The sequence below is a fragment of the Neovison vison genome, chromosome 7 (genome assembly GCF_020171115.1).
Source record: "Neovison vison isolate M4711 chromosome 7, ASM_NN_V1, whole genome shotgun sequence".
Taxonomy (NCBI): domain Eukaryota; kingdom Metazoa; phylum Chordata; class Mammalia; order Carnivora; family Mustelidae; genus Neogale; species Neogale vison.
Window position 1 is genome coordinate 163,341,250 of NC_058097.1, and position 72,089 is coordinate 163,413,338.

The window sequence follows — 72,089 nt, forward strand, 5'->3', positions numbered from 1 at the left end:
CTGTCTCCCCTGTTTTGGCCAGTTAGTCCCTTCCTGCACAAGGCTTCTGTAGATGGGTCTGCCAATGGGGAGGCACGTCCCCGCCTGGTCGGGGCTGGGACCCTCGTCCTCAGGTCCTGCCCTCACTGGCAGGGTCCCTGGGAAATTATTCAAGTCGCTCATTTTGTGTCTCCAGGGTGCACCCTCAACCATGACTGCAAAAGGGTCTTGTAGTCCTGGGCATTTTACCTCTGTCTTTAGCCCCACGTCCCATTCAACGGAGCCCTTTGCCATCCCTTAATCTCTGGGCTGTGATGTTTGAGACGACAGGACTGAGTGAGGCTTTTGTGGAAGTCAACACTTCCCCTTTGCTCTCTGAGGCCCTGGTGAGCAGTTCTACCTCGCTGAGGGGTGAGACAAATGGAGAGAACCCAGAAATACCCCCCTGCCGGTATCTGTCCTCCCAGGATCCTGAGCAGATCCTGGTTCTGGTAAGCATACTGGACCCAAGATCCCACCCTGTCTGCAGAAGGGAAGAGAAGTCAGAGACCACCTCCTTAGTCAAGCAAGACAAAGACCCCAACACAGGGAGTGTAGTCCTTTACATTTGGCACCATTGAGGGCCTCTGAGGGGAGCTGAGGCACAGGCTTCTCATTGACTCAGGGACAGCTCTGGCCCTGTCAGCCACGCCCAGATCTAAGCAGGTACCCAGGGGGTTCCCAGAACAGGTGGGCTCCCGGCAAGAGACAGAATCCTGGAGGAAGACAGTGCCTCCTGACCTTCTCTAGCATCAGAGATAGGTCACCAACCTGCAATTCCCTTAAAATACCTTCGTTAAGAGCTCATCATATTTTAGACTACCTCAGCAAACCGCAACCTCACTACGTAACAAAGTGGTACAGTCATCTTCACATGTTACATTTTCCCTTAAATTAGGCTGAAAGCTGCCTTCATGAAACAAAGTGTCAAACTCTCTCTCTCAGTTTTTGCATCTGAACATTCTCTTGATGCCTCAGGTTTGGGAATACCCAGATTGCACTCAAGTAATCTAACCCTCCCCCCAACCCCCCGGTTTGCTGCATTCTTTCAAAGCAATCAGAATCCTATTTTTCTTTAAATGTTCCTTTGGGGTTAAAAGGAGTGTCTAATAAGAAGATATTGTTGTGGGTTAGGTCACTGAAACACCCTGATGTCTTCAAGGCATTTGTTTACACCTCCTAGCCCCCCAAAGAGAAGCATCGCCCCAACATTGGTGCCGGACCCCTCTGACTCTGGGTCAGTGCAGGGCCTGAGGCAGCCAAGGGCAATCCTTGCCCCACATCCCCTCCTCATCTCCCTTGCCCCCTTGCCCCAGCCTGTGCACACACTCCTAACACCCCTTTGCCACTAGAGCTGCATGTTTTTTTGTTTTTTTGGATTTTATTTTTTTTACATGCAAATGTCACATAAAATCCTTCAAATGAAAACAGGTACTTTTCATTTTGCTCCTATAAACAGACACTTTCTAAATATTTAGACATCTGTATATAATGCCCTTAAACTGTTTGTTCTGAAGCATAAATAGGTATCTTAGTGTTTGAGTTAGTGTCTGGTATGTTCCTCATTTATGGAGAAAACATAAAAAATAATTGGAATAACTACAGCCAGGAACAATGCCTACACAGCACGCTACTGTCTTTTATTGTGTCTTCAAGTAAAAGCTTCCATTGGAGGAGGGTCTTTCCTCCCCACCAAGAAGAAGCACAACTCCTGCTTTTAACCCTTTGCAGGATCCAGTCACCTCAGGGCAAGGGCCAGCAGCAAAGCCCCTTGGTAGGGCCCGATTTGCTATCTAGTTGCATTCACAGAGCTGGGCTGGGGTGGACGGGGGGTGTTACACTGATTTCTCATTCCTCATCCTCAGCATTTCGTTAAGTGGAACAAATTCCCATTTTACTCCAAGGAGGGAAAAGACAAGCCCTTCTCCAGCCCTAGTGCTTCCCAAGGAGCAGATGAAATGAGGAAAAAGGATACTAGCCTGTATAGCTCTCCCTCTCTGAGGTCCGCCTTGGGCATCGACCTGGAGGGACTGTGATTCTTCTCCTACCTCTACCCAGAACTGGGGGGTGCAGGGAGGTTCAGTTCAGAGTGGGAGGACTTAAGGAGTCAGTTTTGATAAAGATCTAAGCAATTTTTCTCCAATTAGCTTTATTCTAATTTTTGTATCTCCATCTCTCGGACTCTAGCTGCTTTCTTAAATGGTCCGACCTACAGTATGAAGAGAGGTGGGATTAGTATTACCCCCCAAATTCTTACTACCAAATAGGATATTCCAAATCCCTCATGCTCTCCTTTGAAGACACAGATGAAATGTTATATTTTTACTGTATCCTTAAAATGGAGCTTGCATACATGATCATTGTTATTGGATGGCGCTCCAGATCTAATTCAGCCCTTCCTCGATTGTCTTCAAAAGCCCTGCCATGTTGTTAATCTAGACTTGCTTGACCTCCTAGTGATGGAATGTTGTCGTATGTTCTGAATGTTCAATTTTTTTTTTAATTGGCTGAAATTTCCTATAATGCCTACCCATCGGCTTTGCTATGGACTGAATTGTGTCTTCCCAAAATTCATATGTTGAAGCCTTAACCCCCAATGTGATGATATTTGAGATGGGACTTTAGGGAGCTAATACAGGTTCAGTGAGGTCATGGGGATGAGGACTTCATGCTGGGATTAGGGTCCTTCTAAGAAGAGACACCGGAGTGCTTGTTCTTTCCTCCAAGCACGGAGGGGAGGCCCTGTGAGCACACAGCCAGATGGTGTCACCTACAAGGCAAGAGCGGAGGCATTAGAATGCAACTTACCTTCCTGGTGTCTTAATCTTGGACTTCTCAGGCTCCAGAACTTTGAGACATAAATTTCTGTGGGTTAAGCCACAAGGTCTCTGGTATTTTCCTGGAGCAACTTGAGCAGTCAAAGATAGATCCTGTTCACTCTTTTACTTATCAAACACACAGCGAAACTCTAATTGTATTAGACATTCTGCTAGTGCTTGAGATTAAAATAAAAATGAGGAGTTTCTATTTCTGCAGAGTCAGTTTGAAAAGCAGACAAAAAGCCAGTAATTTCGGCACAAAGTATACTTCTGTGTAAAGACAACTCTGAGAAAGGCACCCAGCAGAAGGATCTGTTGGCTTCTGAGGCAAGGCCAGCATCTGGGTCCAAAAAGAATGAGAGCAAACCATGCAATCTCGCCTCCATAGGGTGTGATCTGGTTGCCTCCAGAAGGAGGGGAGCAGGACAGACCGTCCCCGCAGATGCAGCATGGGCCTGGAGCCCCCAAGCCTGGAGGAGAGCCCAGAATCCCATGAGAGCCCAAACATTTGCAGCGTCACCGAGTGGGGCCTTCCTCTCCGACTGGGGAGCAGCTGTAAGATGAACAGTGGTGCCCACGTCTCGTACACTCCCCACCATCTGTCTCTGTGCAGCAGCCAGAGGGATCCTTCGAAAACATTAGATCACGTCACTTCTTTTACAAAACCCTTCTGGGCTCCAGTTGACTCCGTGGAAACACCAATGAAGACTGTGAGATCCTGATTCGTCTTACCTTTCTGACTGTTCTGGTAATCCTGGCCGCCTCCCCCCACCCACCGCCCCCGCCCCAGCCAGGCTGGCATCCTTACCACACGAGGCATACCCCCACCATATGAAGTGCCTTATCACGGCTGGGGCACTTTCGCCGCAGAGATCTGTGTGGTGTGCACAAGTGTCAGCTCTAATGTCACCTTCTCAATGAGCCCTCTCTGACGATGCATACAGAACAGCCCACCCCATCTCCCTTACTCATGGCTCTGTTTCGATTTTCCCTTGGCAGTTTTCATTTTCTAAGACACCTTATTTACTATGTCTGTTGTATTGTTGCCCTTGCCCCATTGCGCGCGCGCGCACACACACACACACACACACACACACACACACACAGAGTTCCTGAGTGCAGAGATTTCAATCTGTTTTATTCACCGATAAATTTCAATGACCTAGAACTGTGTTGGGCACAAAATGGATACTTGTGATGGACAGAATTGTGTTCCTCCCAAGTTCATGTTGGGCTTTAATTCCCAATGGGATGGTATGTGGAGACGAGGGTTTTGAGAGGTGGACATGAGGTCCTGGCAGTGGCGGCCCTATGACCGAATTAGTGCCCTTATAAGAAAAGACCAGAGAAGCCTTGGGTGCTTTCTTTCTCTCTCCCCCATGTGTGAACACAGCAGAAAGCGGCCACCTGAGAGCCAAAAAGAGAGTCCTGACTGTGAGCTGAATTAGCCAGCACCTTGATCTTGAACGTTCCGTCTCTAGAACTGGGAGAAATCTTGCTTTGCTACAGCAGCCTGTGCAGATTACGATAGTACTTAAAAACCTATCAAATGGATAAACAAATGAATAAATGCAATCAAAGGGACAGCTCAAACCAAATGCTGCTTTGATGTCAGCCTTTTCTCTTGATTTCTCTTGCAGCTTGTCAAAAACCAGGGTTTGACCAACAATTCACATTCATACACATGCATCCTAAACTCCCCTGACTCCTATAAGCTTGAGTAAATCTTTCTATTCATTCCATACTTTTGTTTATTTAACAAGGTTTACTTCCTTCCCATCATAGACAAGCCCTCTACTCTGATGACTGATCTTATCCTGCCTTGGTTTCTTTTTGTTCCACCACTGCTTTTGATCAGAGCTCTGACTTCTGCGGCTGTGACTTGGAAGGAACAAATGCAGCTTCTTTGCGGACAAGCAGGATGACAGCTTTTGTGCTCAAGAGCCAAGGAAGCCCAGGCCACTGCCTGCAGATCACTAACTCCATTAGCCCCTTCCACGGCCCTGGAGGGGGGCAAAATCTCTCACGAAGATACCAGCTTGCGAAGTTGAAGTCGGAGGGTCTCACATGACAAATCCCGCACAAACCAAAGAATTCTTGGAGCACAGATCTATTCCTTCCCTTCCCCCGACCTTCAGGTGTTCCATCTGTGCAGGGGAGATGAGAAGTATCTACCCCAGACATTTGTTATGAGTGTTAAAGATCATCTGTGGTTTGCACTCAGTCCAACATCCAGTTCGTTATACGGTCTGTTGTTGTTGGTTTTGATCAGAAGGACCAGAATGGCTTCTGCAGGTATCTGGGTTCTACCAACTGAGGGCTTTGTCCACCTGGATCCTGGCAGTTCTGGAGGAACATTTGTAACACACGGCCTGGGCCTGGAAGACGTGGCTTTTGATAACCAGCAGTATTGAGTCTCTGGTCCTGAGTGTGGGGCTTCCATGCACAAGATTCTGAGCAGTGTGAGATGCTGAACCCATGTACACTTGCCCCTTCTGCCTGTTTTCCGCTCTCTGCTCATACGCACTTACTGACAGTTCTATCTGGCCTCCTTTTGTGTTGTCCAATCCCTGTGTTAACCCTAAGAATGACAGAAGGGACCAGCCTATCGTACTTGGAATGAGTCATGCCATCAGAGACCTGGCATCCTATCTACCTGAGAGGAATCCTGAGATCTACTTTCTCACCACACTATACATTAATTTAAACCTTGAAGGACATATGTCGTATTGAGTTCTTAAGGAAGTCAACTCTGAGACTGACTCTAGTATATGGGATGTTTATTAAGCAGTGCTCTTGGGTTCAACACTTGGGGAAGAAAGGAGGAGCAAGGAGCAGAAGACAGAGGGAGAAGTCTAGTTGCCATGCAGATCCAACCACAAACTTGGCCAACCCCTTGGGAGCTGTGGATACAGAATGGCCCTCTGGAGTCCTGGGTGGGCCAAGATGACCAGGCCTTTTCCATCTTGCACTGATCATTCACTGAATGTGGCATTGGTGAAGAGCGTTACTTTGAGCAGGAGGTCTTCTGAGCTGAGGCAACAAGTTCTTCTCTGAAGAGGGAAGGGGACACATGTCACAGCGTCTACACAGTATACTCTCCACCCAACTGGCCTTTGGCCTCAGTTTCCCACTCAAGGTACTCGTTACCCAAGAGCACCTTCAACCCTAGCCTACTTGACTATGGTGCAACAACCGTCCAGTGCTTCTTGACCCCTCTTCTTGGGGAACAGGGAAGAATTAATGTGTCCCAGCTCCTTGGCTGGTGTCATGCTTTCGATGGGATGATCACTGCCAACCTGAATGCTCATACCTGTTGGTCTTCAGCCATCACTCACTGTTTAGAAAGTACGGCTCTGTTCACCAGCTGGAATCTCCTTGGACACTGACCCCAGCTAGGATAAAGCTTAATTTCTGTATGTATGAGGACTATGCACTGGATCACATTTAGGTCCCCAAGCCCTTCACAGCCACTGCCTTTTCTGACTTAGGCTTTGTGACTCTCTGCAGCTCAGTTCCCTCATTTGTTCAATGAGGTTAATCTTACTTACATCAGAATGTTTTGTGTATTCTCAGATAATGAATGCAGAGCACTGAGCCCAGTGCTTGGCTGCTGTGTTCAGTGGTTGCACAGGAAAGTCCCCCTTTTTCTTTCTAGAATTCCCCTCTTCTGGCCCTGGCTTGAGAAGCGATGGGAGTGAGATCAAATGGGACAGGTGGAAGAGCAAAGCATGCTAGGATCTCCAGGGGAAAGAGCGTGGCGTCAGCATGTGGGAAGTCAGCGTGTGTGTTGTGAGCAGGAAGGAGGTGGCAACAACAAACTGAAGGGAGCTATTGGGCAGGTGCTAGACCTCACTAAGACCTTTTCAGGTCAGTGCTTGGTTTTGCTCCAAGTACAAGGAGAAGCCATCATATGGTTGAGAACAGGGGAATGATGTGATCCTGTTCTCACTATATATAGGATCACTCTTGGCTATTAGTGGTAATTCACAAATAAACCTTTCTCCTTGTAGTATCAGCTCTCTGAAGGAAGGAGATTGAGTTTGTGTTATTTAGCTAGTTAGCTGGTGAGTTAGTTTGCTAAGGCTGCTGTCTTACTCCATTTGGACTCCTGTACCAAAATACCATAGACTGGGTGGTTCATAAACAATGGAAATTTATTTCTTATAGTTCTGGGGGTCAGAAGGCCAAGATTAAGGGTCCAGCAGATTCACTGTCTGGTGAGAGGCTATTTTCTGGCTCTTAGATCAGGCTGTCTTCTTGCTGTGCTCTCACATGGTGGAAGAGGTGAGAGAACTCTCTGGAGCCTCTTTCATAAGGGCACTGACTGCACTCATGATGGCCCCATCCTCATGACCTCCCCATTTCCCAAGACCCCAATTCCTAATACCATCGTGGGCTTCAACATATGAACTTGGGTGAACCATAAACATTCAGTTTGCAGCAGCTGCCATAACAAAATGCCACAGTCAGGGTGGCTTAAACAACAGAAATTTATTCCCTCACAACTCTGGAGGCTAGAAGTCCAAGATCAAGGTGGCTTGGTTTCTTCTCAGGTTTCTCTCTTTTTGTCTTGCAGATGGTCACCTTTTCACTGTGGCCTCATTTCTCCTTTTTATAAGGACACCAGTCATTCTGGATTAGGGCCTATCCTAACAACCTCTTTTTAACTTAATTGCCACTTTATAGGCCTTATCTTCCAATACAACCACATTCTAAGGTGCGGGTAGAGATGTAATAGTCCATATTTTATGTTTAGTGCCAGGGATGGAATCCGTCACACCTCAATTTTTTTCAGGGTGGGAGAAGACACTAATTCAGCCTATATCAGTTAGTTAATTCAGTTAGTTTGCTAAGCTCTTTAGTTGGTCCTTCTGTCATTTAGTAGACTGACTAAAAAAGCTAGAATAAACTGAGTTTGTAATTCCTCCATATCACACAGTGTTGCATTGGGCCCAAGCTGGGAATTCACTATAGGTGTGTTGAATACATTTATATGTTTGGCTTGGTCATGTCAAAAACCCAGAAAGGAAAGCTCTTAGTTTGGTCCATCACTCTGGTGCCACGCAGATAATATCATGAAACGAAGGACAGACTTTAATTCAGAGGAGTTCAGGCACCTAAGAAACCTAAAGCTTGTTCCCAGCTTACACATAATGCGAGGCTCCGGCATGGCATCTCTGACCCAGAGCCTGCAATGGTAGCTTGAACAGCAGCAAGAATGCAGTCCATCAGCTCAGTGGGCAGCCCATTCCATGCAGTTCTGGACATGTAAAGACCCGGGGTAGGAAACTCAAGTACCCAGGATCCTGGGTGGGAAAGTACTTGGGTGAGAGGATTGGGATGGGGAACAGTCATCACTCACCACTAGGCAATTTCCTCCTTGTCGGAACGTGGGGGGCACTATTACCAGATTTCCCCATTTTACCACAGGTCCCAGGAATCTAGAAGCTAGTGTGAAATCTCCCAAACTTTAAAATCTAACTCAACTAGACACAAAAACAAAAAATAAAAATAATTTGTAGGTCAATGAAGAATATATGTAGCCCATATAGCACCACGGTCCCCCTTCTTGTGAACTCAATCTGGGGCCACTCCCAGACTTCATGATGGTTCTCAGCACTACCCTGAGGCAGAGGCAGCCCAGTAGGTGCAGCCTGAGGAACAAAGTCAATGAAGGCACAGGTGTCAGTCCTCCTCATCACCTTATCACCTCAGTAAGACTCTTGTGCAGTAGACAAGCTGGCCCACTGTTGCAGTTACATGCCTCTCTTTTGACTGCTGTGTTGAACCTCATCACGCTAGAGTTTACATGCATTGGTCCTAATTTTCTGACTGGTCATAAAACCCCACCATGCCACTGTCTCTCTCCCTTTTGATTGCCAGTCACACCTAAAATTACTCATTCGATGTTTGTCCTTCCAAGGAGGTGACAAGCTCCAGGAGGTCAGGAGATCTCTTGTTCTCCAGTCTACCCTCCGTGGTCAGCATGGAGTCTGGCACAGGGAAGACATCCAACAAATATTTCTTTGGTAACAGAAGAGAAAAGGATAGACCAAGTGAATTCTGGCTTTTAGATTTGAGTGAATCGTGGATGTGAAGCCGTTTAGTACAACTCCCTTGTCTTCTCCACACTGAACACTCAATTCAGGGCCTTGCCTTCAGACCCCTCATTGTCTTAGTTAGTTCCTTCAGGACTCAGTTCCGTTCATCAGAAACCTTTCAAAAATGTGGTTTCAAGACTACAGTCTGAGACACTAGCGATCAAAGGGGGTAAGAACTCAGTTTTACTCCACTAGTCACTTCGCATCAGATACTTTATTCAGGCCACAAAACAGCCATCATAGTAGGAATCAGAGGAGAAATGAGGGCTTCTGGAAGTTAAGTAACTGGTCTAACCAAAGTCACATTGTTTGTAGGCAGAGACACTGGGATTCAAACTTAAATTGTCCTGACTCCCCAAAGCCGTGCTCTTTCTACTATGCCAGGCCTCTCTGTTCCATTGAATTATATTTAACTGCCAAGTCAGGGATTGTCTTGGGTCCAAATATCTCAAGCATGAATTAGCTGAGATTTTCCGGGCTTGAAGGGTCAGATTCGGTGGTAGCTGGGTCCATAGAGAGCGATACAGCAGGCCACTCCGTTGAAAGCCATGCATCAACCTCACAAAGGAGAAGATGTCTGGGGCCAGGACAGCTGAAAGGATGTTTATGGGACGAAAACCTGGCGGAGATTAAATCCTGCGCACCCACAACGCCCTTGATCCCAGACTGCTGTTTATGGCCAGAGCAGCAAAAAGCCAAACAGAAACTTTGTTTTTTCTTTTTTCTGGTAATTGCTTTGGGGATTTATCTTGGGACAAAGAAAAAAGGTTACTGACCTGGGACAACTGCCCACTCCCCTTCCAAAAAAAACAACATAACTCACAAGTCACAAATGGCAGTGACGGGAGGTGAGTCCAAACCTCTCCACTTTACGTCCAGCCTAGTTTCCAGCCACATGTCTTTGGCGATTGTCAATGACTTGGGGGAGTATTGGGTCGGGGGTGATGGCTGTCATTCTGTCTTGTTCTGGAGGGCATTTCAAGACAGTTGGGAAAAGAGAGTGAGGCCAGACTGACCCTTACGGTCCAGTCATCTTTGAACAAGGCCCCAAAACCTCAGCTGGAAAAAAAAAAAATCAGAATCAGGTTTGTAGAGCCAACAAACATATTTTCTGTTGTTTCCAGTTTTGCTTTTAGCTTCAAAGAAAAAAAAAACTTACAAAGAAGACAAGCACATTAACAAGAGTTGAAGAACAATTTTGCAGAAGCAAATTATAAAACACATAAACTTCACATCTAGCCCCCTCTTTCTTACCGAAATACTTCACATTTCTATGATTCTTTTCTGTTTTCTTTTTTTTTTTCCTCTTCTGCAGGCAACCAGGTTGTAATCACAGTGTTCATATAATGTTTGTTTAAGTCTACATATTTTCAATTAATGTTATATCATAAACTTAAAATATTAGTCTCTATTATCACTGAGAGTTGCAGAATATAGCTTAATTGTTCCCTGACTCCAGCATTTAAACTGCATTTTTATTAATGCATTAGACTGCTATTATTAATATAATAGATTGCTGGTAAACTAATTATTGTTTAAATTTAGACATAGTTCTCAAAAACCAAAGATATATGACAAAAAAAGACCTCAATTTGGAGGGATATGTAAATTACACAGAAAACTGATTAAAGAAGAATTCAGTCCTAGATTCTAGGCATTTGAAGGGAATGTCAGAGTCATTGCATTCAAAATTCCAACTGGCGATGGTCTCCTTTATGCTCACGTGTATGAGTTCAGTCCTAGGTAGCTCTCTCTTAAGAGAGAGAGCCAGTTCCATCTAGAATAACTCTGGTGTCTTTCTAACTGTAACTTCCCTGGTGTATCAAGAAAGTAAGACTCTTCCTCCTTCCATAGGTGATAATTACTGTTGCCTTATCCCAATTAAAAGAGCAATCCCAGGGGCGCCTGGGTGGCTCAGTGGGTTAAGCCGCTGCCTTCGGCTCGGGTCGTGATCTCAGGATCCTGGGATCGAGTCCCACATCGGGCTCTCTGCTCAGCAGGGAGCCTGCTTCCTCCTCTCTCTCTCTCTCTCTCTGCCTACTTGTGATCTCTCTCTGTCAAATAAATAAATAAAATCTTTAAAAAAAAAAGAGCAATCCCAGAAATCAATTAATTGGTATTTAATTGCTCCATAAATATTTATCAGGGCCTCCACTATGTCAAGCCCTGTAACAGGGACTGGGGATGGGACAGACAACACAACATGCAAGGCTCTGGCCTTCATGGAACTTTCATTCCCATGTAGATGTGATCTGGAAAGTAAAAGGCATATATATTGGGTAGCTAAGCCCAAATTGAGGCACAGGGAAGGCAGCCCAGTGGAAGTACAGTAAAGCTGAGATGAGAAGGCTGAGTATGGACAGTGTTGCAGGCAGAAGAGAGAGGCCGGCAGAAGCTGTAATAGACAGTAATCAGAGATGCTAACCCAGAGAGGCAGGAGGCGTGTGTCTTGCTCATGCGCATCACGAACTAGTTTTTCGTTGATGAGCTTCCTGCTGATTAGAGAAGCACAGACCACCCTAGGACTTAAGGAACGGTAGAGATGATCTAGGTCACTATTTCTCTAAGTCTGTGCTGAGCGGTACTCGCTCTTTGGGCAATAAAGGCATGTACTGGGAAAACAGCCTTTTATGTTCAAAGGCGTTCTGGAAATGCAGGTTAAACAGAGAGGAATAGGTGTGTTTGTTGCAGGATGATTGGAGCCACTCAGGGACACACCAGCATTGTCATTCCCAAAGCGGGGTTACACGTGGGATTTCCAAGCGTATTTTACCACGAAATCATTTTATGTGAATTAGTTAGTGGGACTAAGTTCCCCTGGAACCGCCTTTGGGAAAAAGAGATAGACGACAATCCCGGATTTTTACAAATGAAGAAATGAAGACCTCGAAAGGGGCAATAATTTCCCCCAAAAACACACAGAGAAAGAGAACAGGAAGCAAGCTCTCCTGACTCTCGGATTGTTGCAATGCTCCAATGTAATTTCGTGTCTCTCAGCCACTAAGCTAATGTCACCATAAGCGACTTTTCTTCCTGTGCTGGACCCTACGATGTACCCATTGCATTGTGCATGTCATACGATGGAATGATCACCACTGCCCTGAGACGGTCCGGTCTGGCTGCAGAGCCCTGTACAGATATTCAGACCTGGAGTTTCCTTTGTCTGCCGTGGGCGCCTCTTCCGGGGGATCCATTCCTGATAGCTCCTGCTAGGCCCTACACTCCAGCAGATCCTTCCTTGTTGGACCTGCTTTTGTGATGCCATTGTAACACTGCTGGCCCATGGGCCCTGGATTCAGGAGACTTCCAAGTAAAAGGGGACTTCAGCAGCCATCCCGTGCCATTCCTCAGCCAACAGAGGATTGTTTGTTCTCATTCCTTTCCAGGAATGGGGAGCTCCCTACCTCAACCTATTTTGGGTCTGGATGGCTTCCAGAAAGAGCAATATAGGGGACCAATACAGAAGCCTAGTCGGAAACCAAGCACGGAGCTTCCCTCCACCCTAGAAGAGAGTAGCTGTGTAGAAACGTGCAGCTTCAAAGGCCACGAACTTCCTTCTCACCCGGCTGCTCTGTTGAAAGGGGGTGAGAGGCTGACCCTGGGAGCTCTGTATTGGGGAGCCAACAATCATCGTTTTTGACTTGAGTAGCAAAGAGTTTCAAAATGATTTGTGTAAAGAGAAGCAGTTATGGATTTGGCTTTGATGGCTCTTAATTCTCTTAATGAGAAAATCTATAAAGAGAAGTAGGAGGAAGAGAGATTTTTATTGTCTTCTTTTTTTTTTTAATGACAAGAAGAGATGCATTATAGAGGACAGGGGGCTTTCTTGTGGGTGCTTTGCCACAAAAAGAGCCTGGCTGAGTCCCAGCTCCCCAGAAAGGAACTTGTGAGAAAATGAGGGAGAGGAGGACCATAAAACATATAGACAAGGGCATGTGTCTTCAGAGGGAAGACGAGAACACCTGAAGGAGTAGTCAACAGATGCAAATAAGATTTGTGCGTGACTGAGGCCTGGGGCCTCGGGACGAAGGAAAGCGAGGCTTGGGGAAAGAATCTTCCCTGGGAAGACACAGGAGGCCTCGAGACCCCATAAATGCACGCCGAGCCTTATCCTCAACCTACTCATCACTCGGTGACAGGCAGCAGTAGCCCTGGCAAAGGAAGGAGCAGGAGGCGCAATGAGGCGTGTCCATCCATTTGTCTGTCTGTCAGCAGCTGGTGTGGCCAAGCCCGCCCTGGGCCTTGACTGTGCAGGCACAATTGTTTGCTTGTCTAGTGCCTGTGGGTTGTCACCTCGCTGGCTGTCCTCAGATCTCGTCCCAGAACAAGGTCATATCCATAAATTAGCCCCTCAGGCCCAGGAGAAAGCTTTCAGCCTCGAGGCCTGGCCTTGCCCCCGCTGGTCTGGTCTTGTCGCAGGCCCAGCTTCTTGAGACATTCTGAGCCAAGGAAGCCCAACTGCTGTCTAATGGACTTGTGGGCCTGGAGAATGGTGGGGCTGAAAGGGACCTCTGGGTCACTGATTTGTTTGACCAATTAACAGATGAGGAAGCTGGAAACAAGCTCAGTTAGAAGCGGTGGTAGGCTCGAGTGTGCATGGCTGACAAAGAACACAGAGAACTGGACTGGGTTCTCCTCACGCACCCCACCCCCATACCACACAAAGGCATGTGCTGACATGTCCTCGATCAGATCAAGGGGAGAATGGTATGACGACAGAGTTGGCCTCTGCTCTAGGTAGTCAGATCTTCCCCAACTGGCATCTTCAAAGCAGGATCACATAAAAAATGAGGTACTTATCAACATCACTGTTGGATCGGTTTCTGGCTTCCCAATATGCAATTTGCCTTAAGTATTCCTTTCATGCTGTGGTTTTTCTGTCCTAGAACGGTTGGGTGTTCTCTGTGGTCCAGGATATTAAGACCCTGTATCATCTTAGGTTCAGTCAAAAAAATTTTGAGCTTCTATGTCATTATGAGAATAAAAGGATTAATATAGGATCCATGCCAGTGGGGGAGGAGCTGGAGGAATGAAGATCTAGAAGGCTACCATCCGAGGATCAGAGATACGCTCACTGGGATGAAGCCTGGCGGATGAAGGCAGGGGCGTTCTCCATCCATTGCCACCATGTAGGGGTTTAGAAGCAGTCTAGAGGCCTGCTCTGTGGGACAGCCACCATCCCCTGACAAGAAAAACTGCTTTTTTTTCACCTTGAAAATCCCACACATCTTCTCCCCAGCAAACTAACCCAAAACTCCACAGGGAAGGAGATTTATCCTCAGAAGAACACGGGGGCGATACGGCAAAGAACACAGTCACCAGTCTGACATGGTCTCACTCTGCAGCCTGATTTTAAAAGGCATTTGCAGTTCATTCTGCCCAGCCTGATACCCCTTCCTCAATAGACAGGGACACAGCAGCATGGGGTCCCAGGCCAGCCATTGTGCGCGCATAGCAGAGACGATCACAAATGTGTTATGATGTCATCATTGCAGTGCATAGGCCAACAGTCACAAGTTAGGTCACAGTATACTAATAGAACAAAATGAGATAAAATGAACTCAGCTGCCGGGACCAGGGGATACTGAGTGTGTGGTGATTTTAAGAAGTGGAGGTGGTGTGGAGCCAGACCCCCGAAACAGATTCCCTAAGCAGGATTTCAGGTTGGCCAGGCTTCTATAGATCGGTGGTCCTCAACAGTGGCTGCACAACAGAGTCACCCTGGGAGCTCTGGCAGGACACCCATGTCCAGACCCCAAGCATGTGGTGAATCCTGATAAAGTCCAAGAAAATGGCATTGGTTGAGAGTGGAGATGGAGCTGGGACAGGTAAAGGCTGACTTGGAGTCTTGTGGAGTGAGGAAGACTGGGATACTTTTAAGGAAGATGCTAGATGAAATCAACCAAAGGTAAGGTTAAGATCATGAATCTGTAGAGTACCAAAACTTATGGTTATTTGCTTCTTCTCCCACATCACTCAGCTGTACAGATGTAAAAGATGAACAAGAATATGAAGGAAATCTAGAGTCAATGCAGATATGGAAGAAAGCTGGAAAGGCAAGGAAACTGAGGATGCCTTTGAGAAAATAATTGCAATGATTAGCCGTGGGATTTCTGATGGATGGGGAAGTGGAGGAGAGAATAGCAGGACCAAAGGCCAGTCTGTGCAGGTGTAGTCAGAAGCAGGAGATGAGACTGATGGAGGGAATTGGGAGTTATGGTCAAAGGAAGAAGCAGGAGAGGGACTTCTTTGAGGGAAGAGTCCATGTGTAAAGATGTGACTGCAGTGTTGTAGAGAGGATGGTAAAAGGAATTGGGGGGCCCAGAAATGATAAAGCTTCTCTGTTTGATAGGTGACCAATGCAGACAGAAAATTTTCTGAGATTGTGGAATGGAAAGATTGTGATCAATTCTCCCAATCCTTAATTACAGAATAGAAGGGCCTGAAAGATGGTAGGTGACAACTATAAGTGGGGGACATGAGACTCAGAGTAATGCTTTGAGATTATTTGGCCTCATTCAACAAATAGCCACCAGGGACACGAGCCAACCGTGGAGCTAACTGACCTTGTCCATAACTCAGAAGCCAATGCCTGAGATTGTATTTGGTACAAAATCAGCTCCATCTATAAACTCTTGTTATGTGCCAAGCCCTGTGTTGGAGGGTTAGAAAGGTGTAAAGATGAATGAATCAGTCATGAGTAAAGAGCATCCTATATTCTTGAAACATATTTTCTTTCATGACCCTTCCTGTGCTGTTTAACATTTACTTTACTCATTCATATCCTGCAGTTTTGCCACAAGGCCTCATCTGGTTTCTTGTTCTATCTTGAAGCATAACTTTGGCAGGAGGAGAAAGAGGGAATGCTATCCTGTGATTCTTCAGCCTGGGATTTGTAGCAGAGAGCAGCTGGCATGTCATACTTCCTTGCTGTCTTGTAGAGGGATAACAAAAAGTCAGGAACCCAAGCCTTCAAAAGAACAGAATTTTGTATGTTCCATCTGAGTCATCTAGCCTCCAGGACGTGCAATTTGTATAATGTTAAAATGAGTTCTCTCTTCCTTTCTTTCTTTCTTAAGTAAACTCTTCCCCTAAGTTGGGGCTCGAACTCACGACCCCAAGATCAAGAGTCCCATGGTCTACTGACTGAGTCAGTCAGGCATCCCAGGTTCTTCTTCCTGAATTCAGCTGAAGCCAATATATGCAACATTCTTAAGTGAGGTGAGAAGCCATGCAGCAGAATTTGCAAAAAGTATACAAAAGCCAAGCTCTCTCACTCTTAACTCTTACCCACTGCAAATGAAAATGAGTTGAGTTGGAGTTTAGAAGTGGATTTTGTAGAAGAGGCTGTCTTTGAGCTTGAGCTCCCTAAGGGAGAGAACTGGAAGGTACTTCTACCTTTACCTCAAGTCAAAGGAGAAGAACATCAAAGACCTGACTAACAGATCTTAATATGTGTCCTCTGGGCAGAGGGTGGGGGACTTTAGTGGCGTGGCCATGTCTAATGAATCTATGGGGACAGATATTATGGCCAGGCAGCTGCTCGCATGGAGGAACAAATGAGAGAGAGAGAGCTACATTTGAGATAATCTCTTCAGATTTGAAGAGGCAAGGCAAGCTGGTCCACAATTGGGCTCATGTGAGTGAGTGCCTACATGGGGTCATCTGAGGTTTTACCCAAGAGAACGTGAATAGATGAAGAGCACTTAGCAGAAACAAAGAAGGGGCAGCGCCAAGTGTCAGGAGGTGGCAAAAGGAGTGAACAACCAGATGGAAGGAGGCATCCCCATCACCAGCACTGAAGATGAAGACCCCCGGCAGTGGGGATTCTGAAAAGCCCAACTGTGCACCCTCACTCAACAGGACCACTCATGGAAGAACTCTCCTGCTCCTTTTCCTTCTTCAGATCATCGATCCTTTTGGATCGTCGTGCTCCAGCCTTGGAGGTTAACAAAGCAGGAGGGGGAGAGAAGAGTAAAAGCCATGAGTGGGCAAGGGAAGGGTGGCCCCGCAGAGCCAATTCTCTCCTGCAGCCTTCTGCTTTGTGGCAGACTGAGGTGGGGAGAAAAGTCATGACTGTAAATCTAGGGAGAAAATTCCACTATTACATGAGATTGGGCTGTTTAATTTATAAATCGAGAATGTTCTGTGAGACTAAGTGACTGGTAAGGTTTTTTTGTTTATTCTTTATTTATTTAGTTATTTATTACTGAAGAGTGTCCAGGAAATTCAATGGATAGCCCAAGTTTTCAGCCAGGTGCAGCGGAGGAACTCATCCCACCAAAGAAGCAAGATCATCCCATTCCAGTGTTTTTATCCATGTAACCAGCTAGGCTCATCTTTCTCAATGTAGGCATTTTCACAGGGCACATCGACTGTAGAAGGGTGGCGAGGACTGAGGGAAACACTATTCTGAGAACTAGTTCTCCCCCATGATTGTGGGGTGGTACTTGCTCTCCATGAGTCCTCAGATAATTTTCCATCTTCTGAAGTGTTGCTTGTCAAGACAAACAATTTGGAAACAAAGCACCCACCACAGTTACTGTCTCTGAAACTCCTGTGGATGGCCCAAGAAGGGGAAACCAACTGGAAGTGGGCGGCTCTGCTCACATGCCTTGCTCCATGAGTCAAAAGCACTCACCACTAGAATGTTTCCTCACTCAGCCCCCAGGTCCAGAAAAAGCCTCCCCCTCTTTGATATCTAAGGCCTATTCTATTTCCCACAACAGGATCAACTGATAATTGAAATTCTCACCATAGTCTCCATTGCTTCTAATAAACAATTAGAAAAACAAAATAATCTGAGATTATCTTCCCCATCGTCCAAGAGGTACAATATTATACCATGGCCACTTTATTACATAATTAAACATAAATGTGTCTGCCCCTCCTTCTGGAAAGAAAGACTTTGGAGGCAGGAGCCATACCGTATCTCATTCATGCCTAAATTCCTAGCTCCTGATTGTGCACTTGGTATACAGCAGAAACTGGGTCAACATTTATTAAATAGACAGAACACTAGATAGGTGGATGGACAGTAGGTGTGTAGGTGGCTGGCTGGCTAGCTGGCTGGATGCTTGGATGGGTGACAGATGAATAAATCAATAAATCTGTAACCACCCCAAGAACATACCAACGCGTCATGGGCCAAGCTCTTTGACTATAAGAGAGGAACAAACATTAGTATTATTTATTAGAGCTTAAGAGACTTTCTCATAAACTTCGTCTATTGACCCTCCCAACACAATTACAATGTGGATTTTATAACTGGGTTTTATAGAGGAGGAAGCCAACATCCAGAGAAGTTCAACAGCCAGGCCAAAATCAGGTCCTGCGCTCCAGGGTCCAGGCTGTATCCATCACTGAGTTGCCTCTCAGAAGAGAGAGTGGGAAATCTCTGAAATCTTGAAATTACTTTAGACTTTTTATAGAAATAAATGTTTAATGTGCAGATTAAGAATTGGTTGGTAACATGAAGAAGCATGGGGGTAAAATGAACACAAGGATAGAGTTATTATAGAAGAAAGGCACATTTGTATTTAATGGGATTTTACTTTCTTTTCTTATAAACCACCATCTTGCAACAATTAGATTATAGTTAGAGGCAGCTCGGAGAAGGATGTTTTGAATTAACAACTGAATTGTCAGGTTTCTTCATGAAGCATTTTATTGTCAGGCACAGTTAGAGGGAATCCATCCCCTCCTGGCGGAGGCCCATTTGTCATTCACTTCATTCTGCTGAACGGATGACTTGCCCACAAAGCAATCCCCTGCCACCTTCTCCTGAGCCCTCAGCACTCCAGCCACGCTGCCTTGGGCCACCAGGACTGTGCACAGAACCTCAGAGCTGGAAGGGAACTTGGAGAGCAGCTAGTATGGGCCTTGGCTCGTGTGAGAGTCCCTCTTTGAGCCCTGACTGTGAGGTCACACAGCCTCTGCCAGATCGCTTACTGTATTAGGGTCAGAGTGAAGTGGAAGTTCAAATCCAAGCTCTTCACTAGCTTTAGGGTCTCAGGCATGGTCTGTAATGTCTTTGACTTTCAGTTCTCAAATCATAGGCATATGATTCCCCTCCACACTGATGGCTCCAATTAGGAAAGGCCACACTGTTGAAGTCAATCAAAATGCAAGAGAAGATATGGAGTGGGGGGTGGGCCTCCAGATGTCCCTGGTAAGACCCCAGGTGTGCAATTTGTCCTTCATCCTCATAGCTCCAATACTCCTCACACTGTTTCATAAGGGAGGACCTTATTATCTCCCTTGTCTTCTGAGGATGATGCTATGGATCATTTTGCTTCTCCAGGGGTGTCTGAGTTCCCAGGAGATGTGAGGAAAATCTGGATTTTTCCACAATGCTTTTCATTCCTCAAAAGCATCAGCAGCTCTTGCCAAGAGAGGCCAGTGGTTGGGGCATCTGTTAAAGTGGGTCCCTCCCTATTTCTATGCCAAGTATTGATGTATTCGTAAAATGTTAATGCAATGTTCGAAATCATAAATGCAGGCCAAAGACTTTGATGTATATCGCAAGCATCTGAATACATAAGGAGATTTGCGATAAACTGGGCTGATTTCTGAGATGTAGTTGTTCTTACACTAATCTCTGGCTTATTTACTATTGGAAAGTCAAAGAGCCCAAATTCTATATGCCAACGAAGGGTCCAAGCTAGGCCTTTCAATGTGTAGGCTTAAAAGAGAGTTAGAGGAAAAGGCACGCAATTTGGCATTAATTCAGGCTCCTAGGTTCAAAGTCTGGCCTGGGAAGGGCAGTGTCGGGCATGAGGAGGGCAGAGAGTTTCCCGCAGTCCCCCGCTCAGTTCAGAGCTGAGTCATTCAGCAGAGTAGGGTGAGGAGAGAGAGGGTGGCAGAGGGGCAATGAGGGAGGTCTGTCGACATCGGAAGCGTGCCTGAGTGGGGTCAGAGGGAAAATGCTGAGCTGTGTCCAATGGCCACTGTTACAGGGACCTCATCTCGTCCTGGCAGCAGGCTTGGGATGCTGGGGTGGGTCTTCACACAGCTCCTAGAAGGGAGTGGATGGGAGATTCCTGGTCACAAATGATGTCTTGCAGACTCAGGGTGCCAAAACTCCAACCTTTCTCCCAAACCGCTAGTCAGCATCCAAAAGGCTTCCTCACTTGGATCACTTGGGGGCAAACTCTGCTCTGCATTTCAGACTGACTTTCCGATGTGCTGTCACAGTACACGGTGCCCTTCAAAACAGAATAAGCTGTCCTGTTTTCAGGAGGGGAGAGAAGGAAGTGCCTCCACGGATTTCTGCCTTTGGGCCAGGGCCAAAGCTTGGGACTCAGAGGGAGGGAGTGTGCTGATAGGTCACATAGAGTGAAAGGTCTAACATCGAGTAAGAAACTGGCCACATCAGGTGACAACCTGGTGGGATTTATTAGGTGACTTGAGGACATCGGCCCAAAGTAACCCCCACTTCCTGTGCCAAGATATCATCTGGGACTTGCCTTCCTTAAGTACTATTTTAAAAGTCTTGTCCCCCGCCCCCCGATCTTCATTAGAGTTAAAGGATTATGTCACTTTAGAATAAGTTAACAAATGCCTCATTAAGGAATGAATTTGTTTTGAGGTCTTACTTCTCAAAATATGCTCTCACAATTACTCCTTACAAAAACCCAACCCGCTAAGGTCAAAGTGATTTCTTTCCTTATTACCACGTTGAATACCAAGATGCAAAGATCTCAGAGTGACTTTCTCAAGGTCACAGGGCTCCGTCACTAAATGCCGCATGATTTCCACTAGACATTGCCAGTCACTGGAGTCCTACAAGGGGTTGGATCCCAAGGGGGAAGAGGGAGGTTGGAATAGGGAAAAGAACTTTGGGGAACTGTACTTACCAGCTGGGAGGCCTGGAGCAAGTACTTTTGGCTTTCTTGAGTCCGTCTTCTCATTTGGAAAACAAGAATTCTATTCCTTACCATACAGAGTTGCTGTGATGATCAGAGAGGGTGACTCATAAGAATGTTCTGTGCATCCCAGCTCAGTAGAGACCAAATGTACCAAACGTACCACTGTGCGTGATGTCCAAGAAGAACAAATATAGATGCCCTCATCTCCCCTTAATCATTGATTGTGTTTGTCTTGTGAAAAATTCTATTGCTGTCTTTATGGCAAACTGTAAAAGAGTATTTTTGCTCCTCATTTATCCAAGAATAACACAATCCCCCCCTTAACTAGCTAGTTTATTATGACTATACTCAAAGCTGAAAACAATTTCATTTTTCCTCTTTGAGGTCCTTAGAAACAATTTTAATTTCATCATAAAATGTGGGTTTGCTTCTGAGAGACAGCAGGCAGGGGTGTGAAGCCCAAGACCCAGGAGTCCGAGCTGGGCACGTGGTGGGGAGTTTCTCCGCACCCTGTGTTCCAGATGGCTTGGAAAGCATGGCAAAAGCCATTTGTTGAGTTCTTTCTCAGCAGGCTCTGACTGTGGAGGAAATCAGAGTGTGGATTCATTTCACTTGGAAGCAGGAAAAGGAAAAATATCTCGGGCGGTGGGGCGTGGATTGAAATCCAGAGCTTCAGCCCATCTCTGGCCAGAACAGGGCTGGTGAGCTTCCCAGAGATAGAAAGGATCTGTGTCAAGGGTATGGGGGCTTTCCTGTGCCACTGGCTCAGCGGCAAGTGAATAGTAGCCTCCCCGACCCCGCCGACTCCCCCTGCCCCAAGCAAAACCTGAGGCATGCCAGATAGCCCCATGGGCCCACAATGTCTTCAGGTGTCAAGTCTTCCTTATTTTTCTCTTGAGTTTTTTCCATGAATTCACGTCTATCCCTGTGGCCACCTTTGCTCAGATACCGTCATTCACTCCCATCTGTACTATGATAGCATGCCCTGACTGGCCTGTCTCTACCCTGCTCCCTGCACACCCCTGACCCATCTGCATGCCCCCAGGTCTGTCTTACATTTTAGCCTTCTGCTTCAAACCCCCAGCGTCTCTAGACTACCTTGAGGATTAAGTCCCAGTTTCTCAGTCTGGTATCTAAGACTCTCCATTATTTGACCTTTGCTTAGCTGTTGTGACTTAGAAAGAATTATCCTTATCATTTCTTTATAAAAATGGATCTAAAATCTTATGGACACATTTCCCAACATTTTACAATGAAAATTTTCAACACGGAAGGGTTGAAAGAATTATACAGTGAAATCTTTATGTCTATAACTTAGACTCTGCAGTTAACATCTTACATTTTCTTCATCACATACTTTACTATTCACTTATCTGTCTCTCCCTCCATGCATCAATAGGGGCCCCTGGGTGGCTCAGCTGGCTGAGCATCTCCTTAGGCTTGGATCATGATCCCAGGGTCCTGGGATTGAGCCCCGAAATGGGCCAGCAAGAAGCCTGCTTCTCTCTTTCCCTCTGCCACTCCCCCTGCTTCTGTGTGCACACTCTCTCAAATAAATAAATAAAACCTTAAAAAAAAAAAAAAAGAAAGAAACCAAGTCAGTGGAGTATAATGGTTAGAATATCAGACTCTGAAGCCCGAAGTTCAAATTTAGCTTCAACTTCTTTTGTGTGAGCTTAGGGAAAAGCATTTAACCCTGTTAAGATTCAGGTTCCTTATCTGCAAAATCAAGATTTCACAGTATCAACCTCAACTTGCTTATTTGGTGACTATAATCAGTTTATGCACATAAATCCCTTACTGTAGCACTTAGCACATAATAAGCACTCAATAATTGTAGTTGTTATTTTAGCAAATAAAAAGAAATTTTCTGTGTAAGGTGAGATTTTGACTTTAAAAAATGGTTTCATGAAAACTTTTTAGTGTGTGGACACAGTGATAAAGGCATGCTGTTTTCTTTTTAGCTGGGTTAGTACAATAAAAATGCTGGAACCTCCTTGAGGAATGTGGAAGATACCATTGATTGCTTATCTACTAATGATCCCTGCTTCTTTCTTGTAGCATCCACAATTTTTTTCCAGGTAACAGACAAAATTTGGGTATATATATTCATTTCCAGAACATGAGTCATTCTAATTCTGAATCAATCATGCTACTTGCATTCTCATAAGGTAGTGACTGATAAAGAAATAATTGGCCTACAAATAATAAGACTTAAGGAACAGTGTGCTGGAATGTGCAGAGAACCTTTCTGATAAAAAGAAATAGAATACTCCAAGGGAAAGACTTATTCTTTACTTCCAGTTTCAGTTATTGTGTGAATATGTGATGCACTGCACTGCAGCAGCCACTTTGTGAATGTGAGGAGAAAATAAAGAAATTGCAGAGAAGCTGACCCAAAGCCTGTGTCATAACTTCTTGTTATATGAACTGAATGAATATTTGAAGGTCACATTTTAGATGGTCTATAATATTCAGTTGAAAGTATTCCTGAGTAAACATAAAGCAAAGAGCTAATATTTCCCTTCAGCTCATCCCTGTTATTAACCTTCTCCAGCAGGTTTGACAATAATTGAGAGGCATACAATGGGCCTTAAAATGGGTTAGTCTTACATTGTGTGTAACTGTGTGTACTAAGAACAGCAACTTGCATGTTCCAGTAGCACCAAGTTTGAGTAGATTGTATGAGTCTTTTTCTGCAGCCATTAAAGAACCCCTGCTCACTGAGATTGGCAAATGTTTGGCCAAGCGGTCATGCCATCAAATGGTCTACTGCCCAGAAACTCACATTTAAAGAGAGTAAGCTTGTCACTTGTCAAAAGCATCACTGGGAAGCATCTGAAATAACACCTTTAAGAGGTTCTTGCCCCTACAACAGAGGCCAAGCAGTAGGGCAGATAGGTAAGTCATGCCTCATCAAGTCAGTAAAATGGCCATTTGCTGTGTACTATGTTTTAACACATTATTTTGTTGCAATCTTTTTGCAAGACCAGAGGAAGCCAATTGTAATTTTGGCTACCATTTGGTAGTGTTTAGGTGAAAGGAATCAACTAGTGGCAAAATTGGGGTATCTGATGGGTATCTGATGAGTATAAATATAAGAATTCATAAATGGGACTTGTATTCTGTGTTTGGTGAACTAGCTCCAAATTTATTATAAAAATAAGTGGGAAATACCTAGTTGAATGTAAATAATACTTGGAAACATGGAGCTCTTCAGGAATGCTTCAAATATGAGGGATACCCATGGGAGGGTCTGTGTGCAACCAAGTGTAGTTACGATCTGCATTCTCCATGCAGACTATGAAGAGGGAGAAACGGGAGGGAACTCACTGAGATGGATGTGAGGCAGACTGCTTGTTCTTCACTCAAGTCCCTTTCTTATCCTTCCTGGGCACATGGTAAATGGCGGTTCCCAGCAGCACCTGTGGTTGGGCATGACTATAGAGTTCTAGCCAGTGGAATCTAAGTAGAAGTAATATGGTGGCCATTTTGAGGTTTGAGAAATAGAACCTCCTACATGGCTCTCTCTATTCTTTCCATTTCCACCATTCTGGTGCAGATGGAGGTGGTGCCATACAAGATAATGGAGTCTCAATATGAAAGAAGGCTGGATCCCTGAATCGCTGCATGGAAGACAGCTGACTGCCCCCCAGACGCCCACAGGGGATTACCATGTGAGTGAGAAGTGACATTACATTGTCTGGTTGTATCTGTTGTAGCAGTTTAGCCTGTGAAGGGATTCAATCATATCTTTCTTATTTATTTATTTATTTATTTATTTATGTGAAGTAGGCTCCATACCCAGCATGCAGTCCAATGCGGGGCTTGAACTCACAACCCTGAGATCAAGACCTGAGCTGAGATCAAGAGTCGGATGCTTAACCATCCAGGGGCCCTTTAATCATGTATCTATTCACGGCAATGAATGGTTTGCCTCTCTGGAATCCCAGGTCTGCTATAAGGCACATATGAATATATACAACAAGATCAATACATGCATGTTACTTTAGTCTCTAGTAAGGTAGTATTAGAGAAACTCACCCTAAAAAAAAAAAAGAAAAAAAGAAATGTTTGAGAAGCCTGGTAGGATAAGGTGGCCTCCTGGGTTTTTCCGTTCTGTAGCTCGTCTTTGTGAGACAGGAAGAGGAGGACGTTCCCTCCCTCGGGCCCAGAAGGGGGAAAGAAGCATGCTAACTGGTGAAAGCCAGGTCCTGGCTGATGTGGTTCCTGTCCCCTAACCCCCTGCCCACCCACCCCCCGCCCTGGCCCTCGCAGTATTCTCCAAGCCTGCTTTGCTCACCAGGGAGCGTATCTGGAGGGTGTCCATACACAGTTCTTAGTTCTGTTCTTTGGGGCCTGGAGAAAAGGGCAGGCACTCCAGATACCTGTATTGTTAGAGCTGTTCTAGAATACGTGCCAGGGGCTCTCAGACCTCCAGAGCAGAGATGCTTTCCCTGGTGAAGTCCTAGAAAGCGTAGAGGAGGAGCTATCTTGAAAGACGAGTGGGAACCCGCCAGGCTAGGGAAAAAGCGGGGGCGTCCCAAGCGGAGAATTACAAATGGATTTCAGCCTTGTCAGGCCATGGCCTTCACAGATTTCCCTGAATCCTGGGCCTGGGCGCCCGACCCTGTCACCCTAGCATGGTAAATGCGGAGAGAGTCACTCTCACGACACCAGCTCGTGTCTCTGCTGGATAGCTCAGGACAGGGACATAAAACCCGCTCCGAGAAGGGGCCTGGGCGCGTCCTGGCAATCTTGTCAATTATCCCCGGGGCTGATTTGTGTGCCTGCTCTTTCTGGCTGGCAAAGGGGGTCCCTTCCTTTTATCGGGCCTATTGTGCTGTCAACCTTGGTTTACAACCCAATAAGCTTACAGACACTTACAATTAATGAGCTTCTCACGAGTGTTCACAAACACATTAAAAATGAGCAGGTAGCAAATTATCTATGGATCCCGATAATCTGCACTTATGTAAATATCCAGGTTTTAGGAGACTGGAGTGGTCTAAAAGCCCCTGTCATTTGTCAGGGAGTGTGTAGGCTTCATGGGCCCGGAGCTCGTTTATGGTTTACCATCTTCCGCTAAAGCTGCCTGAATTGTCTGCCTGTGCTCCCAGAAACCCACCCAGGCCCGAGGAAGCGACTCCAGAACGTGGGACTTAGCCAGCCTTGACATCTGTGTGTCTGTGGCCTGCTTCTTGGGAAATCCACTGTGAAATTCAGCAAAGTTACCTTTGTTTTTTGTTTTTTTTGTTTTTTGTTCAAAAATATATGTCCACGAGAAAGATGCAGGCGTGGAGAATGTGGGGGAGAAGCACATGTGGATTTGGTTTGGGTCTGTCTGCCACTTAGGAGCTGTGCAAGGCCAGGAAAGTGACTTCATGTCTCTGGGCGTCTGTTTCCTCGTCTGTAAATGGGGATAACAATAGCTGATGTGATGTGAGGGTGAAGCAGAGCAAAGAAGGCAAGTGACAGTGAATCTCCCCAGCTGTAAAATGCTTTTCCTGGGCTGTAAAACGCTTGCACTCTGAATCGATTTCTCCTCACTACAATCTTCCCTTACAGAGGAAAGCACTGTGTTGCAACCCCATTTTTTGATGAGGATACTGAGGCTCCAGGAGGTTAAAAATAACTTGTTTAAAGTCACGGAGCTAGTGAGTGGTGGGCCTGGGATTCAAATCAGGCCGGGACACCAGCAACGGTGCTCCCGTAAGTGCTCTGCGACTCTGGGTGGTGTGGGAGCTGCAGGGTAGGGAGTCCCTGCTCAGCATGTAGGAAGGCAGAGAGATGAGCATGGTGTGCACCCCGACTTAAAGAAAATACCAGCGTGACCAGGAGAGAAGAATGTTCGAGCCCTTGGTCCGTGATACAAGGGCAGCTGTACAGATCAATGGTGACGGTCACAAACCGGACCACAAACCAACTGGCTTCAGCCAACCCCCATCTGTTACCTCTCAGGGTCCATGGGTCGGGAGTCCAGGCACGGCTCCCCAGGGTCCCCTGCTCAGCATCTCAGAGGCCAGAATTGAGGAGTCAGCGGCTTTCCTTTCTGGAGCTCAGGGTCCTCCTCGGGCCCACAGGACCAGGGCAGAATTCAGTTGCTTCCATCAAGAAGATCAAGGCTTTCAGCATGGCAAGGCTGCCCACGGGTCCTCCCTGCAGCTCCCCAGGCCCTTCCCGGAGGCAGCACACCCCATAGCCTCTTGTTTCTTCAAGGTCTGTGGGGGAGTGGCTCTCCTTAGTCACTGAAGACAGAGCCTGGTGAAAAGTGACATAATTGAGGGAGTGGCTATCCTGTCACCTTTGCCAGATTCTATTGGCCAGAAGCAAGGCACTGGTTCTGCCTGTCTTCAAGGGAGAGGATTGGAAAGAGTACGATCCCCTAGGGGGTCATCAGAGAATGGTCTACCAGGCCACTCCACTCCGTCTATTGTTCAGTTGGGACATTTTTGACGGTGAATTATTATTTATTAATATCAACAAATGCTGGCATGACAGGCATAAACCAGGACCGTCCCAAGCAAAGGGGGATGTCCCATCCACCCGCCCACGAGCAGCACAAGCACCTGACGGCGAGGCAGAGTGTGATTCTGACCGCGGAGACTGACAGCGCTACTTTGAGCAGGTGCCTTTCCTTTCAGGCTGTGAAGGAAAAGTTAAATTTCTACAAGCAGAAATGGAGTAGGAACAGGAGAGCATTCCAGGCAGAGTGGGCAAAGACAGAGCGGTGAGAAGGAAACGGGCTCTCTAAGCGAGAGATGGTGGGAGAGTCTTGTGTTTCAAGGCCTTCCTTCCACGACTGTGGGCATAGCCATCTGCCTGGCTCTGTGCTCTTTGGCTGGGGTTTCTGAATAGAGGGCACCTTTCCAATCCTAAATGTATCTTGGATATTTTAGGAGACCACAAATTAGGGGAGAGAGGGCCTCGGTTTTCTTCCTTCCAGGGGGTGGGGCCTCCCTTGTACTCTTATGTGAGTCAGGAGCCCTTTACCTTTCACTCTTAAAGGAGAAGGTACAGAAGGAGCAAAAAGGAGTCTGCGAATTCCATCAGTTTGATCAAATGATTTGTTACAATTGCAGTTAAGTAGATACATGAGTCCATAGATCAGCTCCACGATTGTCTTACTCACGGACATAGTGGGTGCATAGTTGACTCTGTCGTTGTTTCCTGTGTGTCTTTTCCATGGAGCAGTGTGTGCCTGCCCAACCTCTCTCCCTGCTTCGGGGAGTGGTCTTGTTGACTTCGCATCCATCTGAACCCTTCTGTGACTCAGTGACTGCCATGAAAGGGGTCTCTGACCTTGCACCACCTCATCCCTCACTTAGATAAATAAGAGTGACCCTTGACATGGCCCCTGATCGGCCCTGTGCTGCCACTAGTCACTGGTTAGGTGGCACATGTGGGCATTATATGAGAGCTACCTCCAGGGAAAGCCAGGGAGGGTGCCATTGAAGACAAGGCGTTTGGTTCAGACAGGATCTGAGTCATTGGACCAGGGATGGAGACAGGAAGCCACAGCTATGCCAACCTGGGATGGCTCCTTGGTTTCCTGCTCAGGAGCAGAGGACAGGGCCATATCCTGTAGCTTCAAGGAAAATGGGAGGATATCCACATGGTTGGATCAAGGAAGGAAGAAGGAGAGTCCGACAAGTCCAAAGAGTCAAAACATATTGATTCTTCTCTGTTATAATATAATATAAATATCCTGGGATCCTTTACTCTGTAGCTACTGATCGACCCTTCCCTATGTGCCAGGCACTGAAAGTTCAATGGCAACCAAAACAAAATCTCTGCACTCGCGGATCTTACGCTCTTGGTCAAGAGTCAGGGAGGGGTAACAGGGAAGAAAACCAACAAATACAAGGTGGAATAAATGAAATAGGGTGTTTTGGGTGGTATCTGGTTAAAAAGAAGGAAAGAAAGTTCTCTCTAAGGAAGTGACATTTTATCTGAGATGTGAAGAATAAGTAGAAGCCATAAATGCCAAGAGCACTTGCAAACAGAGGAAAGAATGTGTACTGATGCCATAGAGTGGAAAAGAGAAATTGGGAAAGAAACAAAACAAAACAGTGTTTCTGGAGTTCATGAGTGAGCAAGAGCATAGCTCTGAATGAGAGGGAAGTGAGGTCGGAGCGAGGTCACCTAGGTAGCAACTCCGCGGGGAGGGGATGCCGATGACAGCAGAAGCTGTGCTTGGGTTGGGGTGGGATTGTACCTTCTTCTCCACTTTTCCATGAACCTAAAACTGCTCTAAAAAAATAAGGCCTTAAAAAAAAAGCTAGGAGGAAGTTGGGGTTCCTTTTCAAAGGTGGGATACTGGATGATTTATGGTTTGGATATAGGTAGTATTCTCTGGTGATAATACTCTGACAAAGAACAACAATCCGGGGGTCAGAAAGCCATGGTCATGACTGGGAGGATGGACAGAGTAACAAGACAAATATCACGATAGCCAGATGCCACAAAACCCTTTGAGGGGACAGTGTGGGATAATGAGGGAGGGCCCTCTGCTGGACCAACTGTCTGAGGCTACAAGACCCTCCTGGTCTGCAAAAGGCAATGTCTTCAGGACAAAGGAGCCATTGGGCCCCAAGTAGCAAACAGAGCATAGGGAAGTATGTCTGAAGGAGAGAAGGGGACATGGAGGAGGTGAAATGGTCCAAGGCTGGAGATGGTTCTGCCACCAGGGGACATCCACCAGCAGAGGGGTTTTCCGGTGCCTGGGACAAGGGGTGCTCCTCACAGGGAGGATGGGGGAGCACACAAAGAGGTGGAAGAGGCATGCTTCCCTCCTTCCCTGGGCTTTAACCAAGAGAAGAGCCACATACATGGTTCTCATCCATGAACAGCAGACTTTTTAATAGAAAGGGACTGTTACTTTTACCTCTTTCCTAGAAGGGATTTCCCAGTGGAAAAACAAAAAGACCAATGGTGTGGCAGACACTTACGCATGTAAATTCACTCCAAAGAAAGAGTTAAAGAGCTTTCTAATATAAATTGGTTTTCGGTATTTCAGTGCCAATATAATTAGATTGTAACAAGCAAAGCCCTGTAACATAACACAGCGAAAATTTGAAAATTTGATTCTGCCTGGCAAACAACCAAGTCCCCGCGTGTGCGCAAACCTGACATTAATAAGCTACAAGAGATTACATGATTTAGAAAAGAAGCACTTGGTGTTACCAAATCAAATAATAGATCTCTAGGCTATAATTAGGAGAATTGGGACTCAACAATGAAGTCATAATACTGTAATTTAGCTGTGAGTAACAGAGCCATGGAGGCGCGATGGGAGGTGGAGGGTGTCTCAGTGGCGCACAGCTCCCAGGGGGGCGGCTGCTTGGGGACCCCGCATGCAGCCACCTGTTGGCACCATCCTACCACAGGAGACCCTGGCCCACGTGGCTATATGGCAGAAGGGCTCTGGGGCCCTCGTGCTTCCGAGGCATATGACTTTAAAGATGGAGCTCCCTGGGGATGGCCGAGGAGGGCAATGTGGGTGAATCGCAGCCCCAGAACGCTTTCAGGGCTAACGGAGGCCACGTTAAAAACGTAAAAACATAAACAATGCAAAACAAACACTGTAAAATATAAAAAGGGAGTAAGAGAGGCCAGCACCATCATTCATAGTCCCTGAGCTACGGGGGATTGTCAGGTTGGGTGAGCGCATTTCTCTACTGAAATGGTTTCCACATAGACTGTGCAGAGCTTTACCCAACCACCTCCTGGCAGAGTAACACAATCCCTGCTCTTAGGTCATAAAACCATACAATTTCACATTGAAAAGAAACCTTAGCAGGGCTTCTTAACCTGGGGTCCCCTGAGGGGTCTGTGGATAGAAGTGAATTTCAATATAATTGGTTTTCTTTGTAATCCTATGAATTTTATTTTATGCATTTCAAAACATTATTCTGAGAAGGGGGTCTGTAGCAGATGTTGGAAAGTGCCCCTCTGGATATCCCCTGGCCCTTTCCGTGTGCTGGAGCTGCCTTCCCACTGCCGCTATGTGCATCTCTGCGCCTGAGGTCTCACCGTTCCACCAATTCTGCAAAGAAGCATTGCCTGGTGCCCACGGTTGGCAGGTTGGAAGTGCCAGGGCGTTAACATCCTGGGAGCAGGTGTATAATTACCCCAGCTCCCTCCCCCTTCAGGTGGGAAAATGCTGAAAAGTGGTCTTGCATTCTTTGTCCCAGAATAGCCTGTAGGACCAAGTTCTAGTTGTCTACTTAATTGGTTGCCTTTCCTTTCCTACTTTGGATGGGTATTTCCTTCACCTCCCAAATAAATGACTTGCTTTCGAGATCAGCTTCTGGAAGAACACAAAGACAGAGTCCACAGACGGGTCAAAAGATTACCAAAAGGGTCCATGGCAACAAAACAACAACAACAACAAAGTGTAAAAGCCCTGTAAGATGTAATTCAGATCTTCCCTTACCACAATCACCATGTCACAGATGAAACACGGGCACAAGGAGCTGAGTGTCTCGCCTACCCAAGGGAGTCATGAACATGGCGTTCACTTCTTATGCCTATTGTTATTATGATAATTTCCCACACGTCCCTCTTTCAACTTCACTTCTCTTTTCTTTTTTGTTTCTTCCTAAATTCTATCAGCAGCCACTGGCCCAGCACTGCTTGAAAACAGGGCCGTTGGCTGGATACTCTTTTCCTCTCTGCCCTGAATGATGGTATTAGGCAGGGGCCTTGCACCTCATGATGGGATTTCTGATCCCAGGCCTGAGCTGAGTTCTTGCCCTGAGATGAGCTGCAGCCAAGTGTAGGAGAAGAGTCCCTCTGACCACATCAACACAAATACCATTGCACTTTATTCAGATGGTTCCTTATATAAGATTTATCTGGTCCAGGATTCCACGGTTTAACGCAAGGCTGGCAAATTGTCTTCTTGTTTTATTTACAATTTACGACATTTGCTTATAAAGAACATTCCTCCACTTATGATTTTAAACAACTTTTAGAAATATTAAAAGATACCGAAACAAGGATGTATACCTTGGAGCTAGAAGGAAAATAGAGATACAATTATAATAGGAAGTCGGGGTTAGAGTACACAGAAATACACAGTAATAACAATGACACTAATAAAGCTCTTTACATTGATTATCTCATTTAATCTTTACAAAAACCTCAGGAAGTTAGTATTACTGTTTTTAGCTGAAGGAGCTTCTTCAAAGGAGGAAATTTCCAGAAAAAAAGTTTCATATTTTGCAATGCTTAAAAGTTGCCTCTTTTTTCCCCCTTTACTGTTCCTTCTCATAACAACAGCAAAAAGTTCCTTTCCCCTCTTCTCCTCTAAGTTGAAGAACTAATCTGGGCTTGCTGAGAGGACAACAGTCTTATTAAATTCTTATTTTTTTTAAAGATTTTATTTATTTATTTGACAGAGAGATATCACAAGTAGGCAGAGAGGCAGGCAGAGAGAGAGAGAGAGAGGAAAGCAAGCTCTCTGCTGAGCAGAGAGCCCGATGCGGGACTCGATCCCAGGACCCTGAGATCATGACCTGAGCTGAAGGCAGTGGCTTAACCCACTGAGCCACCCAGGTGCCCTAAATTCTTATTTTTTACCTTATTTTGAATGGCTTGTATGATTATCTTTTTTTTTTAATATTTTACTTATTTATTTGACAGAAAGAGAGATCACAAGCAGGCAGAGAGGCAGACAGAGAGAGAGGAGGAAGCAGGCTCCCTGCTGAGCAGAGAGCCCCATGCAGAGCTGGATCCCAGGACCTGAGATCATGACCTGAGCTGAAGGCAGAGGCTTAACCCACTGAGCCACCCAGGCATGCCTGTATGATTCTCTCTTTTTTTTTATTTTTTATTTTTTATTTTTTTTAAGAACTATGGACTCTGAAAAACAATCTGAGGGGTTTGAAGTGGCGGGGGGGTGGGAGGTTGGGGTACCAGGTGGTGGGTATTATAGAGGGCACAGCTTGCATGGAGCACTGGGTGTGGTGAAAAAATAATGAATACTGTTTTTCTGAAAATAAATAAATTGGAAAAAAAAAATAAATAAATAAATAAAAATACATAAATAAAAAAATAAAATCCTGTATGATTCTCTCTTAACTGATGATATGAATCTCTCTTTTATACAATTTGACACAGAAAATAAAGCCAAGCAAACATCATTTCAGGTATTATGGGTGGATTGTTATCAGGCAAAGTGACTTTTCCAGAATTCCACATCACCAGGAATTCTAGCCAGGAAACAAGTATCAGGGAAAGAAAGGAAACAAAACAAAACAAAAACAAAAACAAACAAAAAAACCCAAAACCAAGAACCTGGGCCAAGGTAGGCTTTATTTGCAGGCCTTGAAATGTGCCTCCTTGGCCACAACAGCCTTGCCCTCCATTACTTATTCAGGGTCTCAACATGATTGAAAAGAAGAAATCCAGCTACATGATTTCCCCATTCTGGAACTTTCAATGCATCCTCATCAGAGAGGATTTAGTGTCAGTCTTCCTAAAATAGCCTTCAAGGCCATCTCTTGTCCATACAGCTTCACTTAACCAAAATCATCCTTATATGCCATATTTTCTTAAACCTTTTCTCATGATGTTCCCTCTTTCTGAGGAACCACTTATACCCGTTTTTACTCTCACCCCTCTAAAGGTTTGGCTCCCCATTCTCTCAACTCGTATGGTTTGTTCTATCATGTATTCATATTGGTATGGAATCACAAATACATGTTTTATACTTTGGGTTATATACTTGTTGCTCAAGCTACTTCCGTTTTGACCACTGGGAGATCTTTCAGCTGGCTCCTGGGTCGCTTTCACAAAATCCCTATCAGTGTGTGTGTGTGTGTGTGTGTGTGTGGTTTAATTATTTTTGGGGGGGGCAACTCCTTAATTTCTGGCAATACAAGATGTTCCATGCTTATCCTGTGTATTTTGTGTCCCACTTCTAGAACCAGACATTTCTCCACTTATTGGAGAGCAGTTTATTAGAAACCAAGATCTGGATACGAGGAGTGCTCATTGCTGCTGATTTGTCATTGCTTCTAGACCTCCTCCGCTGACATGGTGAGGAATTACATGTGTATATAATAACCTATTTCCATAGGTAACCATCTATATCCATATGAGCCTTTAACATGAATTCATACTGAGGTCTCCCACTCGTATCAATCACCACATGGATTATTCTTGTCTCTTGCCTTTGTTTGTCTCCAAAGTCCCACTCCAACTGTGAGAAATCTGGTTCTCAACATCCACTCTCCAGGTAGTTGTTTAATTCCAGATACACATACAGTGGTATCAAAACTGTTAATACGTACCAGCATGAGAAAAAAAACTTTATCAACAAGAATGCTGTGCCTATGTTAGTTCTCTTTTAACTTTGGTCTTCTAGAGAATCTACTCATTTCTGAAGTTATAGGTATCAACACTTTTCTGCCCCAAACACTTCAATGAGGTTTTTTTCATACATATATTAAAAAATAGATGGTTTTGTCACATTCTACGTTACATCCTGAAATCCCCTGACCTCCTAAATGATTTTTTAAAAAATTTATACAATGAAAATTTACTCTTTGGTCTATGGGTTTTGATAAATGCTAATTCACCCTTACAGCATCACACAGAATCAATTCATTGCCCCCCAGAAATCCTCTGTCCTTCATCTGTTCAGCTCTCCCTTGCTCCCCACAAACCTCTGGAGACCATGATATTTTAAATTTCCCTATAGTTTTAACTCTTCCAGAATGTCATATAATTGGAAAAGCATGGCTTTATTTTGTCTCTTCTCTTAGCATATCAATTATACTTCTTTTAAAAAATAACTTTAGTCGTTTCCCTGGGGTTTTCCAATATATATTTTTAACTAACCTAATTGTACCTTCACATAACAGTATATGACTTCATGTGTATACAAGAACAGAATATTCCCAATTCTTCCATCCTTTCCCTTATGAATTATCATTCATCTCACTTATCCATATGCTATAATCACCCAACACATTGCTACTATTATTACTTTAAACATTTATCAATTAAAAGCAAGAAATATTAAAAATTTTATTTATCTTCATTTATTCCTTCTCTGATACTTTTCCCTTTGTAATGTAGATTCAAATTCTCACTTATAAAAATTTTCTTCTGGCTGAAAAACTTATTTGAACATTTCTTGTGATGAAGAAATGTTAGTAATGAATTCTCTCAGTTTTTATCAGAAAATGTCTTTATTTCTTCTTCATTTTTGAAGGATATATACTGAATATAGATTTTGACGTAGAAATTTTTTTTCCTCTAAGATTTAAATACTTCATTCCATTCTGATTTCTGATAAGTCTCCTGTATTCTTATTTTGTTCCTTGGTAGGTAAAGTTCTCCCCATGATCACCCCCTACTCTGGCTTCATTCAAGCTTTTCTATTTGTCTTTGTTCTTTTGTTTGTTTTGAGAGTGTGTGTGTGTGTGTGTGTGTGTGTGTATCTTGGTTAAGATAGTCTGGGTGTAGATTTTTGATATTTACTGATATTCTCTGAGCTTTCTGAATATGTGATTTAGTGTCTGTCATCGATTTGGGAAAATTCCCAGCCATTATTACTTGAAGTATTTCTTCTGCTCCATTCTTTTTTCTCCTTCTGGTATTCCCACACACATATGTTATACCTTTGAAACTATCCCAAGTTTCCCAGATGTTCTTTTGTTCTTCTTTATCATTATTATTCATTCATTCATTTTCCTCTTTGTATTTCCTTTTCAGAAGTTTCTACTGATCTATTTGCACACTCACTGACCATTTTGTTGGTGTGTCCAGTCTACTAACAAACTCACCAAGGGCAATCTTTATTTTTGTTGCAGTCATTTTGATTTCTAGCATGTCCTTTTAATTCTTTTTTAGCATTTTCATATTTCTGTTTGTATTACCATCCATTCTTGCATGGTGTCTGCTTTTTCAACTAAGCTTTTAACATATTAATCTTAGTTACTTAAATGCCTTGTCTGGTAATTCCAATAGCTGGGTCATATCTGAGTTTGGTTCTCATACTTACTTCATCTCTTTGGATGGTACTTTTCCCTTGACTTTTAGCATGGCTTGTAGTTTTTTTTGTTGTTGTTGATAGCCAGACATGCTGCATTGAGTAGCAGGAACTCAAATTAGAAAATATGAAGATTTGGGTTAATCTGGGTACAATTTAGGCTATGTTTATTGTTTGCCATAGGTGCTTGTGGCTTCAAATTTTCCCCATGTCCTTGTTATAGTCTCTTCTGTCATCTTTGGGCTTCCCCAAATATTCTTCTTCAAGAGAGTTTAACAGGTCTTTCAGCTAAAATCCACTATGCTGGAGGCCTGTTGGTGTGGTGCTAAGAAGGGTAGGAGGGATGGCACTGTCCAATATTATGATTAAATCTTATTCTTTTAGTTAGGCTTGTGACTCTGAGCTGTGGTCTTCACAGCTGTTTCTATGTTGGCATAGCTCCCCCTACCCTTAGGTGAGACAAAAAAACTAGAGGGAGGGGGAATTGGCAACTTGCCCTTCTCGCAGATAGGTTAAGGCTCTGGTAATTTTTTTCTCTCCCGTAAAGTATACCTTTGTTGTGGAGAACGGTCTGGGCATATTTTGCAATGATTATTCTTCCCCTTTCCCTGCCAGAGCCATCGGGGAATTCTTATCAGGTCTTTAGCTTTTCCTAGAGGGAAAGCTCATGAACAAACATGTGGTAGTTCCCCCAAGACTGCAGCCGCCCAGGATCCTTCCATGTTCATGCTGACCCATGCTCAGATTCAGAGTACTCGGCAACCTTGTTTACCATGTTGGTGTTCCTAGGAATTTATGACTTCAGCAACTTCAGCTCCAAGTAAGCAGATCTCACCCAAATCTCTCTGCATTCACTGGTCTCACCAGATCTTGGAAGGTTTGTTTATCCTGTTACCTCAATTCTCTGATGAGCCTAAGAAAAGTCATTCATGTGTCATTTTCTCAGGTTTTTTCCTTTTTTTTTCTTTTGCTGTAAAGATGGAAGCAATGATCTGTAAGCTCTTTACATGACCTTTTTAACCTTAGAGTGAAAGTTTATGACATAGAAAATGGAAAATTGGAAGCCTTTTTTACCTGAGGGATTTTGAAAAAGGAATAGGGACAGAGGGGGAGGAAGGGAAGGGCTGACCCCAAGGCTTTCATTTCTCCTCCCCTTCACCTCAGAACTAAAACTTAAGGGGAGTGGCTCAGAAACATCCAGAATGGCACAAGAGGAGCATGGACAGGGGCTTTTCTGTCCTGTTTCAGATATAGGGAAGGAGCACACATCCTGGCAGTTGACCCTTTACCCCCACCATTTTGACAGTGCAGAAAAGTTAGTAGAAGGAGATACTGGCTTATAGCTCTTATCAGCTTCCCTTGGTTCCCATGGGGTGTGTAAAAGACTCAGAAGTTTCTGAAAGAGGACTCAAAAGGCAGTTGATCTGGCAGCAAATGGACCTGCCATGGAGTCCATTATAAAAATGGTAGTGTTGAGTCCCAGCAGAAGGGTGCCGAATGGAGGCCAGGGCTGCTTGTGTTTTGGCAGAAGCACAGACTCAGATGGGTCTCCAGTGCCAAGGAGAGCTGAGATGATCACTTGGCAGGGAAAGCTACCAGGTCCAGATTAAGCCAAAAGACAGCAAACAAGGCTAAACACTTGCCACAGATTCGGGCACAAATGGGATGAATGCCATCAGACAGAAGAAATCACTATTCCACAGATTAGGAGACAGCACAAGAATGCCTCAAAGATCTGAGGCCTCTGTCCAAGAATAGCATAGGGTGCCAGGTAATATGCCCCCTTCTCCACACGCCTAGATGTCCTCTTGATGTACAGTCAAGGAAGAAGCCAAATCTTAGAGGCTTTTCAGCTTGCAACAGGTCAAAATTACAGGTTGGATGAAGAAAGCCAATTATTTTCTGTTCTAACCATTAGGTAACACAGGAAGAATGCCAGAGAAGTTTAGAAATTTAAATAAAATATATTTTCTCTGTATCTATGAGTACAGTGCAGTTTGTGACTCCAATACATCTCCTGTTCATTACTCTTGATTTATGCTCTTTATAATATTTGTCGTTCTCTGAAGGTATCTTATTGATATATTTGATTTTTCTGACTACCTTAGTACAGAGAGAGCTCTGAGAAAAAAGTAACCTGGCCTGTTCCAGTCACCACTGGGTCCCCAGCCCCTAGGCACATTGGAAATGTTCAAGAAATACCTGTTGATTGAATAGTGTTGTATAACACCTCTCTATCAGATTAGACAGTGGGTGTAAGGATTCTGAACCTCAAAGAAGGCTTGTATGAACTAATATTTATTAAATGCTCAGCATTCATTGACTCATTTAAATATTTAGAACAACACAATAGCAATGAAGGCAGTACTATTATTATCCACAGTTCCCAAATGAGGAAATGAAGGCACAGAGAAGTCAGGTCACCTGGCCAGGGTCACAGAGCTTGCAGGAGCAAACAAGGCAGTCTGACCGCATAGCCTGCATGCCAGTCCAGCCTGCCACCCTGCCTCTCCTGTCTCATGTGTGGCCTCAGCTCACCGCCTGCCCCCCTCCTCCCGCGCACCAGATGAGCCACAGACGGCTAAGTAGGCAGCGAACACTTCTCAAGATGTTTTCATCGATTTTGCCAACACTCAGCTGCTTTATCGGCTCTGATGAAACATTTGTGACAACCACAGCAATTGCAATGATCATTTCCATGCTGAAAACATTTGCCTACAAAGCAGACATTTTCTCTTCAAAGTAAACATTGGTGCCGCTGAGAAGCTGCCACCCCTACCCATTCACGCTGCTTCTTAGAATTTAGAATACCTCCAAGGCAGAATCCCCCCACGCACTGCAGACAACCAGCGTGACGTATCCTCCGGGCGCCCCACCTGATGCTCTCAGGTCAGGCACGACGCGCCTCCCTTCATCCCTACCTTTATCCCCCTCACCCAGCACTTACTTTAAACATACTCCTAACAGATCGCCTGGGGACTAACCCTTCCCAATTATGCGTCCTTTCGGTCCTGATTCTGCAGGATATGATACTGATGATACTTTATTGATCTTCAGCCCAGCACAGTGCACTGGCTTAATTAATTCATCAATAGTAACTACAAGAGGATCTTTAACTTAACCCCCCCCCCCCGACAAAACCTGGTCCAAAGAAAAACTAGATGGAAAGCCATAGAGCTGGATGGGAGGAAGAACCACCACCTTAGGGCAGTTTCCCTCAGTGTATTTCAGGAAATCCTATTCCAAAAGTATTCTAATAGGGCACTTGGCATGAATGGTGGGGTGGGAAGGCTCTCACGTCCAAATGAGACTAATAAATGTGGGGTTAAATTTAAAGTAAAAAGGCTTCTTGTCAGCAGGACTTCGCGGAGCCAGAGTGCCCAGTGACTCTCCAAAAGGGGCAATGGTGCATAGCATTTTGCAAACGCATTTGACCACAGAGCTGTTTCTCTGCCAGGCTCTTCAGGGTCTTAGTGGACCACGACCCCCACCTAAAGAAATGTTCCCTGCAGAAGCACAAGGGGAACCCTGATCTAACAATTTTGTGGGGGTGTGGATGAGCAGAAGACAGAGCCTACCGCTGGCAGAGATGAAGACTTCCCGAGAAGGCAAAGCCTCTCTCTGGGCCCAGATGCCATCTCGGCAGGAATGGCCTTCCAGAATGTGCTGTAGGCATGAAGAGATGGACCTTTACATGCCAGGTGCCATGCTGGGGCCTCTCTGGAAGCTAATTTTGCTCTGGACAGCCCTGTGAGCTTGGCATTATCTCACCCAGAAGAGGAATCGGGGACCAGGGAGGTTGGGCAGCGGGCTCACACGGACAAGGTTAAGAGTCCCTTGGACACCAATCCAGTGCCCCCTCCACTTTTTCTCACCGCTTCAATGAAAACGAAAACCCAAAAAGGTGAGGCAAAAGTGGCAGGCAGTTCACCTAGCTTTCAAATGTGTGGCAGCCGTGAGACCCAAATTTCCTTTCTGGTCCTCTCCTTGTGCGGCCTGACCAGAAAGCCCCTTCCCCTGGGGCAGCCGACAGGCAGGACAGAGCACCGGCCCAGGCAGGCAGATGCCTGTCCCCACACCTCATCTCAACACCGAATCACGAACTTCACCAGTGCTCTTAAGTGATTGTGACTGTTTCGTTTTCGAAATATCAGTCGGCCTGTTCGAGTAATTTTATACTTAAATTATTTAAATGCAATCTATCCATTGAAGCAATTTCCCCTGCACAGGAGAAGTGTTTTCTTTTTTAGGGAACTGAAGCATGATAAATAAATGAATAAAGACTTGTAGCAGTGTCTCTCTCTCTCTCCTGAAGAAAGCACTTCGCTGCGAGTCCCTCCTGTCAGAAATCTGGGAACTCATAATATTCCCCGTGGTTCTGCCGCTCAGCATTAAAAATAACCAAAGACTCGAGTCACGGGTTTTTTTCTTCTAGACACGAAGCGCATTTTACGCCACGATGCCCGGGATGACACAGGGACGGCGCAGAGCTTGCTAATATTCTCCACTGCTTCTCTCCCCAGGCCTGCAAGCAGTTAGAATGGCTTAGTGGTGATCACAAATGCTGTCCCATTTGGAAAGCACTTCTTTAAGGCAGCACAGATTAAAATTCATGAAAGGCGGCTTGCTTGCATAAATAAATTAAAAGCAGCAAAACTAAAGTTTAAACACCCATACACAACTGGCATTTTGCAAACACCATATGCACCGTGGTTCTCAATTCCGGGCTGTCATGCAAGAAGTAGGGAAAGAGGCCTCCTTGGGTTTGCATGCATAAAACTGGAAGCACCTTGATCACCTTTGGCACAAAGGAGCCTCAGCAGCAAAGTGTGAACTAATTGATTTGAACCTTGTCTAAATGCATATGGATTTTCGGGGAGCATGCCAGTATCTGGAGAGTATTGTAAAAAGAAACCGAGAGCGAGACCGAGCCCAGGCTTTGTGATCACACAGTGTCAGGTTCAGACCCTTACTCTTGAAATTGCTGTTGCCTTGGGTAAATCATGGGAAGTCTCTGATACCCAGTTTTCTCATCTGTAAAATAGGTGTGAGAAAACTAACCTATAACCGTAGACTGTTATATGGAGAGTGAATGATCACCGCACATAGAGTAGCTGGCAGAGAGGACATGTTCACCAACTGTGAGTCCCCCTTCTCCCCGCTTTTCCATTTATTTATACAGCAGTGGCACTGTGGAAAGCAAGTGAGTTCTGCGGTCAGAAGCCTCAGATCTGAGCCCCAGCTCTGCTACTCACTGACTCTCTGATGTCTCAGAACTCACTTCATGTCTCTGGGCCTCAGCTTCTTCAATGTGCAATGTGGCGATGGTGACATGACCTCTCTCCCATACATGTGTAACATCTGCGAGGGCTCTGGTCCTTGCAACAGGACAAGGTAGGCATGGCTGGCAAGCTGATCTTCATTTCCTTAGCAAAAAAAAAAAAAAAAAAAAAAAAAAAAAAACCCACAAAAAATGAAAAACTAAAAAACAACACAACAAAAAACAAAAACGAAAAACAAAGCAAACATGCTAAGAGAGGGGCCAGGGTGAGAAAGAAGTGACTTTGCAGGTGAGTGTCAAATGAGCCTACCATCTCCGTTCATGCATCCTGGGCACCCCTCCCACCCTCAGTGTCTCTTGCCACACCATGGCTGCTAAGGGCCTGCCAGGGAAGGACCCGGTCCAGTTCTGTCCCTGCTGCAGGTGGGCCAGGTCCCACCCTGATGGAATGAGTATGTTTTCATCCCTATACTCCAAAGACTTGCTGCCAAATTCTGGTTACATAGTGCAATTGGCATTAATGGGCTCGATTTCAGTTCCTCCTAAGGAGCAAATGTGCTTCTTGCTCAGGATTTCTGAATCCCCAAGCTGCTGTCTCAGACAGAAGAGTTCTGGGAGCTGGAGGGCCACAAAGCTTGTACATGGGAGTGCTGAGTTCATGGGGTCTGCCTAAGTTGGCTTGGAATAGGATACCCCTTAAGAACCGCTCTAGTGGGGAATCATGTCAGGAGCCCGGGAGTGCCCGTCTGTCATTCTCTAGCTGGAATCTGTCAGCAAAACATTAAACCCCAGGGGTCAACAAGAATCAGGCCCAGGCCCAAGGGGGCAGATTCTAAAACACAAATGACATCTGTCAGTAGTCTTGGTGGCAAACAGTGGAAATACATTCTGGCTGTTATAATTAGATTAAAAGTGTGAAAGAGTAGACTGGTAGATTTCAGATGTGAAATTCTTCTCCTGAAAAATACCTAGAAATGCTCGAAAGAAATTATAAAATGTATATGAGTGTAGAAAAGTTTTAAGAAAGTAAGAGGAATCCCAGGGTCTTGTAATAAAGGGGAAACTACACCTCTGTGAGCTGGGCCTGCAACTTTCCTGGTAAGGAGGTGGGGAGGGGTACAGGGGTATCAGTCTCATCCACCAAAAGGCTTGGATTTTTATGCCTACACTGGAACAAGGGACCCAGCCTTGGCCTGCACAATTTGATGCTTGAATAAAGACCTAAAGCCAGGACACTCTGGGTAAAAGAACGGCTTAAAAATCCCTCGATTCATTCTTTTTGTACCAGTTTGCTCATCTATCTTGATTGAGTTCTGGGAGAAAAAATAAAATCTTCTCAAAGAATATTTAACCATAAGGACATGCCTCACACAGGTTTAGAGTTCAAATTTATGTTATCCATGTTGTTTGGTGAGCCTGCCCATGTAACACAAGAAATTATCCAAAAAACTAGACCCAAATAATGGATACTTTGGGAAACTTGGCAGAAACAAGACTGGAAAACTTGGAGGGGGGTGCGGACCCTTCAACCCAAGTGGTATAGAAGTCATACAGTATACAGATGCAATCCCACTAAAGATGGGGTACCTAATTCAATATTATGAAGTATTTGAGTGTAGCAGAGATGCCTTATCTATTTCTAGAATTTCCATATTCCCTTGCTTAGATCTTAAAAGTTACCAAATTCCCTGGCAGCTAGAGGTAGCCGTATGATTAAGTTCTAGATAGTAGATTATGAACAGAAGTGTTGTATGGGGGCTTTCAGTAAATGTCCCCAAAAACCAGCTGGCAGGTGTCCTTTGCTCCTTCTTTTTGCCCACCCTGCTCTTCAGATCATGGATGTGCTGGCTGTTACTCCATTGTGACCATGAAGACACTGTGGAATCACCTTATCAACACTGCACTGGTTACATTATTACATCAGGACATTGGTACAAGAAGAAAAGAAACTTCTGTTTTATTTATTTCTGTAACTCACAGTAAAAGCAAATCCTAACTAATGCAATGAAGGAAAATATACCATTAGTTATTTAAGTAGGTGGGTAATATAAACAGTAGGTCTGTTGCCAAAAAAATTAGATAATATAAATGTTGAAAAATGATTACAAATTAATGGTCTAAGTGATTAGAAGCACAAAAGAAAAAATAGGATATACGAGAAAGGAACAAGACGTTAAGGAAAACAGGCAGATTTTAAAAAGAACCAATAGCAGTAATAGAAATTTAAAAATGAAGTCACTGAAACAAACCAACAAAAACCTCTCCATGGGTTAAAGAACCCCATTACCTGGAAAGGTACATCTGAGGAAACTATCCAGAATTAAGCACGAAGAAAGAAAGAAATGGAAGCAAATAAGGAAAGTTGAAAGAAGTGAAGATCAGAATGAAACTATCTAACACATGTCTACTTGGAGTTCCAAAAAAAGACAATGTAGAGAATGGGAGAGATGCAATATTTGAATAGTTAATGATGGAGAACATTCTATATTTAGTAAAAGGCATAAATTATAAGATTTGAGATTCATAGTTAGCCATATGAAAGAGATTAGATGCGCAGATGATAGGTAGGTGGGTAGACAAATACACAGATGATAGATCTCCACAAAGAGATGCATTACAATGAAACTTGGGAAGCCCAAAGGAAAGATTTCAGAAGAAATGAAAGGACCAAGGTGACCATGTTGCAAAAAAGAACGATGAGCGTCAGCTTGGGAACCAGGAACCAAATCTAAATAAACATTAAATTATTACAAATTATAATACGACTGACTTGAAGGTAGGAGAAGAAAGTGGAACTAAAATGCAGGACACAAAGAGCACGTGAAATGGGAGGAGGGTGATTGGTGCTGAGGCAGTCTAAGACCTCTTTGTTTGCTGCTGTTATATTTATACTCTGGTGGCATCAGGCAAGCATGTTTACAACACTTAAGGGTAATGACTCCAAGGAAAGATACCAAAATGAAAAATGTCCAAACCTGTGATGGAGTAAGAGGATAAAGAAAACAGTCAATTCATTAAAAGACAGGGATTGAAAAAATAAGCAGCAATGTAGAAAAATCAGAGGAAATAAAAAGAGCAAAACGAGAAAATAGAAATAGAACAGAAATAGAATTATATATATATACTACAAATATATAAATATACAAATATAGATATAAATATATATTTTATAATCTATACATATATATTCCCCCTAAATAAATGTATAATAAAGTTGGATCCGTCAATTCCAGCTTTGATAAAAGCCTTCTTCTCTAAACATATTGACAATATTAGGGCTTTTTGAGGGCAAATACATAATTTTCTCTCCCCTCTCCCATGCAAGTTCAGTGCTAACTGAGATACAAGGATAGCAACCAGATATATGGAAATCAAAGTATTACTTGTACTGTGATAACCGCTCTACTCTATGCTCAGGTGTGTGACAACACAGTCTGGCTTGTGTGGAGCCCCAGAAGTTAGACTGACTTGCCCACCCAGTGACAGATAGTATTAGACAGCCTTAAGCCTCCCCACTAAGGGACAGAGTCTCCATGCTATATGAGGAAGGAGAGAAGAAGAATCCATATTGTCTGCAAGAGATAGATAAAATAGATAGATACAAAAGGGAGGAAGGGGAAAAAACAAAAAAGAGAGAGAGGGAGGAGGGGACTGAGCTTGGCAGGCTCAGCTTCAGGTTCCAAATAACCAATGTTGGGAACAGAGGGGGGTACCAAAGGAGCAGGCATCCTCCCCCAGTGGGGCTTCAGCCACAGGGCAGCATGAAACCTGGAGATACTAGATTCTCAAATGAGAGTCTTACTAGACAGAAGAGAAAAATCAAGATTCCGAAACAGCATAACCAGGCTATAAAATGAGTAACCACAGCAGTGTACCAGAAATAGAACAGAAAGGTGAACCTCTAGTGGACAGGCCACATGAGCCTGTTGGGCCCTGGGCCAAAATTCGGGCTGTGATCAATTCAGTTCCAGCAGAGCAAAAAGACCTGTAACGTTTCTCACTTGACACTGAAGCCAGAGATATTAGAGGACAGGTATAGCCTCCCAAATAAGGAGGTGGCTGGCTTAGTGATTCATTCATCAATCAATCCAATATCCTCATGGGATAAGTATTGCCATGTGAGAGGAGACCTGATTCTTGACTGAGGATTTGGTTCCCCATGAAAGTGACCATGAGAACCAGCATGTAGGGAGAAGGAAGCACTAAGAAAGAGATGGGAAAACAGCCTAAAATGAAACCTCCACCTAAAATGATCCTATTGACCAGAAAGTGTAAAAGACATAAAAAAAAACTAAAGCTAATAAAGAAGCCAACAAAATTAAAAATCAGAACATGTATTCTTTCCATATAAAATGGATTTTATTAACTCAGTCTGCCAAAGATATTAATGTATGAGTATTTAAAATTCTCAAAGAGAACAACTAAGAAATAAATTCCATTAAATAAGAGCAAAAGAATGGTGAAACAAAAAAAAAATCAAGAAATGACTGTGAAGTATATAGAATAGGAACCACCTTAGAAGTGAACAGTGTAGTCCTTGAAATAAAATAAACTCTGAATCAGACACAGTTGAAAGGAGAATTAGAAGTTAACAACAAAAAAATTCACCAATTAGAAGTTAATAGCAAAGAATTCACCCATACCTCAGCAGGAAGAGAAAAAGATTGTGTGTATGTGTTTTCTTTAATCAATAGAAAGGACTATTAACAGACCCAGAGGATAGATTGAGAGGCTCTAACATACATCGAATTGGAATTTTTGATAACAGAATAAATGAAAGAAAAGTAACCCTGGATAGAAGAGGGTTGAAGATATGAGGACTTTTGGCTAACCATAGAGAACGAGGTGCTCTCATTGAGCATTTATCCTTCCCAGAGTCTCAGTAAAATGACAGTAAAGGCATTTTAAAAGCTATGCATTTAACAAAGAAAAAAACAACAGGAGAGAAGGCAACAGCAATACAGTTTTGGAAGCTACAAATCCAAACCCAAATCTGACTCAGTAAGCTTGAGAAAGCCGAATCCTAAACAGTGGTGGCAAAAACCAAGAGGCAACCCAAATTATATCCCAGAATTCTCCAAAGGCTCAGAGCCACTAAGAACTTCCGAACACCAGAGGAAGACAGACTAAAAACTGGTGGACTGGGTTGAAAGTCGATTTAACAATCATCTTCACAGCCAGGCCAGGCAGCCCCTCCTGCTCACCCAGCAGACCATTAGAGTTTCATTCTCTATAGCAGAGGTCCTCACAGTAGCATCCCAGGACCGGCAGCTTCAGCATTGCCTAAGAATTCGTTACACATGCAAAATATCAATTCCCACCTCAGACATCCTACAACAGAAAATTTACTTCTTTTTTTTTTTTAAGATTTATTTATTTATTTGAAAGAGAGAGTATGTGCACATGAGCAGGGGGAGAGGCAGAGAGAAAAGAGGGTGAGAATCCTCAAGGAGACTCCCTGCAGAGCATGGGGCAAACATGGGGCTTGATCCCAGGACCCTGAGATCATGACCTGAACTGAAACCAAAAGTCAGTCGTGTAACCAACTGAACCATGCAGGTGCCCTTTTAAATCTGTTTGTTTTGTTTTGTTTTGAACAAACCCTACAAGTAAAGTGTGAGAACCACTGCTCCAAAACAGCGTTTTGAACTGCAGGACATTAAGTATACGTGAAATGAATGAGCATGCTAAAAATAAGAGGGGTTAGTAAAAGTTCACTTAATGATTGTTGACCCTCAGCATTGTTTGCTCCTTGACTCCAGAATGCTGGCAGACAACATACACAGATGCCAGGAAAGAGACCAGCGTCATCTCTGGGGCATCTAACAAACACAAAGAGACAGACCATCTGATGCTGATATGGAGGGTTCTACAAGTTAAAGCCCAGCCACATCCCCCTAACTTGAGTCTCAGAGTTGGCAAGGTCTATACAGACTTAGAGCATCTAGTTAGCTCTGAAGTCTCTCATCCTGGTATAGGAGCAGACAACTGAGGACCATCAGAAATCCAGGCATTTAATGAAATGTTCCAACATCATAGATGATAAAAGAAAAGCATGGGGCAACATGGAGGATATAGGGGTTAGGGAAAGGCAAACTTTTAAGAATACCTATCATTTATAGCTTATGAAAATCAATATTGTGACCATGCATAGGAAGATGGAGACAAAATATCCAAGGAACAAAAAGGTGATCTTGAAAGTTAAAAATATGGTAATAAAAATGAAAAACACAACAGAAAGTTCAAAAGGAAGATTGCTAAGAAAATAAATAGAAAAAGAATGGGAAAATCACAAAGTAAGATATAAAGTAAAAATATAAGCCCAAGAAATCTCATAATTAAATAATAGAATTTCTAGGAAATCTGAGGAAATAAGATAAATGCAATCATCAAAAATGTATTTCAAGAAAATTTCCCAGGACTAAAAAGCATGAGCTTCTGATTAAAAGTATTCATCAGAATAATGGACTAAATAAAAATAAAAACAAGAAGACCTACACCATGGCATATCATCGTGAAATTTCCAAATAGGGTCCATGACAAAATTCTGTAAGCTTCCAGAAGGGGGATGATAAAAAACAGGTCATGTGTATTTGGAAATCAGAGTGGCTACAGACCAATATCAGACTGGAAGATGGGAGACAATGGAGCCATGCCTTTAAAACTCTGAAGGAAAGTAATTTCCAATCTTGAATTCTATTCACAAACTATACATAGATAAATAAATAAAGTGTGGGGGTAAAAAGAAACATTTTTAGATCAGCACATTCACCAAAAAAAAAAAAAAAGAAAGAAAAAGAAAAAGAAAAAAATTGCCTTCCATTCTACTGTCTCAGGAAAGCAGTAGAGGATGCACTCCAACAAAATGAGGGAGAAATAGGAATAAGATAATGCCATGGGGCACAACTCCAGGAGAGAAGTGGAGGCAGAGCTCCTAAGATGCTAGGAAGGCAGATGCCTGGATGGTTGCTGTGCACAAGGCAGGGGTGACTGAAAGAGGTTAGGAAGCTCCTGAAGAGAAAATGATGAAACACCTGACGTGAATGGATGTCCCGAGAGGGGAGATGTTGACATCTGGCAAAGAATTTGGGATTTAGGATAGGGAGGGAGACAAACCATAAGTGACTCTTAATCTCACGAAACAAACTGTGGGTTGCTGGGGGGAGGGGGGTTGGGAGAAGGGGGGTAGGGTTATGGACATTGGGGAGGGTATGTGCTTTTGGGTAAATTGGAAGGGGAGATGAACCATGAGAGACTATGGACTCTGAAAAACAATCTGAGGGGTTTGAAGTGGCGGGGGGGGTGGGAGGTTGGGGTACCAGGTGGTGGGTATTATAGAGGGCACTGCTTGCATGGAGCACTGGGTGTGGTGAAAAAATAATGAATACTGTTTTTCTGAAAATAAATAAATTGGAAAAAAAAAGAATTTGGGATTTAATTACCGATGTGTACATGCAATCCCAGGCAAATGAAAAATAGGACAAATATTAATTCTAGGAAAAACCAAATGTTGTGAGGGAAAGGAAAAACAATCAGTTTGCTAAATGAATCACCTGTAAAGATCATTACATGAACAATAACATAAAAACTGGATTTTTCTGTCTCAATATTCTCTCTCTCAATAATATTGCTGTATTATATATTATGAGTAGAATGTGGGGTATGGGAAGAGTGTGAAGTGTTTGGGAGAGCAAAGACAGATAAATTCTATCCTTCATCACCGAAAATCCTTAGATAAAGCCTACAATGAACACTCAGAAAGTAGTAATTCGAGTAAGGGAATAATTAACGAAATTGTCAGCTTTTTAGGGAAAAGCAGTTGCCTTGGAGAAGGAGATAATGGAGAGACAAGAACAGAGTGCTTCATTTTGGTGTAATTGACTTTATAAAGTTCATTCTCCACATGTTGTCCATAAGTAACTTTAACTAAGCAAAAATAAGAACAAACGGAAGAACTTAAAGGGGAAATATAGTACTGATAAAGGCCCACAGTGTGGGTTAGTACTTTACCTTGTGTCATAATCTTTGGGGGGCAATGTGTACCGAGATGTGTTCACTTTTTTCCGCACTTCAATTATTTTTATTTCAGTCGATATATTTTAGGGAGGAGAAAAAGAGTGTTCTTAAGGTGACGTGAAATGTTCCAAGAACATGCTGGTCTTTTTACTGCTCTGGGAAGACAAAGCAGAGGAGAGAAAATAAGAGCCGTTTCCTTTGGTTGCTCCAAGGCCTTGCTGGAGTACCGTGAGAACACCGAGGGCATCTGAGACATGCCTGACAATGTCAAAACAGCAAGCAGCCTCCTCTTCCATTCTGTATTTTGAAATAGGAAAGAAAACAGATGAAATAGCTTTTTCATTATTTTCCACATCCCGAAAGGAAATTCACTTCAACTTTAATAACATTTCTATTTCTTATTTATCATCATGCAAACCTTATAAAAATTGCAACCCCCAAATTTGGGGAATAAGGTGGCAGGATGAAAATGTTTCCGCCATCAGTCTTTTTTTTTTTTTTTTAATCGAACTAAATATAAAATCTGTGTTTCTCTTTTGAAGGAGAAAACAGATGGATAATAGCTAATTCGACGAATGGCCATGAAGTCTCGGGAACCTGGCTCAGGGCTATGCAGCCGGGAGCAGCACCCAAGGTCACGGCACAGAACCAGTCGAGTGCAGACACAAGTCCTGCCTCACCTAGTGCTGACCTTGCAGCTCACACTGATGACATGACCAGCCCTGGATGGTCCACCACTGCTCCCACTCAGCCACGAATGATGCTCCCTATCCTTGACTGCCAAGGCACGGGAGACTCTTCCTCTTTGTCTCCCCTTCTTGCATCACTAGCTCCTGATTTGAAACCCAGGTGGTGTTTCTGCATGTGGAGTTTAGAACCATCCCCAGTTACAGCGAGAGCTAAGAGGGAGTATCTGGAATTTTCAGCTACCCAACAAGATGCCTCACATGGAAGAGGAGTTTGATGTCAGGACAAAGGCAAAGACATTATAATAGTAGTAATGACCACCATAATTTGAGCCTCATAAGGTGGTAGTGAAGCATATAGACATTGCATTCAGACACTGGCCCTTCCTTTTCTTTGCAATTCAGCCAAGCAGATTCTCACTTAAAGGCCTTCGTGCCTGCTGATCTCTCTCCCTGGGATTCGTTTCCCTCCAACATGGGGTTCTTTGTTACTGGTAGGAAAATATGTGTTGTGTGAATGGAGGTCTTGGTTCTTGGATTCCCTATGAAAGATCTGAGATGTACACCTGAATACATAGCCAGAAGGAAAGTAGCAAGTACAAAGCAGTTTATTAAGGATGGTACACTATCAAGGTAGGAGAGTGGGCAGGCCCAGAGGTGGCAACTGCTCTGAGGCTCCAGGGGTCTTTTCTTTTTGTGAACAGGGTCTTGGGTCATAGACAGGGTTGTTTCTAATGGAGACTGCTCCCAATCATTTGGGGGATTCCTCCCATAGGTTGGGAAGTAGAGTTTTTGATTCTATAGGGTTTGTACTGGAACCATCATGGCAGCCTTACCCCATGGGGGTGGGGCTAAAACCACAATGCAAAGGTATGGTAATGAATCTAGGGGTTACCCTAGGGCAGAGGTGAACGAGAAGAGCACATGTTTTGCACCTGTGGCTCTTGGTCTGTTAACCTCAGTGGTTTTGGAAGCTATAAGGCCAGGAGGTTGAGAGGTCTTGGATGCCACAAAGTCAGAATGCTGTGCTCCCCAGCTCTAATACGCCACTTATTTATCATGGTCCTTGCCTCGAGTTCATGACAAATTAACTTCCTACTCCATCACCTTCACCCATCTTATCATCTCAATAAGGCTATTCAAAGCCAGATCCCTCTTGGCATTTCCTAGCCCCCTTCCATGATTTATGTCTCTCCCTAATGCTTATCAGTGTGGGATAAACTATTTGGTTTACCATATAGATCTTTTTCCTTGCTGCTTTTTCCCTATCCCCGACCATCCCACTTTGATGGAAGCTCCAGGAGAGCTGGGGTTTTTTTTTGCATTGATAACTCCCATATTCCCCCAAACCCAGAAGACTGCTTGGCACATAGTGGACATCCTATAAATCTCTCATGGCTGAATTGAGTTAGGTTCAACACTCAAGTCATTTCTTTAAGCCTTAGTGCATTGTCCCCATTGTCTATAAAATGGGGTTAATAGAAACCACATTGTAAGATTGTGTTTGTGCTGTGAAAGAGTGAGTGCCCCCTTACCCAGCCACCTTTCCTTCTTTGTTTTCATCCCAACCCTCACCTTCTGGGTCAGTTAGACTGAAGCTCCTACCACTTTAGGAAAGTTGCCTTGATAGAGCCTGAGAACAGAGACATCACATTCTTGGCCATGAAGGTCAATGCTCTCTGTCCAGAGGTAAGATGGAAACTACTTGGGAGAATATGGGATCAACTGGACCTGGTTTTTCTTGTCTTGCTGCCACCCACACCATAAAACCTTCCAAGATGGGAAGAGGCAGAGAGCATCTGAGAGCAAGCAATAGCTTCTGCTCTGCACCAGGCTCTCTGGCCCTGGGAGGCAGTTGCCAGAAGGAAAGTGGTCAGAACAGTCTTCCTGAGGCAGAGGCCCTGGGCTTCCATGAACGTTCTGAGGCCCCAGCATGGCACTGGAAAACATCCAGATTTTCCTCTACCCCAGAGAATGGTTTCAGAATCAGGAGAGAAAGAGGCCACAGAGCATGGCAGAGACCATGCGGCCAGGGACCAGCTGGGACAGAGCAGTGACTGCATACCTGAGGCAAGGATACCAGTGACCAAACCCCGGGAAATACATCTGGGCAACCACCATCCTTGGAAAAGAATGACCTGGGGCAAGAAGACTCAGCCTCTTCTCCAGACACACTCATGCTGGGATACTACTCAACTCCAGAATGTAAATGCCACACTAAGGGTAAGGAGCAAATGAGAAACGTTCTGAACTTCTCGAACTCCATGTAACTTGGAGAAAACCAAAGCCACTGTGATGTCCCAGCAATGACTAGGATTGGCTGTCAGCCATCATGTAGAATGGGGGCTCGACATAAAGTTTTATAAATGAGTAATTAATAAATAAAAATAATAAAAATAAAGTTGTTGAAAAGAGAATGATGTTTATTTGACTTACAGTGCGTGGCCTATGAAAGCTGTCTCTACTAAAATATGCAAAGAGCACATTATAGTGTCTGGCACTTGGTAAGCAACTAAACAAAAAAAAAGCTACTATTATCACTGCTGTGATTGGCTAGACACAGGAGCACTCATTCTGTGTGGGTCATCTCTACTTACCACTCATTTCTATTTTGTATTTAATAAAAATGGGCCTTGTAAAGATTCAACTCCTTGGCCCAAGTCACTTGCTTAGGACAGGTCAAAGGTGGGGGTTGCCTGACCCATCCAAGCCTCTGACACTGCCTCCTAGGGGGTTGGAGGTGGGCTCAATGACCTAGGTATGTGTCTGGTAATGCGGCAGGAGGGGGCTGCCCTGGACTGTGGACTGCCACAGTCACCCTATTGATCCCAGGCAGCCAGCAGACATCCAAATCCATGTTGGCCTCTCCAGAGTTACCCAGATAGGCATTGCTTTGGGATACAGAGAGATCCAAGGGCCAGCAGGATTTAAAAGGAGATAGAGGTTGATACCCTTCAAGGGGCTTCTAATCATTCAGCCCCAATGTCCTCAAGTCAAAAAAGTATGTGTGAGAAGGGCAAAGTCCTCCCTCAGGAAACCTACAAAATGCATTGAGACGCCAGAGGAAGGAAACCGTTTCCCATCACAGCTGGTGTGGCGTCTGAGTGACAGTCTAACTCCAACTGAGATGATGGCTTGGCCCCACTTTGTGAGAGCAAGAGGAGCCGAACAGGGAGTCGGCATCCAAGACAGGAGCTGTAGAACCCAAGTGCCCACCAAGGAGAGCCAGCAAGTCCTATGGGTCTTTGCTCAGAGCTGTCAAGGGACCCGTGGGGGAGTCAGGGTTGTTTCTGTGCTCACACCCGTGCATCCTTGGCTCTTCCTTACTGAGAGCAGATGAGCGAGAGGAATGAGGGATGTGAAATTATGCACTGACCACAGGGTTACCTTGCTCTGTCCTCCCACAGGTCACAAGGCCCCGGACCCAGTCTTGTTCTTACAAAGGCTGCCTTTTGAGGAATAAAAAACAGCCTTTCACTTCCTTCCACTTGTTGAAGTGGTTATTTAAAAGAGTTATTTGTATAATCCTCCATTTTATCATCTGGGTTCTACACTTTACCCCCAACACTTACCGTACCTTCTCTCCTGGCCTTTATGGTTTCCTGCTGTTTCTGATGCTTCTCTCAGTGACTAGCAGAATACAGAATCATGTCAGAGGCAAAGGTGCCCTGCTTTGGTCAAATGATAGGTCTCTGAGGACTGTGGCACCTGGGAAAGTCCTCAGCTGTCATCTCAGACCAGGAAGGACCCAAAGCAACCCCAGATTATGGGCTCCGAGGGCTTGAACCCAGCCCTCCTTAATGAAGCACAACTGTTCCTCTGGCTTGAAGAGATGAGGATTTGGGCTCACAGATGAAGTTGTGGGCTCCAGAGGACTTGCTATTTTTCACAAGGTCTGACGGTTAAAGCCACAAACGTGGGTACCAGAGCTGAGGCCAGTTAAAGCCTCCTGAGAAAGCTCCACCCCTTTCCCCATTTACAAGATCTCTATGTCCATGCATAATGAAGGGTGGGGGCAGGGTCCCTTGAATGGAAACTTTCTGGACACAAGCCGGGGAGGGCAGAAGCAGACTCCTTGGTACTCAGAAACGTTAAGAGATTAAGCAAAAGACTCTGGCCAAAGACAAGTGCTAACTACACCCAGCAAAAGGGAAGGGGGTCTCTGTCCAAGACACTGGCTGCAGTGTGTGTTCCAAAACAGAGAGAATCTTTGGGGAGGTGGAGGGAGATGCCAAACCTGCTTTAAAGTATAAGACTAAAGTCTTCAGCCCCCTCTGATGGTGGCTTCTACAAACAGTGATGTCTCTATCCTCATAAAAGCTCACCACTCTGGCACAGAAGGAAATCGCCCAAAGCCATAGCATCAGTTAGGTCACAAAGAGCTCCAAGATAATAACTAGCCATTACAGAGCTCTTAAAACGTGCTAGGCCCTGTTCTAGGTGTGATTTGGTTCTCAAGCCATGGAATCCTTACAACACCCTCTGAGGAAGATATCATTTACTCTCCCTGTTTTTCAGGCAAGGAAACCAAAGCACAGAACACCTGACCCAGATTATGCAGCCCAAGGTCAACCAGCTGGGAGTGACCAAGCTGGGATTTGGGACCAGGGAGTCTGGCTCCAGTACTGAGAGTTAGTCTCCTCACCCTACTGCCTTCCCTATGCCCACTTCTATCAGAGCCCTTAACCAAATGTGCCGCCAAGCTCTGGTTACAGGTTCTTCACCTCTGCCCTTGACCATGAGCTCCTTGAGGACGGATAATATATCTAAGTATTCTCTACCTATCCTCAAATCCTAACAACAAAATATGGCTCTAGTAGGCGTTCAGTAAATGCTGAATTAAATGATGGGGTTAAACAATTCTTATAAAGCTTGAACTACTGCAGTGGAGAAAGTGCCTAAAAAAAATTCTTGAACTTTGCCATGGAAGCAGCACCACGCTAAGCATGTTGCATTTATGCCCCACTTCATTCCCTAGAATTCTCTGAGAGGCAAACGCTATCATTAGGGTGGTTTCACAGAAGAGAAACTGAGGCACAGGGAATGTAAGTGGCATGCACAAGGTCCCACAATTAGGATTCTCATTTAGACGTTTGACTCGATTGCCCTAGCACTTCATTATGACCAGATATAGTACATTTGGGCTAGACTGGGCCACGATGGAAGAAAAAAAGACAACTGAGTGATGTAAGGAGGGGGTAGTACGATTTCCAACTTCTAGAACTAGAACTAGAACTTCTAGGAAGTCTTCCTAGAAGAGGCAGCACCTCAGCTAGATCTTCAGGGATGAGTGAGATCTGAACACACAGAGAAAGACAGGCAGGGCAGGACATTCCATGCAGAGAAACTGTGAGCAAAAATAAAAGCAGAGAACTGGGCGTGTGCAAGAGAATGGGGATGACTTTCACTTGGCTTCAGCTAGGATGAACGACCGGGACAGATTGAGTTAGAAAGGAAGCTTGGATCCAAACTGGATTCTGAAGGCTAGGCCTAGAGGCTTGGATGGAGTTACTAGACAATAGGGAGCCATGGAATGCTTTTGAGCAGGGAGTGACATATTAGGACACTGCCCAGGATGACTTCACAACCCAGGAGGGGGATGTTTTAAAGCATGGGGCTACTGGCAGGGTAAAGAGCAATTACGATGACTGGAGAAATGGGATCAGAGTCTTATCTAGGTATGGAGAGGGGAGAGGGGAAGCAATAGATAATCTGAAGCCAGAACCAATTACTTAGCTACTGGGAAGGTGTGAGGGCCAAGAGGCAGAGAGTTAAGAGAGATGTTAAGGCTTTCCTCTGGGCTCAGAGGATGACAGTTCCCTCAGCAGAGAGTATGCCCGAGGGAGTGCAGACCGTGTCAGGGCTGGTGGGTGAGTGAAGCTAGCTAATGAGCCGATCCCCTCACACTGGGAGCATTTTCTAAAGGGTCAAATCTAAATTCCAGGCCATCTGCCCCCACTGCCAGAAGAGCTCCACTTCCATTTCCTAGACAAATTCTCTGTTTAGATTTGATTTATGTAGGGCAATGCCTAGCAGATATCAGCACCAGGCATCCACAGCGGCCACACGCATACAGACACACGCACACAGACACACACGCACACACGCCCACCACGACTAATGACCAGCCGCTTCACGAAGCCCCTCCCCTGTGTGAGCCGCATTAGTGAGCTGATCCACTAATAGAAGACAAGCCGTACAAATCGAAAACTAAAAACTTCCAGATTTCATCCTGCTTTTCCTTATGTCCCTTATTTGATGCCACGTGAATTGGATATGAGTTTCCCCGTTTCCCTGAAATGTCGGATCACTAGGGTAGCTTGAGCAGACTCAATTTCGCTTCGAGTAATAGAGTGAGATTATTCAAAATTATTTCCAGTGGGCTGAGCCTGCCTGTTCCTTCTGTTATGAGAATAGAAGTAAACAACTCGACACCGTCCTCGCAAGCTGACATCCTTGACACAGCGCCCCTATGCCTAGCTCCTTAATCGCGAGAGCATTTTGGTTTTAGCCACGCTCAATTAATTCATCCAGGAAAGGGTCCAGTCAGAAAGAGTTGATTTAAAGTGAGATAAACTGGGCATCTGCTTGGAAAACCAGATGATCCCAAATATGTCTTTCATCGTGAGAAAATGAAGAGCTCTCTCCACATTTACAGCAGTAACTTCTCAGTGGCAATTTTTTTTTTTTTTTCCCTTGAGAGTTTCAGCAGTAGCAGCGACAGAAGCGACAAAAGGGACGCCTCTCCTGGAGTCAAGCAGGGCTGCGCAATGGGGGACAGACAGACCTCCGACCCACCCCTGGCCCCTGCTGGCGGGGGTCCTGCGGGGCCGCTGAGAAGGGCTGGGGAGTCCAGGAGGGTCTTTATCCCCAGCTAGACACACAGCTGGTCTCTCTCGCAGTTGAACACAGAAGAGCTGAGCTAGCACTTGGAAAAGTGGGATGTCGACATTTTTTGCTCAAATTTGATAAGCAGCGGAAGATTAGCACCTTCCTCAAGTCTCCATTTCGAACAATGTTTCTTTCAAGGCATCCAAATTTGGCAGAAAATCCAGAGCCTGCAGACAGGCTTGAAGCTCTTGGGGAGAGGAGAGGGGTGGGAAGATCGGAGCAGGGGAAGGCAGAGGCGCGGTGACAAGCCCCAAATCCATAGTTTTTAAGGCTGTAACATGCACTCCAGGGGAGAAGGAAGCCCTATCATGTGAATTGTCTGCCGGAGGAACCCTCCTTGGGGCTGGTTTTGGGGTGCCCCAGCTAAGTAAATAGGCCAGACAGCTAAGTATCTCTCTGCAAGGAAAGAAAGGAGACCCAGGACCTGGTGGCCTCGATTCACCCCAGGCGCCCTGCCTTAATGTGCCAGAGGCATTACATGGCACAAACGAGCTGGGGAAATTGGGGACCAAAGAAGCATTAAAAACAGGCTTTTCTGGCCTACCAGGGAAGGCTAGGGTTTCGGCTCTGCTCCCATCTCCTCACACTTTCCACTGATGTCACCCCAGGCAAATAATTGGTAGAGAGGAGACTTCAAGTGGAAGCAGGGCAGTGGAGGTGGGGCTGGGGGAGGCTGTGTGAACAGAGCCATGGGCTGAAGAGAGAAGCAGGGCACGCACTGGCCCCAGCTGTGACCAAGGGGGACGGCACCCTCACTGAGAAGCAGAACTACAGGCCAGGCAGAATTTGCTGCAGAATGAAATCTTCCTCGTTTCTTGATCAAAATCTTGCTAGCTAAGGTCCGCTGCTCCTCAGGAGCACAGGGACATCTGCTTCATGGCCACCCTGACCCTGGCTCCCACTGTCCCAGCCGGGGAGGCAGCGAGCATGGCATCGTCTGCAAACATGAGGCCGCTGGTCCGGAAGGGGGTTCTGGCCCTGCCTCTACGGCCCTGTGTGCCAAAGGAAATCCTCAACCTTTCTCTGGGCCTCAGCTGTAACAGGTGCCTGGCCAGAGACTTTGGTTGTACCATGGGCTCTTCAGTGAATGGGTTATCAAAACCCAACATGAGGGTCTCTGCAGAGAAACTTCTTCAAACTAGCAGAGATTCAAGAAATATTAATTCAGTGTCTTTTTACATGCCGAGCATTGTACTAGGCACTTTGACATAAATCACTGACACATCTATTTAAAAATATTATCAGTTATCTGTGCTGTGTGATCACTTTGTTAAGCACTGGGGATGAAGCAATAAGCAAGATAGACAGTCTCTGTCTCCTCAGAGCTCAGTTCTATTTCCCTCATTTGTACCTTGCAATGTGAGGATATAGTATTACTAGCTGCATTTTACAACTAAGGTGATAGTAGCTCAGAGAGGTAGAGTGACTTGCCTGAAGTCACACAGCAGTCGAGAGCAGAGTTAGAAGTGCAAATTCACTCTTCTGGCTTTAAAACTACACTTCTTTCCACTATGCCCCTCTGAATCCCCATGTGCCGAGGAGCAGGGGATTTTGAAACCATCTCCCCAGATGGGAGAGGGGAAAGGAGAGAGAGACAGAGAAAGAGAAGAGAGATGAGAATTAGCTTCTGCTCTGAAATTCTGATAACAAAATATTTTTGTACATGCTGTCTCCAGCCATCACTCTCCAGGTGGCCAAAGCCATGATCCACCGAAATTCTATTCCTCTCCTCCCAAAATTTCTTGTACGAACCGGGCAAGAAATGCTGAAGGGCCGACCAAAAAAATAAGGCTCTAATAATAATAATAGGCTTGCATGAAACCAAATAAAGTCATTCTGAAATGACTAAAGAGAAATAGCAGAGGAGAAATGCCCCTGGGCTCACGCTCTGTTTATGCACTGCACATTATACCTTTTCATCACAATTACCTAAAGTGGTACATTTGTACTTCCATAATGTATGGAATTCATTACATAGTTTTGCAATGAAATTATCACACTGTGCCTGGGACATCTGCACCCTGTCATACATCATTCTATTCATTTCTAGTTAATTTAATCCCAATATCTGCCCACATGATAAGACAGATGTTCAGCTACGATGCAGCTTCAATGGTTTTCTGCCTTGAAGAAACTTGAAGCCGTTGAAAGAAATGACATCTTTCAGACAGAAAGCTTACAGTATTAAAAAGTTTGGGGGTTTTGCCACTTGACTATTATCAGCTTTATTATTCGGGGGTCTATCATAGTAACCTCTGCCGTGAGGATCAACTTGTGAGATTAACAGAGGCATAAGTCTAATGGGAGTGTTTCTATGAGTATTTCTATAGCCACTAGAAATGAATCCCCATCAAAACTGGGTTAGAAATATCTGCATGTCCCTCAAAAAGAAAGAAAATCGAGACATTTCGCACTAACATTAGTCACAGATGCTGCTTCGCAGGAGAGGGAGGGAGGCCCCTCTTGCTCGGGTGTGTACCGTCTGCCTGCACGGGTCTGGACCCCTGCTCAGCGGACCTCCTCCTCTCCATGTCGCCACCCTGGGCAGTGACCACTGTGGCACTGGCGCGACCGGAGTCTGTGACTGGTGTCCCTCCATGTTTTCTACCACTTCCCCGACTGCATGTCCCACACCAGAAAGTGCTTGGGCCTCGGAGAACGCTTCTCCTGGGTGTGCCTTCTGGCTCTGCTGCTCACTGTCGGGGTGACTCTGGGGGAGCTACTCGGCCCACATGGAGCCACGATCCCACCACGTGCATGAGGTAAATAATGACGGTTATTTCATAGAGATGCGAAGATTAGATGGGGTGACGTGCGTAACGTATGGGACACTGTGCTTTGTGCAATAATATGAACGATACTTTTAACAATAAGAGGACCATTTTCCATATATGAAAAATGCCTCGCGTGGTTCCTACCTCCTCACAGTAGCCTCTAAGGATATAGCAGATGCTGCTATTATTACTAATAACATCCCCGTTATTGTTGCGCAATAAATCCTGTTAACAAAGAAAACAATTTTGGTACCCCTGAAGCCACAGGTGGAAACGATTTCTGATTTTTGCAATGGCCAACTATTGTTTTTATTAGGTCACACAAAAATTGCAGCAGACCCTGGAATTCTGTGTGCATTAGAGGTTGAGGGAATCAGAGATGAAATAAAAACATTTGGAGCCGGAACAGAAAGTTATAAATGCATCACGTGTACAACTGTCAGGTAGGCTGTACCCTGAGGACAGGAGAAGTCACTGCCCGAGAGAAAGAGAACTTAATTGCTTTCAGATCCATTTACACAAGAAACTTTTAGTGAGGGGGTGGCCCCAACTAAGTGCCATAAACCGTGGGAGAGGACTGACAAAGACACACTTCTGTGTTAACGTGACTTACTCTATACGCACATATGCATATACATACATCTCCATCCACAAATATTTTTAGGCAGTTATCATTTTAACATAGAGGTATGTTTTAACACAAAATAACGGACTAGGCCATGGGTCTAGACAGAGCTTTTCTTATTTCGGGATCTCCTGCTACCTTAGCAGGCACTCTGCTCACCAAGCTGCAGGCATACTGCTTGGGAGGTATCACCTACTTCCAAGAGAACCTTGCAAATCCAGCTTACTGAATTTGGTCAGTAGAAGACCTTCAACGTCTTTTTTTTCACCAACTAAGGGTAGTTCAGTATAGAGGCTCTCCATTCTCTGTTCTTACTTCTTCTCTATTCTGTTCCAAACTCCTTATTTATATTCTCATGCATTTATAATACCTACCTCCAGCAGTGTACTTTAAATGCACTTTCTCTTTCCTTATTAAGATTTATATATTTATTTTAGAGAGAGAGAGCACAAGTGCGAGCAGGGGGAGGGGCAGGGGGAAAGGCAGAGAGACGATCTCAAGCAGACTCTCCACCTGAGCATGGAGCTCTTCTAACTTGATCATGGGCATGGCCAGTGGCTTTTTCACTATTTCATTGAAGGTCTGCATCAAGTCGGCTATATATACATATTTGTCACCCTAGCCCACCACTGAAAATTACTTCCCAAGTCACTCTTTCTGGAATGACTTTGGAAAGAACAGTATACTCTGCAGCTAACCTAGAGATGACCAGCAGCCAGGGGAAGGACAGGGAGGGTAGAGTGTCTCTGCCTTTTCTCATCTAATAATAAGTTGTAAGGCGTGGACTTCTGGGTGATTCAAGACCTGAGCCAAAATTGAGCACAAGTTACAGTGCTTACAACACCAAGCCATGTTGTAATGGAACATGGGGACATGGGGATGGGTCTCACCCTTAGGTGAACAGTCCCTGAACCCCCAGGCCTTCTCATCAGCAGCATCAATGAGAGGCCACAATACAGAATGACCCGACTTCCTTGGCCAGAGTGATTAGCTTGCTGCCCCAAGTGCTATAAAATATCAGAGGGATGTGACCTTAGGGACCAACTGGTCCAATGGTCTTTTACAGAAGAGAAACATGAGACTGACAAGCGTGTGTTTTGGACTTTTTTTTTTGCTGTGTGTGTCCTTTTGTCTTTGTGTCCCAAATGCCCTACCTGGAACTTAGCCCATGCTGGCAATGCAGTGGCCATTCAATGAACTCACATGAAGTGAGGCCTGGAGAGCTTCTGGGGTGCACCATAATGGTGGCAGAGCCCTTCATGGAACTCACGCTCCCCAGCTCAGCTATCCTTACCTCTGGTTTTGGTCTCCAGAGTCATCTTTCTAGAGCCATGAACCCAGGCAGTCTCCTGGTCAGGAATGAGATGCTGGAGGGCCAAACCCATTACTTCTGTCACTCATAAAACGTTGCCCACTTACTCACAAAAATGTTGCCCTGCAACATTTGCCCCATCAGCAATCAAAGGTCAAGTCCCTTTGGTCTCTGGGTACCTTCTTCACCATCTTTAACTTGAGGTGATTGGTCCATCACTAGAAGATACATAGGTCCTTCACAAATCTTTAATGGATGAACAAAGGAAGGGATGAGTAACCAGGTAGACAATGAGATTTCAGCGTATGAGCTAACAATCATTACAAGTAAATTCCTCAAGTTCTGCTTTAAGGAGAAAGTGAAGGCAATCCCTAGGCTTTTTGGAAGAGAATGTTATAATTCATGAGCGAGACTTGGCATGGGCTCAGGTGTATAGTGTGGCCCAGGTGCTGGCTATGGCCTGACAAGGTCATTTGGTGGTGGGAGAAAGAGAGAGGAAGGAAAGGGTGCATTCTGGTTTTGTGGAAGGGGACAGGGTGGCAACGCAGAACCAAAGGTGGTATAAAAAAAGATAAAGCCACTATTTCCATTCCAAATTACTCTGATGTTGCTGACACCATAAAAGAAGATGGGTTCTTGCTGTCCGAACTAGTGTTTCCCTCCTATCCACGCCTGGCTCCCACCTGAGGCCTAGCTAAGGGCTCCTCCCATTCCCCCCATAACCTTTGCTTCGGGAGGCTCCTCCCTCCTCTCCTGGTGCAGGTCCATTCTAGACTCACTTCCTAAGAGGTATAATCGGATTAACCTGGGAGCCTATTTCCAAACTGCAAGAGAGCCCAGCCTGGAGACTGGTTCTTTTAGGAGGAGATACTCAGCTGAGGTGCCCGGGTCAGAGAGATCTGGCTTCAGCAATCAGTTTTGCAAACTGTGCTTTGTTTGATGTAGGGCAAACTGTTCATCTCTGTGTCAAACAGAAATACTAATGATGCTATCACATCACAGGAGTGGAGGAAATGGAATAACGCCTGTAAAGGGATGAGCCCATTTTGTACTTCCGTATGAAGATATCATCCCCTCTCGGGCTTCAGTTTGCTTTGGGCCAGTCCCTTATAGGCAGCACTGATATTCTTCCCAATGAGCCGCTTTTGCTTAAATGGATGGAATAAAAGGGGCCTTTCCTCTGTGGTTTGCTGCAAGAGTAGCTGTTTTTCCTGGATCCTGGAAGCCAGCTTAATACCAAGTTCCCCTGCTGGGGGCCTCCAGAGAAGCCCTGAGCATACTGAACTCCAGCTGTTGAGCTGAGGAACAGCTGGAAATGACACAATTGACACCTAAATGGGGGCGATGATCCTTGCACAATTGCCTCTCGATTACCTGCATGTAGCTTGCTGCCTTGGCCTTGCCAATTTGTAAGTGGCTGCCCAGACCCGCACTGGCTTCTCAAGCTGGCCCAGGTGGGAATGGCGCCCACGTGGTGCTGGTCATGGTGGCGTGCGTGCGTGCGCCTGGGTATCCATGTGATTATCACGGCTAGACTCCCATACAGCCTGCAGAGTGCGTACTGATTCCTCTAGTCTGCGCCTCTGCTTCTCACTGTATCTAGCAACCTGAAGCAAGTCCTTCAAACAGTCATATGCTGGGCAGAGCAAAACCATTCTGGGCTGCTTTTCAGGTCCAGGGCCTGCAGTAGCATTGTTTTCTGAGACACTCTGTAAGGAAGGCAGAATGGTGTGCTAGGAAAAGAATAAACATTTGTTATCACAAAGGCCAGCTCCCAGCTCTGCCATGTCCAGCTGTATGACCTTGAGCAAGTTATTTATTTTTTCTGTCTTACAAATGCCTTGCCCAAGGTCACATTCAGGATTACTGACCCTGAAGCCCTTCTGTTTAGCCATGGAGCAATACTGCTTTCTTCATTTCTTCATTGATCCAATCTGATCCCATATAGGTACATGTACCTGCAGGCCTTGCCTAGATCTGTCTACCCCACCTGTCCCCATTTCCTTCAAAGCAAGCTGGGATGTCTTTGTCATCCCCATAGAGGTGGGCGCCTCCCTATATTCCTTCCAGTCTCTCTTTTATTAAAGACAAGGAAAATAAAAATAGCATTTTTGTATAACTACTATGTGTCAGGGTCTACAGTTGCTAATAAATCCATCAAGTCGTTCCTGATTTATGGAAGAGGTTTCTGAGCATCACAGAAGCACAGTGACTTATCTCTGTTCACGCAGGTGATGAACAAAATAGCAGCTTTCTTTGGAGACCAGCAAGGGTGGAGAAGCAGCAGCTCAGCCAAATGGCAAGATCATGAGACACTGCTCTGTAGCTCACCCCCAAATTTTGTGGCAGTGACCTAGGAGGAGGCCCGTGGGGATGAAAAGAGACCCAAGGTAACTTAAGGAACCACATGGCAGAGACCAGGACAAGTGTGGAAGAATGGCTCCGAGTCCTCATGCAACCCTGCTAAAGAGAAGGGGGAGGGAAGCAGAGTGCTGGGGAGTAAGGGAAGCTGGAATGAGCGTAGAGACTTGTCTAGTCATTTCTCATTATTACTGAGACCTGTCATGTGACTCTTCCTTAAGCAAGAGCAACCTAAAGGGAAACATCTGTCATGCCTTTCCAAAAAGAGCATCCCTATCTTCTTACATGCATTCGGAGAATGTATTTCGAGTGCCCGCTCAGGGCCAGCCACTGTTGGAGACTTAGGGAACACAGCAGTGAGCAAGACCAATAGGGTCTCTGGCCCCATGGAGCTTTTGTTCCTGAGAAAGAACATAAATGATAAACACAGAGCCTGGTGGTTCGGACAGTGGGCTGGTACACACACAGAGGAGACAGTCATGTGAAGGTTGCAGTTACTGTCTAAAAGCCGAGGAACACAAGGATTGCCATAGCCACCAGAAGGTAGGAGAGAAGCATGGTACGGACTCTCCCCCAGAAACTCGGCAGGGAGAAGCTCTGGCCCCCAGAATTGTGAGAGGGCACATTTCTTATAGCAAATGAACCTAAGGAGCTCACATTTATGCCGAGACCAGATTGCAAAGAGGGACGAGCCTCACAGGAGATGCTAACGTACCCCCAAATCTGACTTCTTTAGACAGGAAGAGAGGTGAAGTCCAGGCCAAAAAGATCCATGCAAGTCGCAGAATGGAGTAGTCAAACCAGAGTAGAGAAGCCTGGACCTGACTCTCGGGGTTCAAGTCCTGGTTCTACTAATTAGTGACTGGGTGGGGGGCTGTGGGCAAGTTGTGATCTGCCCACAGCAGATCCTGGAAACAAGCTTAATAACAGTGCTCCTCCTGAGTTGAAAGAAGTGAGTTAATAATCATTAACTCAGTGCTTGGCATAGAGTGTGAGCTCTCAAAAATGGTAGCTATAATCACTATTATTATTATTATTATTATTATTATTTCAATTTGAAGTCACCAATGGCCAGGATCCTCTCTGCTGATCACAAAGGCTCCCGTGGGAAGGCTGAAGCTGTGTGTAAAGCTACAGGACAGCCACCTTTGTCAGGTGAGTCTTTGGGGCTGGGAGGGCAGGGGCGGGAGGAAAGCCACCAGCTCGAAGCTCTCTGTAAGAGAGAGCTGAAGGACAGCTTGGCTGGAGCTGTGCCCAGCAAGCAGGTTCCCGCCTTTCTGAGATCCACTGTACGTGCCACCCAGCATCTCCTATAAAGGCACAAAGCCGCCTGATAAACAGATGACTGTCAGGTCCTCTGATCCTGCACCTGAGGGCCGGAGGGAAGGGAGAGGCCCTCTGTGCTCGTTTCACAGGACCCGAGGAGCTGGCTTGGCAAGCACAGTCCTGCACCACACCTGCCCTTCTTTGAGCATTTGAGGGCCCCAGGAAAAAAAAAAAAAGTCTCCTGGTGCAGATGAAGATGTTTCAAGAGGGGGGGCCAGTAAGTCACCTCCCAACAGGACACTGATTCCCTGCCTGCCGTCAGCAAATCAATGAGCAGTGCCCCTCTCCACTTCCAACACCAGGATGTGCAAGGTCAAGTTAGGTCTCTGTGGGTTCCAAACCCTGTGGATCTGTGGGGAGAGGATCCTGGGATCTGGCTGAGGACGAGAGGCCACAGGGACATGTTGAGGGCTGAACGAAGGTTGAGGTAAGGACTTGATTAGCAGGCAGTTTCATTTAGTACGTGAGTAGTCATGGTAGGCCTATGACACCCCAGGCAGGTGCTAGGTCCTCAGATCTGAAGATAAACCAGATTAGACAGTCGCGCCCTCCAAGTGATGATAGTCCAGCAGAGAATCTGAGTCCAACCCAATAACTACACAGACTAGTGCACCATGACCAAGTTAGAACAACATGCTCGAGTTACACAGGTCCCCACAGCTCTTCCCTGGAGCATCTGATCTCACCCAGCCAGACACAGGACTCCTTCCACTGCATGTCTGGTCATCTGTCCTGGGCCCAAAGAGGCTCCTCCCCTTGTAACTCTACCATGGGGAGGTCCCAGCCTTAGTCTCCGAATGAGCCCTTCCTCCAAGATGTGCAAATGAACTTTTCCCCTTGATAGGTTTTCCACGAGAGGAAAGGTAATAATTACTTAAACAAGAGCAGGCCGATCACTTTTAACCAAAAATTCTGAGTTTCTTAAATATACAGCTAAGTTTCCAGGTGTGGGCTGGGTGTCCCATCAAGATTCACACAATCATTTTACCTGTTTTTCATTCCTTCTATCACAGTTATAAGATTGTCTGAGGCTGGCTTCTGTTGCCCAGGATGCAGCCAAAAAAGATAATTCAAGGGCTGGTGTCCACTGAAGGAATGAAATACCACTCCCCATTTCTAGAGTCTCAACAATTTCAGAGTTTTCTTTACTTACAATAATTTCACTATTTCTACAGAGTGGAAAGAGTTGCCATTAAAAAAATGGATCTGGCCATTTATACACTGGCAAGTCTAACCAGGGAGGTAGGCACCCTTAACAGTGGCTGGCAAGCAAGAATGGGTGTGTGAAACCAGCAGTTATCAGGATGTTAGGCAACAGTATCATTTTGGACCTGGCAGCTACCTTTCATACTATATCATATACAGTATGAGTATCATATAAGTATCATATACAGCATTATACGTAAAATAGCATCCTGGCTCTTTTTGGTTTGCCAGCACAACTCCTAGTGTCCCTCAGGGCTGAGAACAAAGACTAATTTGTGGATTACAGAGGTCCACTTGTGAACATGCCATCCCAGGTATTTTCATGCCAGACTTGTATGTATTGAGTTTCCAGTTGATTTGGGTGTGTGTGCGCATGCGCATGCACAAGTGCACTAAGCCTTAGAAGCCAGCTCTGTAGACCTCCACTCCATCTATCTGACAAAGATTAGAAGGGCCAGTTTCATCTCTCAGATGCACAGAGTTCACACCTAGTGGGGGAGATTCAGTATGTATACAAATAACAATAAGCAATGTCCAAACAGAATAGCAGAGAATTCTGGAGGGAGAGAGAAACCTCTGGCTGAATTCCTGGGGCTTCAGAAGTTTTACCTGTCCTTGTGGGTTTCACTGAGCAGGAGAGATCCTTTAAGACAGATTGCATGAACAAACGTACAGAGGGGTAAAAGAGGAGAAAGTGAAGCAACAGTGAGCCAAGCAATCATGAAACCCTTTGCAGGTTAACAGGTGTTCAATTCAGAGAGATCTCCAGGAGACTTTATCCTAAAGCATCCTTTGTATCTTTCAACCTGTGACTTCTCACCTCCTAAAAGTTCACCTGCAATTAAAGCCTCTTTGTTCTCCTTCTCAACCACAACTATAACACCATATTTACCTGGACTTCCTGCAGGTATTTTAACTTTAACAGTGGTCAGACTACCCTTCAAGACTGGCCCCCAGATCCTAATCCCCATAAGTATTCAACCCAAGGCAGAATGTGTTCTTGTTTGAAATAGAGTAAATAACATACATATATGTCTGGGAATTATAAATTAAACTGGTACACAAACACTAGTTTGTTGATGTTGTATTCATGGCAGGTATGTTGATGATGACCGTGTCCAGCAGATGAGGGGTAGGCTAGAGACCTAGCAAACTTGAGACAAGAAAGTAAATTTCCAAGAGAATGCATGATTTACTCAAGGTCATCCAGCTAAGGAATTGGGGGACCCACATCTTCTGAGTCTTTTTCATGGTACTGTGCTGCCAACATAGTGTTTAACATTCAAATTTAGGCACAATATCCATTTCCATCTTCTTCAACAAATTACAGGTTTCTAAAAATGGTACTATTGGGTATTAGCATTTATGTTAGAAATCCCAAAATTAAAAATAGTTTTCAAACATTAGGAATCTTACCTTCAAAAGTTATATTATCACATGATCGTATAATTTGGGCAATTATATTATGTGTCTATTGGCACTGACTTTCATGTCCATCTGAAGTCTAGTGTAGAAGCTAGGCACTCTGGGACCAGACTGCTTGGTTTTGATTAGCACACTAAAATGCAGGGCCTTAAACAGGATTCTTAATCTTTCTGTATCTCAGTTTCCTCAACTAGAAAACAGTGATAAAAATAATCCCTATCTTATAGGATGTGAGGATAAAATAAATTAATACATATTAAATGGTTAGAACAGTGTCTGGCACATGGCTAAGAGTATAATAAAAGCTTGCTAATATTATTATCATCAGTTAATATGGTTATTTTACATAGCAGAAGCTCTTGATGCCCATATGAAGAGCTCAGAATTTGAGCTCAGAATTTGATTAGAATCAAGCATGCCAAGGCACTTGAATGGCTTGGTCCTTAGGCGTCTGCCTTGGGCTCAGGTCATGATCCCAGGGTCCTGGGATAGAGCCCGGTATCAGGCTCCCTGCTCAGCAGGAAGCCTGCTTCTCCTCCTCCCCCTCCCCCTGTTGTGTTCCCTCTCTCCCTGTGTCTCTCTCTGTCAAATAAATAATATCTTAAAAAAAAAAATCAAGCATGCCATATCCTAATCCACACTCTCTTCTCCTTGTGGCTTTGAGTCACTCAAAGCCCTAAATCAATTTAGGGTCCCGGCAGGAAAGAGATGGCATACTCAAACAAGTAATGAAGGAGAATTTGATGAAGCAACTAGGTATAGAGGTGTGGGAAGGATCAAAGGAAACCAACAAGGAGCGGTGCAGCCCCCCAGGGCTAGCAACAGTGGGAGCCAAGGCCACTCCTCGGTCTGAAAGAACAAGTCAGGGAGTATTTAGGGGAGCCAAAAGAGAGAGCTAGAGCTATCAAGGAGCTCCTTGATAGGAGCTGTAGCCTTCACAAAGGAATATAACCATCCATAGCACTCTGGTAAAGATGGAGCCGGGTCCATGTTCCATTCTCCTGCTGGTGCTTTCCATTGACCAAACCCAACCATAGCCAGGGGTCAAGAGAGTCTGAGTAAAGCAATCCAGAGAGGTTATCCTCCCATGCTCATAGCTGGATAGAGACTGGTAGAAGGTCCAGAGGAGCCAGTGGAAAGATCCAGCACAATCTCGTCTCACTTTGCTATGAGATCCTATAAAATTTACCAAGGGCAGCAATACGGCCTTAACTGTAAGTAGGGGGATAGCTGTTCCTTAAGCCTCACCAACTAGAAGGTGGCTCATGAAAAACTTCTCAGCTCAGTATTTTCCATTTTAAATCCTGCCAGGGTTTGCTGCAATTAAACTAGCAAACTAAATAAAACACACCCCAGATTGCAAAAGGTATGAACTCAATTCCGTGTTCAAGTACCAGCTCTACTTCTTGTCGCTTGAATGGTGGTAGACTGAATGAAGTAAAGCAACGGCAGTGTGGACTGGTGAAGTAAGACAAGAGAAACATTTAAAAAGCACAAGCAACAGGTCTTGATGGGTGCTTAGATGTTGGGGGCATGTATGGAAGGGTAAGGTGGAAGAAACCAGGAAAATAGCAAAGCCATGGACTGAGATGGGGGGATCCAGAGGAGGAGATGGTTTGTCTTTCCCTAAAGGAGCACCTATTATTCCCACTCTTTCCTGAAAGCCCTTCACTTTCCTGGTAGATAGACTCAGGAGGAAATATTCATGCTAGTGGCAGATGAGGTCTATCCTGGCCCAGGTCCCCAGCACAGAGCAACCACCTTGGACACTCAGTAAGGAGTTTGCATCAATTCCCTATTAACTAGGAATATGCAATCTCAGGAGAGGTGTAACTAGCACAAGTGGTGCAATTGGGCTTGTCCTCAACTGAAAGCTGCAAGGAGACAATCAACATCAAAAAGCCTCTGGGTCCAGAAGTCTGCGAGGAAGTGGCTAAGGATGGAGGGATTTTGATTTTGTGCTTTTAATTTACAGCTGAACAAGGCCCTAATTGGAACAGTATCATCAAGTACACATTTGCCCTCATGTGATCTCTGGGCCCATAATCTGCTGCAGATAAGGATCTATACAATGGGATAGTTTATTATTGTGTCTTCTATCTTGTGTTTCGGTTAAAGGCAGTGAGGGATGGCTCGTTTTGCTGCTAAGATAGCAAATGCAGCTGGCAAATGTATTGGGTTTACCCCTCCCTATCCAAACAGATTGCTCTTCTCTCCCTCCCTTGCTGATGACATCTTATGCAAAGAATTGCAATAATTAAGATGTCTGGTCACCAATGTCCACAAAGGAGGAAGATGTGCTTTTATAACTAACTTCCAGTGAAAAAGCTTCCCAAGAATTTGCTTGGGTTGAAGACTTTTCAGACTTTTCTGAACCAAGTGATAAATTTCTATTGAGCATCTGCAGTATACTGGAATTGTGGAGACACAATGACAATAAAACATGGCCTCTGCCGTCAAGTAGCTTAGATTTAAGTTAGAAAGACCAAATGCATATACATAAGCTGGTGACCAATAATGTAAGTCAACCAGAGGACCTGGCTTCCTCCTGACTCTGATAAGCTTAGGATCATGGAATATCTCTGAGCCACATAGTCCCAGAATCTTCCCCTATAAAAGGGCATCAAAATGCCTAGCTTGTAGGATTGTTTTGAGAATTAAAATAGAGACTGCTTGTGAAAGCATCTCAAAAACAAATGTAATCATTATTACTTATTGTGGATTACAAAAGTAAATTGAAAATAACTTAATTTTCCAATGATGCCAAGTGCAGAAGTAATTTTGGCATTATTCACTTACAAAAAAATTATTTAATCATCTAAAAAGTCGCTTGGAATAACCAGAAAATTCTCATGTTATACTGTTCAAATGAAAAATAAGGAATAAAAATGTCAGCACGGTTCAATTTCAAGTTTGTAAAAACAACATACAGGAAAAAATGCAAAGAGAAACACCAAAATGTTAAATTAAATATTAAACATTGAAATGACATCTTCCTTGGCAGCAATAAGAACACCCAGTATCCATATCTTGGTTTCTAAATACCATTCCCCACTGGAACGAACCAGGGATCCTTAGAGAAAAGGCTGATTCCAGGGCTGAAACTGGGAAGATCTAAGATGTACTTGAGACATCATCTTGTTCCCAACAGTATGGAAGTGCTCAAAATAAAATAAAATAAAATAAAATAAAATAAAAGACAGGGGGTGTCAATAGGGCACAGAAACCAGCTTCCAGTGACTCCCACTGGCCAAATCTACGTCAGTTTGAGAATCTGAAAAAATAATAGTAATGGGTTTCAACCCATAAAATAAAAAAAAAAAATTCATGAACTCATACTGAAATTAATGAATTAATTTCAGCATAGTACAATTTCAAGTTTGTAAAAATAATGTATGGGGGGAATATATTAATTAATCAATTTAATAAAAAAAATTGAAGAGAACAGAAAATTCTTCCTTACAGTAGAATTTCAACAAATGAATGAAGAGAAATAAAATTAAAAAATCACTAGTTGACAACCATAATAATAAGTGATTTAAGCAAGAATCATCAATATCTGCTTAAACTAATACAGGTGAAATTTTAGTGAGGAACAAGATATCTAACTTGTCTCAAAGTATCTTTTCCTAAAGTCCTTGTTAATTTCCAAGTGAAAAACAGTAACTTTACACCTGTAGATACTACCTGTACCTACCCTGTAGATACTACCTTAGCCAATGGATGTAAGTTAACATTTTAGTAATAGGCTGATATAATGTAATGAGAAACTCATTGTTTTTCCATTCTGAGGTTCATGCCAAAAATGCATAATTTCAACCCAGTCACAGGGGAGGGAGGGTTGGGAAATGTCACACCCAAACTGAAAAATGGTGTACAAAACTGACCAATACTTTTCAAGATGGACAAGATAATGAAAGAAAATAAAAACATGGAGGAACTAACTGTCCCAATTCAAAGAGACTATAAAGAGGCATGAAGACTAAAGGCAGTGCATGAGCATAGATTAGTTCCTGGAGCAGATTTTTCTTTTTTTGCCATAAAAGATAATAAGACAATTAGAGATATTTGATTAAGGACTATCCATTAGAGAATAGCATTGTACCAAGGTTAATTTCCTAATTTTGCTAAATTAATTTTGTTATTGAAAAGATTATCCTTTTTTTTTCCAATTTATTTATTTTCAGAAAAACAGTATTCATTATTTTTTCACCACACCCAGTGCTCCATGCAAGCCATGCCCTCTATAATACCCACCACCTGGTACCCCAACCTCCCACCCCCCCGCCACTTCAAACCCCTCAGACTGTTTTTCAGAGTCCATAGTCTCTCATGGTTCACCTCCCCTTCCAATTTACCCAAATTCCC